At 50.8% G+C, this 71205-nt stretch overlaps 1 long non-coding RNA gene across 2 annotated transcripts; it reads right to left on the minus strand.

Annotated features, from left to right (window-relative positions):
• Positions 1-7395: 7395 nt before the first annotated feature.
• Positions 7396-39090, minus strand: LOC148056298 (uncharacterized). Of its 2 annotated transcripts, XR_015703475.1 has the most exons (5): positions 39059-39089; positions 38710-38814; positions 17791-17932; positions 16981-17112; positions 7396-7887 (listed from the first exon to the last, which is right to left on the minus strand). It is a non-coding gene; the product is annotated as an uncharacterized LOC148056298 (long non-coding RNA). The 2 variants fall into 2 exon arrangements; XR_015703476.1 differs by lacking the exons at positions 7396-7887; positions 16981-17112; positions 17791-17932 and adding an exon at positions 38134-38498 and having other exon boundaries at positions 39059-39090.
• Between the last annotated feature and the right edge of the window lie 32115 nt (positions 39091-71205).

Genomic DNA, 71205 nt, shown 5'->3' on the forward strand with positions numbered 1-71205 from the left:
AGAGACCAAGACAACCAGTCTCTGTTGACAGAAGCCATCCAACCGGAACAGGCTTTCAGCTAAGGAAAGCTTCCTAAACACGGAGCCCCGGTGTCTGCGCTGTCAGAAGTGATGTTGTAAATGGGCCTTGGATGTACAATCACCTTGTAATACTGTACAAAGAGCTTGGTGGATCAAGTGGAAAAATGATGACTTTTCAGAAGAAATAATATACTGGAGATGGGGAAAAAAAGCAGTAGGTTAGACTGATGTGAAACTACTGTTTTTTTTCTCTGAGTTGTGCAAAAAGGAGTTTTTTTCCAAGAAAAGCTGGCTCTGCAAGAGATTTGGGTAATAAAGTCACATCTCCTGCAATACCACAGCACACAGTACTTGTTGGAGAGTTTTGTGAGCAGTCAGACAAGGCAAAGTCTTGATCCATCTCCTCCCTTAGATCCTCTTTTTGCTCATATTTATTAACTTGATTCTTTCACTGCTACTTACTCATCACAGTTACAAGCTCCAGCCCTTTTTCCTCAAACAGCGAGAAACACAACAGTTCAGATGTACAGTCATGGTTTTTAATACATTTTGCCTTCTGGGGCTGCAAAGAAAGCAGAGAGAAATTGTTCTGATGGCTCAGATCTGGGGAGAGGTGAAAAGAGGAGCAGGAAACATGATGGTGATTGATGGAGAAAGAGTCACTGCAGGGTGGCAAGAGTCTTCTGGAGCACACTCTCCCAGGGCTGTGGTGGGGTTGGAGCTGGCCTAGGATGGGAGAGCAGAGAGCAGCTGAGGCCTTGGTTGGCCCACCTCAAAGGAAACTGGGAGCTGGGACACTGCAGACCCTGGGTGCAGACAGCCTGGAGTATTAGGACAAGGTACAAGGTCACCCAGAGAGTCTGGGAGCTGGATCCACTCTCCCCAAACGCTGTCACCTCAAGATTTTGGGCTCTTTGCGAAAATGAAGCTATGTCCCATGTCTATGGAGGGAGACAGACAGCCATGGCCCGAGTCTCTTTGGGTTGCACCTGGATGCACCTAATTATGCCCTTCGTTTGCACGCTCGAGAGATGGGCCTAATGATGTATCTCAGAGACTGCATCTGCTTGGAGCACCAGCTCTCAGGAAGGCAGGTCCAGCCCCACCCTGAAGCACCAGCAGGAGGACACTGCCACCCCCAAGATGGTCCAAGCTGTGGAGGAACCGAGCAGGGTTGGATGTTTGCTTAATTTAGTCTCCTCTCCATCCTCCGCACACCTCTCATTTCTTGTGAGCCTCTCTGTGCCTCGCCTGCAACATCATGCTGAGCCCAAGGAAGCCATCCCAGGGCAAAATGACAATAGCTGAATTCTCTCGTTAGCAGCAATGTGATGTCGTTAGGTAGGATGAGGTTTTCATGGAGACCAGAATTTTTTTTTTAAAGTCAGAAAAATAGGGATGGAAGTGGGAGGCAAGTAAAGGTCTCCATTCACACCTTTTCCACAGAAAGCCTCCCCAAACTCACCAATAAAAGCCAAATTTGTGGCTGTAATTAGGAGGGGGAGAAAAAGATTCCTGTTTTGCAGAAAATTTCTTTTGGAGTTTGTTTTTTCTGTGAGAAAATGGAGCTCGTGTGTCATTGAGTGGTTTGGGGCAGTTTACAATAGCCACGTCTCAGCTCCGAGCTAAGGCTCTGGGCAGGGGAAGTCTCATGCTCTCCAAGTGGTGGAGAGAGGCCATAGGAGAGGACAACAAGATGAAGGTGATGCTAAGACACCCCAATTTACATCTGATGGGCACAAAAATGCTTCCAGCTGGTCTCCTGCCATCACTGCTTTCTTATTTCTGATGGAATTCCACCAGCGGCAGCTCATGTCCAATGCTTTGTTCACTTAAACAGAGGCTGAAGACAAACAAAAGCCACGTGCCACTTCCCTCTCCTGTCAAGGAGAGAGTGAATCTAAACTCAGCCCTTGTACTTTTCCCTTGTTGGGCCATTGTGAATGAGGACTTGCAAATTGCTTTTTAATTTGCTCCAGTGCAGCCAAGGAAGGCTGAGACCAGGGGCTGTGGGATTCACTCCTGCCTTTGTGGTTTTTTTCCAAAGTGAGCTCCATTTGCCTTGCGTGAAAAGGACATGCTATAAGGGTTGGCTTTTGCCTTGGGAAGAAAGTGCTCTTTTTTAAAAAAAAAATAAAAAATTCAAAACTTTTTTAAAAAAGAGACCTGGATAGCTTCTGAATTTTGTAGGATGGCCCAGGAGCTCTCAAAAATCAATGAGATAGTGGAGTTGGTGTTAATGGACTGCAAAGTGGGTTGTGAAGGGTGAAAGAGAGTCCTTCATACCCAGCTGGAGCTTTAGCATATTTTGACTTTTCCTCTCATCCTGGCAGGTACTGAAAAGGAATCGGGAAGAAGCTGATTCCTCACCAAAGGGAAAATTCTCGTTTCAGTCAGCGCTGGGAACTGGAGTCTGCTTGAGAGTGTGGAAGATTAACACGGTGCAAAAGAGCAACCCGAAAATCCCAAATCGAAGCAACGCTTCATGGGAAATTTCCCACCAGCTCCAGGAGACACCAGAGCACACACATGTGGGAGAGATTCATGGCCCCAATCCAATGCATGAAGAAGATTTCCAAGAGCTACACAATGAAGAGGAGCAAACTGAGATCTCAGCCCTGCTCCTAGCACCATTTATCACATGGCATGAGGCAGAAGATGCCTCCCAGATCACCCCAGCTTGGCAGATGCTGACAGTCTTCTGACATCGCTCTTCCACCCATCCCTCCCGCACCATATGGCTCTCACACGCTGGGTCCCGGGAGGCCCTTTCCAACAGCTGCTCTGCTAATGACTCCTTATTAATAGCAGGACTCTGGAAGGGCACCAGTGATGCCCCACTTGAAGGTGAACCTTTCAGGGATGGATTTGGCTTCAGATCTTCACCTTCACAAACAGCCCAGATCACCTCCACAAACAGCCCAGATCACCTCCACCACCAGCAGCAATGGTTTTGGCAGCATTGTTCGATGTGTGCTGAATGGCCGGCAGTTAATGGCCATTGTCATCTGTCAGCCTTTCTGGGCCTCGTATATCCTGGGTGCCAACATCCGACAGAAATGGGAGCTAGCCTGAAGAAGGCTGACCTCCGAGAGGAGTAACATCTTGGTGTCTTCTCCTTCCACACCACCATCCTACATCACTCGCTGTAAGAGAGCATGGGATGCAATCTGCTGGGACTGTTTGCTTCCCTGGGCTCTTGGCTCATGTCCCAGCTTGTACAAAACCCTTCACTCCATGGGCAGCTCCTCCTTTGCTCACAGAGCTGTACAGACAGGGACTGGGAAGGGGAACGGTTTTCCTGTTCAGGAGTTGCATGGGTGATGGGTGTCAGCGAAAGCAGCACTGCCCATGTCCAGGACAGGGCAGAGAGAAACCATCACAGAGTGGTCAAAACGACCATTCACAAAGCTTTGGTTCTCAGCCGATCTCATAAGATCCCAACTGAAAAGCTCGACCACCAGTGCTGTGCGCACCAAGCCCCGGGCAGCCCAGGCTCATCGCAGCCCCATATTCAGGGAAGGAGGCGTGGGAAGCCACCCCATAGTGACCTGCTCCCATAGTACTGGTCCTCAAGCAGCTGGGGAGAGGGGGTTGTAAAGGCCTAAAAAAGCCCAGCCTTATTCTTGAGGAATGATGTGTACAGTATCTTCAGCGCTGGCATTCTGCAAGCACAGGATTTTGGGGATCCATGGGTGGTTTTGGAGCATGGTTAGGAAGACATTCCCAAGGCTCACAGGACTGCCTGGTGGGGCAGGGGGGAAGGAAGGGCGGCTGGACCAACACCAGGGACTCAGTCACCTCTCCTACAAGCCAGCCCTGGCACGCAGGGTGAGGTGCGAGAGCATCCCCAGAGCAGGTACCACCAGCCTGGACCACGGTAGAGTCCTGTCCCCAGGAAGCCACAGCAGTTGGAGCAGCCGGTGGGAGTCCCTTCCTCCCGGCAGCTTCCCCACGTGGTGGGGTCCCCCCTGGAACCCCTGTGCCCCTCCTCTCCTCGCTCAGCCGCGCTGGGCCCTCGCTGGCCACCCCAACCGCCTCCATGAGCAGCCTCACTGCAGACCGGCAGCGAGGAGCAGAGCCATGCGTAGGTGTGTGTGTGCGTGGAGACCATGTGTCTCGCTGAGAAGTGCTAGCATATGGTGACTCTGTTCCTGGAGGCACCAAAAGCCACAGCCATTAATCTCTATAAATAATTTTAGCCATGAAGCCTCTGACGGCTGTTTCCCCCACTCCCTGAAAAAAAAAAAAAAGCTTTGTAAAACATTAGCGTTCCTGAAACAGCAGAACAGCCTGACCGAGACCAGAAGACTGGAGAGCAATTAAGTCAGGCAACTAATTGCTAACAAGCGGTGTTTCTCTGATGGGTGATGGGGGCCCTGTCTGCAGGAGGAATGTGGCCAGCGGGCTGTTTGGCGGGCAAGCCCCTGGCTGATGAGGCTGGGTGGCTTCTCCACAGGTGCCCGATTCAGCCCCAGGGGTTTTCTGCCCTATGTGGGAGCAGGTCTGGCACAACCGCGGCTGGGAGAGCCCCTGGCTCTGCCCCAGGGATCATCCAAGGACTCAGCAGTGTGACTTGTCTGGACATGGTGGGGACAGTCACCAGGAGACCCAACCACATCAATCCTGTGCAGGCACAATGGACGTACTCCGGCTTTCCAGAGCTCAGATGCAAACTGGGCCCTTGAGTTCCCAAACCAGAGAGGGCACAAAGCACCCGTAAATACACACCAGCTGAGCCATGCATGCCCATGTGCACGGAGCTGCAAATTATCACCTGCGGCGAGGGGACAGGGAGAGAGGATGCATCACCCCATCACTTCCCAGCTGCCTTTGCCCGGCTCCATCATTCCTCTTGTCTAGGCTGTGACCAGGAGAGGCACCGCGTTTGAGTTACTCTTGTCTCCATGCACAGATCAAGACAGCAGCGTGTGCTAACAGCACTCATCCGTGCTGTGTCCCAGCCGCTGCCCGGGCAGGGAAGGAGGATGACAGGACCTGGATCTGCTCCGGGTCCCCAAGTCACCCCCCGGGATGCAGCCGGTGGGGCCACACTAGCCCTGGGCACAGGCTGGGGCTCACAGGATGGGCACAGCACCCAGCACCGCCCTGACCAAGTGGCCAATTTGCCATTATAACGAGCCACAGTGGCATTTTCCCACCGCTGGAGCAAGTCACCTGGTGATGGCAAGGTGGGACAGGGAAGACACCCACTCCGTCTTCCAAAAAGCTGCATTACTCGGCATAATAAGGGGGATCTCAGGATGGGGTGGAGCTGATTCACTGTAGCAAAACCTGGCCCAGAATATCCAGGATCCGTGGGAGGCAGCAGCTTTCGCACCGGACCTCAGTACCAGGAGGTACCTTGGCCCAGCCTGGACCCCACATGGTCCTCATCTGCCCGGGGAGCCACTCTTCCCTCCAAGGGTTAAGGCAGGAGTCGCATGGGTTGATGGAGTAAGAAATTTCACTTTGCTCCTATTTGTAGTTAAAAAAAGCACTAATTCATTCTAAATCTGCCTGAAAGAGCCTTAAGTGGTAATACGCCGATAAGACGACTTTATTTGGCTTAGCATTTAGAAAGTTTTATGTGTGTAAATGGGTGAGGATATCGCAAAGGCTCATTTCTCTCTCTCTCTTCTAAAGCGATGAGCTGTCTGGCTTCCCTTCTGCTCTCCTGCTGGCAGCGTTCATATATCCCAACCTTTTCCCCTTTTTCAGCAGGGGATTATTGCTTGATGCAGGACCGGCACCTTGTTTCGTTGATCCCCCCTTGCCCGACAGCCCCACGGTCTCCCCATGGCCCGAGGACTTCTCCACCCCACTGCTCCTGGGTGCTGCAGCCCCAGGCAGACCTGGAGCTGTCCCCAAGCCTCTATGGGTTTTTTGGCTCTCGCTGGGGTCTCAGCCCGGCTGAATCAGGGTTGGTCCCCAGGCACGCTCAGAGCGGAGGACGAGGCACAGGCTTGCAGCGATTCAGGATGAACGGGGTGTGCAAACCTTCCCCTGAGCTGTGAGGCATGCAACCATCGCTCCCCAAAATTACCCCACGCAGTTTCCCAGGTACCACCCCAATAGTCCTGGGGAAGAGACATCCCCATCCATCCACTTTGGCAGCCCCGTCCTCACCCCCACCCAAGCGAAGGAGGAATTTCATTCCCTGTGGCACCACCAGCCTTTGCTCTTCGACCGCTTGGGTTGATGGGGTTGGGACGTGATTTCATCTGGCTCGAGGTTCACCCTTTGTGTGAGTCACCAAAAAGCCACTGGCCAGCAGCGCCTTCCCCAGCCTGGCCAAGCTCCTCTGCTTCTTCCAACCCAACTTTTCACATCCAAGTCACGACCACAGCCAGCTTTTATGCAAAACGCCCTGTTTCACAAGGAGATTTCTCATCCTGGTCCCTCTGTTTACTTACAGGGCCATCGTACAACTTCCCAGCAGCTAATAAGGCTCATGAAGTGCTCTTGTCAAAGGTTGGCATGGCTGTGAAGAGACTGATCATTAGGAGCAGGGAGCCGGCTGTGGGAGAATAAACACCGCCGAGTGGTACTCGGGCCATGCGAGATTTGGCAAATTTCATAAAGGTCAGTTATCAAATAAATGAGAGATGAGAAATTTCAGCAAAATGCCCCTGCTTCTTGGAAATGTCTGATTGAGCACAAGGCTTGATGGATGCTATAATGGGCTCCCTTATCTTATGTCTCTTGGTGTCTGGAGTTAATTTTTGCTCTCTGAATATGAACACGCCGGCAGGGTTTCGAGTGTACGCCTTGGGTCTGGGGCTTTGCCAACAGCCAGGCGTTGTTGTATGGGCTTCATGTTTATTCCTGCATAGCTCATTCAGGAGGTAACAGCAGCAATGATTTGTAGTTAACCAGCGACAGTTAAATCAGTGCAAATACTTGTGTCAATGGGAGACTCACTTATTCCAGTAATAAACAGCATTAACTGGTGGATACCCAGCAAAGGGACAACCAGGGGAGTTCAGCTTGGGCAAGCAGGTCTGGCTGAAGACACCCCGAAATGCATCTGGAAGGAGCTGAAATGTTTAATTCTGGTGCTTTCAAAATAAGATATTTCACTTCAGGACACTCAGCTCCCGTTGGATCATTTTTAAGTGAAATGTTTTGACTTCTTTTTAATGGATGTTTTTTGAAAAAAATAAAAACTGTCTCATTTTAAAGAAAAAAAGGGTAGATAGGCCCTAAAATTATGTTTACCAGGGGACTGTGTGAAAAAAAAAAACCTTTCCCACTGACCTGCAGTGATGTATTTTATGTTGGATTTTTTTTTTTTTCCTTTCACGTACTCCCAGACACCCCACAACTCGGAAAAATTGCTCTTTTGGGTCGACACCAGCCGAATAACACAGATCAGCTGAGCTCGGCTTTACTCCTACAGCAACTCAAACAGAGGAGGGGAGGACGAGAGGAGAATGAAGCTGGAAGGTCTGCAGCAAGAAGTGGCCACAGGGACAAGGGACCAGAATCAGACCTTGTCCTGGCGATCCAGCCTGGGACGGGGCGGTCACCCGCTGCAGCAGCCTCTCGGGCAGTGGTTGGATGTCACCTGGACCTGCAAGATGCCACCAGGGAAGTCACGCAGGAAGAAACCGCACTTGGGTGCAACATCCCAAGGAGGAGCATCTCCAGCAGCTGGTCCTACCCTGCAAAGTCTCGGTAAAGCTCCCAGCGGACAGGAGCATGCGAAGGCTTTCCAGTGGTCTGGAAGGAGACGTCCTTCCCGGCTTCCTTCAATTGCTTTATTGGGATTGCAGTCACGATGCCATCGGTCTATTCACCATCGGGCTTTGAAGGTCTGTCTCTCTTGGGATGAGCTGACCACAGCACCAGGGAGAGAAGGGGCTTAATAAAGAAATGCAAAACAGAGAGGTGATGAGACACAGCGAGGAGAGTTTCGTGCCTGCCCTGAACAATCTCTGACAGCCCAGGAGGAATTTGGATGATTTCAGTTTGGTTTTAGCATTATTCCTATTCCATTTAGCTAAATAAATAGAGGCTGGATTTAAACTAATTTAATCGCGTGCATGCAGCCAACTTGCACAGCCTAAAGCAAATCATAATTTTTATTGAACTGGCGTGGTTTGCGTTTAGAGGAAGAGTTTGCTACAAGATGAATTTTCAGAGGGTTTCCTACCCTTCCCAAAAGGGCCAGTGACTAACTGCTTCATGTGGGGAAATGAGGGGAAGTACTGAAAAAAAGAAAAAAGGCCAGTTTTCAAGGAGATGCCTGGTTTTACAGCAAAGTTTCATTTGTCCCGGGCTGGCTTTAGAGCCATTTCACTAGGAGACGTGCTGGATCTGTCTGCATTTGGGATATAACAGGATCTTTGTAAAAAGGTTCAAAATACATGAGCAGATAGTTATTAAAATGGCAATAATGTGAAAACAGGTATTAAATAGATAATGTAGATCCTCCCATCCATCCCTCCATGCCCTCTCTCCCCCCTCCCATTATAACAGCGCAGGAGCAGAGCCCGCAGGCAGTGTACCCGTCGGGGTGGCACGAGAGGGCAGAGAACCCCTGGCAGCAGGTGACACCTTCACGGCTTTTCCCATCTGGAGGCTGCTGAGATGATCCAGTGGAAAGTTTCATCCGTTTATAACCAAGCCTAATCCAGATGGATTAGGATACCCCCCGGCACTCTGCATCGTTGCCTGCCCAGTTTCCTACCCCTGCTCCAAATGGCGGGGACGCCAGCCCTGCTTACAGCACCAGGAGGGAGCAGAACCATGTGCCTTTGCCTTCGTCCATTTGCAGGAGTGACCGAACATCTGTATTTGTGGCAATTCCCCTGCTCCCCCCTGTCACAGCCACCCTAAGGCAGCAATTTGGCAGGAAAGCTTTCAACCTCAAGGGCTGGGGCTTGGCAGGGATGCAAGCGGCTGGTCTGCAGTCCGGGGGTGCAAATCGGCCATCCCACAGAGCCGTGGTGGAGCTGCCGGCGTGGGCTGTGATAATCTGTTGGGAGCTTGATTCCTTGCCACGCTGTTACTCACGTTTGTTTACTGCAGGAAATTCATCTTTTCGGCTCATGCTGGGGATTAATTAATGGTTATGGCTTCTGTGGCCCTGTGATTAATTCATTTTCACATAATTGCTTGAAGACAAAACGATGTATTAGTAGCTTTTCTCCCTCCCCATCCCTGCTTGCCATGGCCTCCAGAGGGACCGAGCAGTCAACAAGAACTTGGATTTTCCTTCCCATTTTTTGCCTTTCCCTGCTTTTTTTGCCCACCCCTTATAGATCCAGAAAAAGAAAGTCGGTGAGAATTGGGATTGAGAGCATGTCCCAGTAGAAGACCAGCTGGCCTTTGACTGGCCACAGAGACCTTCACTGGGACCTCCACGACCAAATCTTTAAGGTTTGCTATCTGAGGGTCATGTTGCACAGAGAAAAGGGCTTGGCTTTGCCCTAAGACTGCTGCAACCTGGAGCAAGACTAGGGTGACACCTTTGCAGCCTCCTGATGAGAGGTAGCATGGTTGCCCACCACAGTTTGGTGGCCTGCAAGACAGGTCACCTGAAGAATAGCAAGGAAGAACCTTCCTCCTTCATCACCAGGCAGCACCTTGGGCACTGGGGCTCTGAAGTCTTGGTGTGCGAGAGGTGGTGAGACCGAGACATAGTGTGTGAGTGGGATCCATCTCCCCCGCATGTTGCAGGGGACCTGCTCTTGCTAAGAGGTCAGAGTTGTAGGCAAGACGAACGTGTCCAAATCCTCCCTCCGGGATCTTTTCAAGCATGTCCTGCCTAGAAACTGCTCTGCACTGAAATGGGAACAGAAAAACTGGCTGGGTGTCAGGACATGGTCCCTTGCTGTGCATGGAGGAGTGGAGTCACCCCTTCTTGTATATCCATCAAGAAAAATAACCACCTTTGAGACTACACAGGCATGCTTGTGCCATAGCCCTTAGCGAGCAGAAAAGTCTCCCCTCTGAGACACAGCTTAAACCTCCACTGCCACAGGTTTAGTGCAGGACCTACAGACCGTTGTCCCTCGTGGGCCCCAGAAGAGAGGGACTGCCATGGTCCTCATGCCTACCGGGGGGCACAAAGCCCAGCTTTGGGTACCTTCACTTCCCGGGGACCAGGGATGGCCAGGATGGAGAAGGAGGTGGGGAGCCTGGAGATCCATCACGAGGTGACCTGCTTTGCCTGTTCCTCTGCCAAACCTGGGGCTGCGGCCCTGCCCCACCTCCAGGTCAGAGATTGCTTTTCACCATTGAAAGAGAGGCTGAAACTCGCTCTTTGCCTAATCTAGACTCCCACGGGAGCAGCTGCCTCGCCTCCTGCTGCTCCCTCCCCTCCCGAAAGCCATTTCAATCTGAGATTATCGAGTTAAAATACTCAGCTGACAGAAATAATAAGCACTCAGCAGGCAGCCAGCAGCTCTGCTGGGCTTCCCTCTTCCTATGCCCTTAATCTATTTTTCAGAGAGTCTTTGAGCAATTTAAGCCGGCCTTTCGAAGCCGAGGAGCTTTAAACTTGGACATCAAGAGTTGTCCCTGCTTGTCCTCGGCTTGCAGCTCTGCTCCGTCCCTGGTTGCCAGCAGAATGGGGGACAGGGCAGAAAGGAAGAGCTGTGATTTCTTGTCCGGGGCGATGGGATGGTTGGAGAGAGAGAATTAGGGGTGAAGCCACAAGAGATGCCAGTGCTGGTGAGGTAGATGTGGAAAAATGTGTCTATGGGGATTACGGTGCTAAATCCAGGTTTCCTGCATGGAAAATTGGCAGACTGTAGAAAAGGACCCTGATGTGAAATGCTGCCTCAGTGTCTGCCTCCAAGCAGAAAAATCAAATTACATGAGATAGAGAGACTTCTCTCCTTCCTCTGGTGGAAGAGCACTGGAAAGGTGGCTTCCATCTACATACTGCCCGTCCTGTGTGGGCCCAGCAGGAATGAGAATAATGTTTAAATCAAGCAATTATTTCCCTAATTTCTCTCAAGCTTCAAATGTCTCAAATTGCCAGAGGGTTTTTTGGGCTTTGGTTTTGTTTTGCCTTTTTTTTTTTCCCTCTTCTTTTTCTTTTTCATCTTATTCTTCCTATCCCTCTTTACTGGTTCTAATTGTGTCATTAGTAATTAATGACTTTGGAGGGAGACATTTTCTTTTTAATTAAAGGAAGAAAAGAGAAAAGCTGTAGCGACACACAGGCATCATTCCACCTCTCGGCATGGACAGGATTTTCCTGAAGCAGTTTATCTCTCTTCCAGCAACTGGAGAAGGGGCTGGGACCAGCCCGGGGACATTTTCTGTGCTGGTGTACGCCAGTTTGGAGAGCTCATCCTCCCACCTCCTCATCCATGGCAAGGAGCTCTTCTGTGCCTTGGTCAAAGTGAGCCAGGGAGTAAATTTTAACTCCAGGAGAGACATGCTCTTAGTGCGAATTCACATGGGTAAGACAGGCTGGATTGTGCAAAACCTGCTCCAGATGTGGCTCTTCTCCCACAGAGAGTGTGGAGAAAACCTCAGGCTCACCTGGTCCCCTTCAAACATCTGGAGAGCTTTGTAGAAGCTCATCCCACCGCTGCTCTGGAAGCTGAAGAGAGAGCACAGACACTGTTTGGACCCCAGCAATGCTACGTTCTCCTCACTGCTGGCTGGGAAGCCTTTCCCCGGCCACACTGGAGACGTGCCAGCCTGGGGATCCCCAGAGCATCGCTGGCTGATGCATCTCCACCAGGATCTGTTCTGCGGCTGCAGTGGGGACCCTCCCTGCCTCTGCACTCATCCGCTGCGAGCTGCCCAGCTCCTGGGAAGGCAGTGCAGGAAAACCGCACGTCCTATCTCATCTGGCAAATGGGTAATTATTCCTCCTGCCGATGCTTGCTGCTCCATCCAAGTCGATGCGGTGCTCCATTTGTCATTGTTTGCGAGAACAGGAAGGGAGGCCACCGCGCTGAATGGGAATTGATTGCTTGGATGCCGGCCGGGCTGGGCAGGCAGCCTGGGCTCTGGGTAATTGCAAATTACTCCTTTAGCGGCTGTACGCGGGAGAGTCACACGCCGGGATCCCTCCAGCGACTCCCCAGCTACTGGGAGAACTGGTCTGCTCCCAGAGAGGAGAAGGAGCGTCAGTGGGATGCAATGCACGTCCTGGGAGAGGACAACGGCCACACACCTTCACTGTGGATTTGCTGATGTTCCTCAAATTACTTCCAGCAGCCGGTAAAAGTGGCGAAGGGGGTTTTGAAGGAGCCTGTGGGAAGCAAAGCAACTGGGAAGGAGAAAAAAGGAATGAAGCCCCGCGTCTGCAGATGTAGTTCTGTAAAGGATACAGCGAAACACAGTGGGAAAGGAGGGATAATTGGCCCTGGATTAGCAGCTGATGTTCAGGCAACAGCTCTTGGGGCTCCTGCAAACAGCTGGGAGCAGACACCTGCCCAACAGTCAGAGGAATTAAGGGAAAAAAAGAATAAACCCCCTCAAAACCTAGCACAAATGTCAAGGTGATACAAAGGAATGAGCACAAAATAGCACAAGACATTTTCTAAGGCCATTATCTGAGATTCACAGCCCCTTTTAGGCGATGGGCTCGGCCCCGGATGCCTCCTTGGAAAAGCTTCGCAGAAAGGAAACGAGGGTGAAGAGAAGAAAAACAGCTGTGGTTAATAGGGGAATGGAGAACGCATTTTGGCGGGGAGTGAAAGTCAGTGATGATCTTGACGCCCAGCGGGGAGCCCAGAGTCGGTGCGAGCCGCAGCCGTCGTGCCGCGCCAGCCTGGAGGTGCCAGGGATGTGGAGCTCGGAGGGGAGCAGGGCTGAGCACTCGCCTTTCCTGCTGGTTACAGACTAAAAGCAGGGATGAGAGGGAGATAATTTGCCACGGTTTGTGGGTGGAGGAGGGACAAGGAGCTTGGCTGTCCCCAGCAATGAGGGAACAGGCTCAGAGGTGCAGCAGGGAGGAGAGGAGCTTGGGGAGGTGGGAGTGCATTTTGTGGTCCTGCACCCTGGGCTGAAGAGCTGGTCCTGGCTGGGGTGGGGATGCATGCCTGCTCCTGCAGGGTGTCATTACAGCAAATGCATTCAGAGAAGTGAGGTTTTAATATTCAAATATGCTTTTCTCTGCAGTGGACTCCCCCCTTGGGAGCAGGTGAGCCTTGCACTGGGGGTCAACTTATGGTAGGGAAGAAAATCTGGGATCTTGAGGGATCCTGGGTCTTCCTGAGCTCTGGCAGTTTTGTCAACTGACCCATCCTCAACGCTGGGATGGGGTGTCCCACCGAGGTCTCCCTCCTTCCCTTCAGTCAGAGTTCAACAGAGCAACAACATGGAAAAGATAAGAAATCTGAGACACGATTTGAGGCAAGCCAGGAGCAAAAATATCATTATCCATGCAATGCTATGGGAAGAGATGATGGACAGGATTGCACAGGCCACCGAATCCAGCCCCAGCCATACCATGTACCCTCATGAAAGGCCACTGCTCCCAGGGGACGGGGGACTGACCCCTCCAGTCACATCACATAGATGACAGCCGCTGCCCCCTCTCCCACACCACGGCACCTCACACTCAAGGCAAATCGATCTTCTACCAGCTCAGGGAGGCCGCATCCTGCCCCTGCTCCTCCCTTTAACTCTCTTCTTCCCTTTTTGCCCCATTTTTATTTTTGAAACTCTCAGGGAACCTCACATTAACTGCAGCTTGGAGAAAGTAATCAAGCTATTTCTAGGCAGAGAACTAATTTAATGCATGGATGACTTTAGCTCAAAAGAAGAAATAAGGACACTCAGGCATCCTAAGGGAGCAGAATAATAGGGTAATTTGCACAAGATGAGGAGAAAGGGGAAAAAAAGGGCCACTACTTCTTTTGCATAATCTTCTTTATAAATCTTCTTTCCCCTGTTTGCTGGTCACCACTGAGCCTCCAGACCTCGAACATCCACGCATGCTGGCACTTCAAAAGAGGCAAGAGCTGGGTTCAGCTCAGCACGATTTCTGCTGCGGTGCTCACAAGGGCGGGAGGAGTGGGATAAGGGACGAGGTTCTGTGGCTCTTCGGGGTGCAAGGAAGGCTTAAAATGCTTTCAGCCTGTGTCGGAGGCAAGGAGGCAGTGAAAATTTCTAGTACTTGAGAGAAATTTCACTATTTCCAAATGCCAAAAGCGAGGAAAGGGAAGGGAAAGGAAGGTGGGAAAGGCGGGGAGATGCTGCTCAAAATGTTTCCTTCTGGCAGCGAGACTCTAATATTTAGAGCTGCCCGATTATATGGAATAAAAGAAATGTCAGCATGAAAATCATTTGGAGGTGAAAAATTGAAGCTTTCCCTTCCAAATGCGTGGAAACAAGGATGTTTTCACTTTACGAAAATGCTCCGTGACATATTTTTCCCTTCCCTTCGCCCTCCCAACCAACATTTGATTGAAAGCACCACTTTCTTGCAGGAAGTTTCCATTTTGAGAAAACCGCCTTTCCTGTCAATAAAACTGTTGCTGCTAAGGATTTCCAAGCAGCATGCGAATCCATGGGCACAGTCAAGTGCTGGGAATAACAAAGTCAGCATGGCAGAGGCACGCGTGGTCACAAACGTGTGTCCCTGGGCTGGACAGGGATGGGTCCGTCCAGCCCTACTGGCACTGGAGAGCCTGGTACTGCCACCAGCAGCACCCAGAGCAGCCTTGGGATGCACGGCTGGGCTGGTTTTGGCTGGGATAGAGTTCATTTTCTTCATAGTAGCTAGTGTGGGGCTATGGTTTGGATTTGTGCTGAAAACAGTGTTGATAACACAGGGATGTTTTTGTTCCTAGACAGCATTAAGGCCTTTTCTCCTTCTCACCCCATCCCACCAGTGAGCAGGCTGGGGGTACACAAGAAGCTCGGAGGGGACACGGCTGGGACAGCTGACCCCAACTGACCAAAGGGATATCCCACACCGTATGACGTCATGCCCAGTATATAAAGCTGGGGGAAGAAGAAGGAAAGGAGGGATGTTTGGAGTGATAGCATTTGTCTTCCCAAATAACCCTTACGCGTGATGGAGCCCTGCTGTCCTGGAGACGGCTGAACACCTGCCTGCCAACGGAAAGGGGTGAATGAATTCCTTGTTTTGTTTTGCTTTGCTTGTGTGCATGGCTTTTGCTTCACCTATTAAACTGTCTTTATCTCAACCCATGAGTTTTCTCACTTTTACCCTTCCAATTCTCTCCCCCATCCCACTGGGGGTAGTGAGCGAGCGGCTGTGTGGGGCTGAGCTGTTGGCTGGGGTTAAACCATGACAACAGCTGAAAGGGATGCCCTCCTGGCTGCAGGAAATTATTCAGCTCTAGATTGGACATGGGAAGTTCTGCCATGAAAGTTGGTGATTTTTCTTGCTTTTGTCCTGGATCAGCTCCCTTCCCAGAGCAGGTTCCCTGCAGCATTTCGGTGGGGGTGAGGGAATTGCAGAGCAGCTGCTGTAACGCTGTGCAGGCAGTGCGGATCAGCTGCAGTGAGGAGGAGCCCGGTCACCCCCTCATCTTCTGCCCCCAGCCCCAAGGAAGCAGGATCCAGGCACAGACTCGCTGTAGCCACCTCCCTGCCTCGCTCCCTGCCTGGCTCCAGCTGTGTTGCACCAACAGCAAAAAAAAAAAATATAAGTAGGTCAGAGCCCCATTTGTTGGTTATTTTGCACCGGGTGGAGTGACTGGAACCGGCAGCTTAATGGATGGATCTCACTTGTGAAATTACCCAGCACAAAAACATGTGTACCTGCAGGGCACAGAGGCTTAGTCACACCAGGAGGAGAGGAGATTTGATCCTGTCACCAGCAAAGAATGGAAGAAAAGAGCCTATTCCTCTCTTCCTCGCTCCTGTTTTCCCCCTCTCTGTGGCCAGGGCCATGTGCTGGCCCGGGGAAAGCGCACTGGCTGTATTTCTCCTCCCTGGCTGTGCTGCAAGGAAGCAGGAGACCAGCCTGGCTCACCCGGGAACAGATTGAGCCTTCTGTTACGCTGGGCTGGAGGCTGGATTTACAGCCAGCCCAGGGATGCTCTCTCTAGATCCAACCCACATCTATTCGGACAGAGAAATTGTGGGGGTGACAGCTCATTAGGTAATTTCTGACCCCTTTTAACAACTGAAAATGGATAGAGGAAAGGAATGCTTATGGGGGAGCAGCTTTACTCTCTGCATAAAGTGTTAATAAATAATCTTTCATAATGCACCAGCCTTATAAACTTCTCCCTGCTCTTGGCAAAGTCTCCTGAGGTAGCGTGCAGCGTGGGGGCTCGTTGCAATGATAAATAAAGCCAGCCCACTTATCAAGGTTTTCCCATCCTGGCAGTCCCTGGGGAGTCCCAGTCGCCGCCACGGCGACTCCCCAGGGACTGCCAGGGTGGGAAAACCTCTCCTGTGGCACCAAGAGAGATGCTGCCGTGCCTTGGCATCACCTAAGCTATTGCAACCACTGTACGCGCTGCTGCAAACACCAGCTCCCGGTACAGCAGAGCCGATGCAATGGGTGTCCCCAGGGAAACGGGGTCTCCTGCATCCCTTGCACTGAGCAATAGCCCCTGTCTCATCCCAAGCTCCAACTTGATGCTGGATGCCCATGCAGAGGAGCACATGGGTGCTGAGAAGAGGAACGATACGGAAACACGTCCTCGGGTGGGCTTGGAAAGACCCCATGGATGGAAAGTGAGAACGCCAGGAAAGAATTGTAGCATCTTATTAGTAAAGGCCATCTGAGCCTCTAATTAAAATTTGCCTAATGACCTAGCCACTTCGTCATTTTCACTATCAAAGACATTAATTTAAAGTGACAGGTACTTAGGCAAAGCCAAAATTAATTTCTCCTTTAAAAAAAAATTAAAGGGGCAGAGCGTGGATTCAGCCGTGCCCCCGCCCGCCATCCCAACCGCAGGAGGAGCTCCATGCCCGCACCGCAGTGGGGCACATCTTGGTGAAGATGGGAGGAGGAGGAACAACAAGCCCCACAGAGCAGATGTTTCTTACCCTTAATCCCTGCTGGAAAGGGCCCCAGATGATGGGCTCGTATTTCCATGGAGACAGAGGGCCCACTCTACCTTGGTGGCTCCGGTGACGTTTGGGCAGGGTTGTCCCAGCGCTGCCAGCGAGTGATATGTCCTGCAAAACGTACAAAGACACCAGCGATCAAGTCTGGGTTTTCCTCAGGGTGGGGGGAAACAAAAGATCCATGGTTCTTCCACCAAACCCTATTCCTATTCTCCACCTTTTCACTGCAAAGAGGACACGTGATCTTCTTCAGCCACAGCCCTGTGTCCTCAGCAGACACCCTGCCCCATCCCCGGAGCCACCTGCCTGTCTCTCCCCCTTGCCACACTGCTCATTTTCAACAAGTCCACTTTAAACACTCAAACCTGTCTCAGCAAATTCGCTTCCACTTCCCCAGATCACCCAAAAGTAGGAGGAAGATATCCAGAAAACAACATCTCAGTCTCCCAGCAGTCCCCATTTACCATCCATACGCAGCTCCTGGGTGCTCCCCCCCAGGAACACGGACCCGTTCCCACCTGTGTCTCCCTGCACCACCAGCCCTGCCTCTGCCCATGCTCCCACTCGAGCAGCGAAGATCTCTGGAGATCTCACGCCTTTGCTGCGTCCCAGCCCGCAGGACAGCGATGCCGAGCCGTCCCCTGGCCGCCTCCTGCCTCTCGCAGCAGCCATGCCAAGGCCGGGGTGCGCAGCCTGGGAAATCACGGCTGCAGTATTCCCCCCCATCCCTCTCTCTTTGTTAAATCAGAGGCTGTGGTGGATTTAGCGTTCAGCGTCGGTAGTCCATACCTCATCGTTCATGCCACATTGATTCTCAATTCCAGCCCTGTAGGTTATTTAATTGGGCAGATATCCCTTCAATTTTCTCCTCCAGCGATATTATTGATGGCTGAAGTCTATCCATTTCTTTGCATGGGGCTTCAAAAGGAGCCTGTTAACAATTATAACAATAGTCAAACACTTTGCTTTCGATTGTACTTCACAGCCCCAAATCTCAAACAATCCATTAAGCCCATCTTGGAGGTATTAATTGTCCCAGGTTCCGTCCAGAGATAGCTTGCGCTGCCCCTTGGGCTGAAATCATTACTCTTCCCTCTCCCTTTCCCTCCACCAAGTGCTTTTTGAGTTGTGAGCCAGACCAGAGGACCGTGCCCCCATGTAAATCTTCCAGCAGGAGCTGACAGCACGGTGCCACAGGGGTCAGCCGGTGGCCCCGGTCCCCAGCCTGCCTAAATCACACCCACACTGCTGCACCCGAGCGAGGGACCGGCCGTCAGAGCAGGCGTCAGGATGAGTCTGCGGGTAATTCAAGCCCTCGCTTTTCAAGCCCCTGTGAGCCTGCACAGACCGTGGGAACCGACAGGCCAAACACCGCCATGAAATCCCCACTGCGGCACTGGGCCATGGCTGAAGGTGGCAAAGAGAAACAGCAACATGTCCCAGTGTCGTGGTTTAACCCCAGCCAGCAACTAAGCACCACACAGCCGCTCGCTCACTCCCCCCCGGTGGGATGGGGGAGAGAATCAGAAGAGTAAAAGTGAGAAAACTCATGGGTTGAGATAAAGGCAGTTTAATGGGTATATCAAAAGCCGCGCGCGCAAGCAAAGCAAAGCAAGGAATTCATTCACTACTTCCCATGGGCAGGCAGGTGTGCAGCCATCCTCAGGGAAGCAGGGCTCCATCCCGCGTAACGGTTACTTGGGAAGACAAACGCCATCACGCCCAATGTCCCCCCCTTCCTTCTTCTTCTTCCCCCAGCTCATATACTGAGCATGACGTCATATGGTATGGAATAGCCCTTTGGCCAGTCTGGGTCAGCTGTCCTAGCTATGCTCCCTCCCAGCTTCTTATGCACCTGGCAGAGCACAAGAAGCTGAAAAGTCCTTGACTGGTGTAAACTCCGCTCAGCAAGAACCAAAACATCAGTGCGTTATCAACATTATTCTCATCCTAAATCCAAAACACAGCGCTCTACCAGCTACTAAGAAGAAAACTAACTCTATCCCAGCTGAAACCAGGACACCCAGTTAAGGCACTGGAGATCCGGGATGGTCTGTCTGCCTCCTGTCCTCCCTCCCAGCTCCCTTCCTCACCAATATCTAGCTGAAGTGGTGCATAGGAACGATTTCTCCCGGGCATCCTGTATCCCCAAAATACAGCGATTCTCTGGGATGGAAGAAACCTAGGCTGAAATCACACCAACTCCACTGCGTGGGAAGAACAAAACCCTCCTCCTTGGGCAGAGATGGAGCCAGGCTCTTGGGGAAGAGGGCCACGAGGAGAAACTTCTGCTACTGCAGCAGCTCCGCTACCCCCCCCCCCCCCCCCAGCTTCCTCCTGAAGGACCCCAAAACCCAACCAGTGGTTTTTCTAGCCTGGAGGGTACAAAAGTACCCCAGAGCTGCTGGGGTCCTCTCCTGGCACTCGGAGCACCCAAGGTGCCTCCCGAGGGGCCTCACTCTCCTGCAACGCCGCACAGGGAGCTCTGCTGTGCCGGCCCTTTGCTGTCCAGTGGAGGGGCGAAAGCTGCAAGGAGCAAACTGCGGTGAATCACTTTGACACCCTTGTTCCACCTCTCCAGCACCCAGTGTCATACAGGGGAGGAAAAGTTTCATTTCAAGCTCTATCCTTTTTTCTTAATTTTTGATGGATGCAGTCTCAACCTTTATACTATCTGAAAATGAATATTTTACTATAGTATAAAAGCTGAAATTACATGAATTAATTATATTTAAATATTGTACTGAATATTTGATTTACAGGGTGGAATAGTCAGTGCTAGAAGGGAACATTTCAGCTGTGCCTGTGCTGGGTGGATCCCAGCAAGCGTGAGCCGTAGGTGCAATTCCCCGACAGCCCCCATTTCATTCATGCTTTTCTTTTGGCATTTTCACGGGGAGGGCTGGAGAACAACAGGTCCATGGCTCCCTGGGGCTCCTGCACCGAGCTTTCATCCCAGCAGCTCTCATGCAGCCATCTCAAGTCCCACAGACCTGTTTTCTCAACAACACGGTGCCCCCACAGCCGCATCCAGCCTCAGCACCGCGAGAGGACTGCTGTCGTGGCAGAGAAACACGCACCTCTGCAAGCGGGGCTCCACGGAGAATGCTGCTATTGCTGCCGCTAATTACTCTGGGGCTGCTGGCTGTGTACTGTCTCATTAATTACCTGCAGGTCACAGCAGCGATTCTTTCCATATGAAAGCTGCACTGGTAATTTCATGTTTCAAATGAAGTCCACAAGCACCCTACAAGTCATTCTTTGCAGGAGAACAGAGTGTAATATCTACAGTTAAACACAACAGGGATGGTCTAACAAGAGCACGGCAAGGAGCTAAGCAGAGATTGCTGCTCCGTTCGGACACCCGCAGGGATTCCCTTTGCTGCTGGGGTTTTGGGGAGTGAGCGAGGAGGTTTGTTGGTGCAGCTCCAAGACAGGAGCCACCCCTGTGGTGGTGAAACAAGGTGATGCTCAGAACGATGCCAGCCTCGGTAGCGCGTCCTGGTATAAACGCATCCAAACCACACCACATGGTTATTGGGTGCAGGGAGGGGACAGGGAGCTGCAAGAGCAAGGGGACGGTGGTGGCCCAGGGCCACCACATCTCTCCTGCACATCAGCCCCATCCTTTGCTCCTCTAAATGCATCTGACACACCCGCACAAGGTTCATCAGCCACCATCAGCCTTGGACTGCCATCCAGCCGCTGCCGAGAGCTGCCCTGGGAGCCGAGGATGGGGGCAGTGAGCCAGGGAAGGTCTGGGCTGCGGAGGAGGAGGACAGGGAGCCCAGGACCGCAGTAATCTCGAGGTGACTCGAGACAGAGGTGTTTTCAGAGGGAGCACAGCATGAGAAACTTGTACGTCATCTGCTCCAGACTGCCCTGCATCCAGCGAACCAGTGTGCTGCTCTCTCTCCTACATGCTAAAAATACACCCTTAAAAAAAATAGAGCAAAAAAAGAAAAAGAAAGAAGACAGGGAAATGAGAGGAGTATAAACAAAGACTCCATGGAGACCAGAGGCTTCATTGTGCTCCTCCCGCTGCATCAGGCCCCTTCCCCCATTTGCTCCATCTCTGTCTTACATTTTAGGGCAGAAACATGCTAATCCTGGTTTTTCTATAGCTCTGGAAGCAGGCACATGCATGCACAACACATGCATGCGCACCCCAGCCCCACGTACACACCATCTGTGCTGTAAACAGAGCTGACAGAATCGAGCTACCCCTCTTGCTCCTCTCCTCAGTGGCGAAGCTGAGGAGGAGGCAGGTCGGAGGGGAGGGGACGGAGAGTCAGGGGCTATAGACAGAGTCCCCCGGGGAGGGACAGGTTCAGCTGCCTCTGGCAGCCGCTCTGCCCTGGGAGCCCCGGCAGCAGACCCAGCTCCACCACTGGAGCTAGCCCGTGGCCACCTCCATCCCTGCCAGATCCCTGCCTTCCCTGGGGTGCTCACCAATAAGCCATGATCGTCCCAGCAGGAGGTCCCCAAACCTGGATGATTTTGCCTCAAGTGCAACCAATGGCCCCTGCAAACCCTTTTGGGACCACACTGATGGCCATGGGGTTGGGCTGTAGGTTAGGACTTGGGCAGTCAGGTCCTTGCCTGCCTTTTACCATGAACCCAAGACAACCTGGGACAAGCTGCTTTTTCCCCTGAGCCTCCACTTCCCTCCCCATCCAGTACTGATTTACAGCCCGAACTCTCCAAAGCAATGCTGGCCTTTTGCAGGGCCGACGTGCAGCACAAAGCCCCAACATATGGACCCACCACAGGCTACCACCTCGCTCCCAGCAAGAGCGGGTACCCGTGGCTGGGCAGGCTGAGAAAATCCCATTTGCAAGGAGGCACAGAATAGCTCTAAGTGATGGAAATCCTCCTTCCTTAGGCAGAGAGAGGAAAGGGAAAGAAAGATGAAAAAAAGCTCTTTCTGGGGAAATTAAATTGGACTTGAAATTCACAGGGTCTTCATTTTGTTCTGGCGATAATGAATTAAGCTCTTGCTGGCAGTTATATTGCTGCAGAAATAAGTACCGGTTAAAAGCACTTTTGGAAACTATGACTTTCATTTTAAAGCTGCCACAATTTACATTTAATCCATTCATTAATTCATTTATTTATGCTGCTCAGGTACAAACCTCCCATCTCTCCTTTCCCAGGATTCACTGAAACATCGTTTTTAACCCAAAACCAGTTTCCACGTGGACCTGGGGGTTGGGGCAGGGCGCATTTCCCTGTAAGCATTTTGCTCAGCATCACGCAGGGCCCTCCAGGAGCTCTGGCTTGGAAGCACTCCACCAAACCTCCCTCCTTCCCAGGACTGAAGACACATGCAGATGTAAAAGACGTATGGTGGGCTCAGCAGTGACCGCCTCTGACAGCTGTGGGGAAGAAGCCACATCTATGGGGCCTCCTAACAGCACTCTGGATCAGATGATCCAGAAAACAGGCTTTTGCCTTTGCACAGCAGGAGGAAAACGCCGGTGACACAGTATTAATGTTTTGGCTCCCTCTCACCAAGGAGCTCCCTATGACACAGAGCAAGCCTGTGCATCCATGGCCACAGAGCACTTTGGGCTGGAGGAACCAGACAGGGAGTTTCCAGTATCTATAGAAACAGGCAACCAAAATCCTACTGCCCCTGAGGACAGCCTCACTCCTGCAGCCCCAGGGAGCACCCACAGGGAGTGCCCACGCTGCCATCCCACCAGCAAGGGGTGTTCCCCCCCGACCCTGCTCCCCGATGGCCTTGCAAGGACAGAGTGTTGAACGGGAGTGAAGACCTGGAGGTGAATGGCCCATTACCCTGATTAACCAGAGACACAGAAAGTGCTGTGGCTTGCAATAATGTTACCTCTGCCAGGTGCCCCTGGCCCCAGCTTGCACATGAATCCAGCCCCCACCTCCCTTCCCACGCGCACCCCTCGCTTTCCACAGCCCCTTGCACAGCCGCATGGCCAATGCTTCACTTCTTCCTGCATCCCAGCTCTTCAAAAGCACCTCTGATAAAGGTTTCTGCTCCAGACGGTTTAGCGGGGTCAGGCTTTTAGAAACCAAATCCAACTCTTCATCACCAGAAGATCCTACCACCTTCCCTTGGGTAGGCTTGGTAGGATGACCTGAGCTGTCGTGGTGCGTTGCAAGGATTTGCTGCCAGCCTGGGAGTGCACAGACAGGCTGCCATGTGTGACCATCACCCCCGCATCTCGCTAGACAGATGCAGAGAGCAGTGAGATCACAGCCTGGTGATGGTGCCCCACAGAGGGAACATTGCCTCCTGCCAGCACCGTGTGTCAGCTTGTTGCCTGCAGCATCTCCAGAGCTCTGCAGCACAGCCTTGGGTCAGGATTGTGAACACAGAGTTCAAATCCAGCCCATGTGCTGCAGGTTGGGAGTGGGTTCTCACATCACACCTGCCGATTCCTCCATGCGTAAAAACTCTGTAATTCCTCCTCCGTCTGAGAGCGTCACAGCCAGCATGCTCCATCACAGCGGACTACGTGCCGGGAGGGACCCAGCCAAGCCTGGGAACTGCGGGGGCTCTACCTGCCCATGGCAAAGGACGCGGGGCGCGGGGGGGGAAGACACTGCCTCAACAAAAAGGCCCACAGAGCCCCTCTGTGCCAGGGGCTGCTGATGCCACAGGGCAAGTCCTCCCACCCCTTACAGGACAGGCAAATGGCATTTCTGCAGGAGAGGCTTGCCCCACTCCACAGTGAGCATGGCTCCATCTCCCTAGGACATGGCTACTGGTTTGCTTTTGGCAGCCCTGATCCCATTTCCACCACCTCTGGCATGGCTTTGTGAGGTGTCTGCTCCTCTGTGGGTGTCTTGACAGAGATGCCGGATCCATTAGAGGCCATGGAGCCGCCGTGCTCCTGCCAGCAATAGGATCCCAAATGCTCCCGTAATTTATATGGCAGTTTTCATTACTTCCCTTCTGCAAGGACTTGTTCAATAAATTACCAGTTTATGAATTCCAAAGTGCTCTGCGCAGCCCTGAACAAAAGGGAAGGGAAAAAAATACTACCCAGACCAGCTCTAATGGCAGAGCTTTTCATCCTGGAAAGAAAGCCATTACTAAAATGATATCCCCTGTCCCCCACACAGATAACATCGCTTTCACGAGCCAGAGGATAGCAACACCCTTGCTGTTACTGTAGTGCCCAGAAGTACCAACTAAGCTCAGGGCATGGGAGCCCCTCGTTACCCAAAGTGCCACATAGACATTGCACAAAGACCTTCCTTGAAGAGCTGAGCCACCCAAGAGCATGGGAGGTGGAGTGAAGGTCTTAAGAAAAGGTTAAGCAGGGAGAAAAGTCTTATTTCCTAGCACTTTGGTCCAGCCACAAACACATGGCTTTGCCCACTCCCATGGGCTGGATTTCTTTTAGCAGCATTGTTCTTGTCGATGGGACACCCCATCCTTCTGCTAGCACTGCTGGTAACTGTGAGGGTGGAGGGCATCCCTTGGATCAGCCCCCAGGTAGTGCAAGGTTTGTGCCTCTTCCCATAGCTGTCCCTCTAAGAGCAGCAGAGACACCACAGAGAGAACCTGGCAGGTTCCTTAAGTCACATCTGAGAACTGCAAGTGGTAGAGAGAGAGATGAGAAGAAGAAACAGGGACTGATGCATTCACCAGAAGAACACGATGAGTCAGAGATGAACAGCAGGGAACTGGGGAAGCTCCTGGCTGGGTAAGATGAACAGTGGCAAGGTGGAGGTGGCTTGCTGGAGATGCTGAGATGGGACTTTGGCCAGAGCTGTGGTCCTCCCCTTTTTTAGCCCCATGCCTACCTCTGCCTCCAGCCTCAATTCCCCCCCAGGCTCAAAGGCAGCTCTGGGGATGCCGAGCCAGGCTCAGGCACAGCAACGCAGGCAGGTGGCTCCATGGATGGATGCTATTGATGCTGGCCACCCATGAGTGCTGCCCTCCTGCACAGCGACCAGGAGCAGGGAGGGAAGATGGGCAAGCTGCCAAGCAGATAGAAAGCCCCTGCAGTGCTACCTCTGGAGCCTTTCCACTCTGCTGGGCAGCAAACAGGGGGAACAAAAAGGAAAAAAAAAGAAATCAATAACCACCACCCATTGTGTCTCCATCTGCCATTGATTAATGGCCCTGCTGAAAAGCCTTGTTGTCCACAATTATTGGGCAGTCAACTCCTATTTGCCATGATTTCCTCACCCCTCCTTTCCACCCGCCTCCCCAGCAGACCCCATCCTGCCACGTGCTGGCACACAGGGCTCCGGCAGCTCCCACAGCAGTCAGTCGCTGGGTCCCAGCTGTGTCCAGTCCTTGGTGGGACGGTGATTGCTTGTCAGGCTCTGGTCTGATCCTCCAAGGGCATGGGATGGCAGCTGGAGTGCAGAAGTGGGAGCAGGGATGCAGGCATCTCAGATGCAGAGCAGCAAGGGGGAAAAGAGCAGTCAGGTGGACTGCAAGGAAAGCCAACCAGAAAATTACATTTTGCCCTGAGCTGCTGAAAATTCAGCTTTATCTCACAAGAAACGAAAAGCTGAGCACAAGAAGATTTCCTTTCTAGCCGTCTTGACAACCTTCCCAGCTCAATTTTGCTCTTTTGGCCATTTCTGTCATATGTCACACTGACCCAGGAGGTCAGATTGATCCAGTCAACCAAGCCTTGCGAGAGCAAGAGCCTGCTGGATGAGTTCCCCGAGATATGCATTTCATTACACCAGTGCTTCCTCAGGGGGGAAAGAAAAAGCTGTGTCAGAAAATAATCAAGTGTCCTAAGAGTCAGCAGTCTGGTGCCTCCATCTGCAGAGTCCAGCCCAGCCACCTCCATCACCCCACACTGAACCAGGGGCACCTCCGTTGGATTAGAGAGCACTGCCTGATTCCAGTTCCCTGCCCGGGCTGTGCCCGCTGGCCTCGTGCCCACCTCTGGCTCCCTCATGCACCAGCTGAGATAAACAGCCCTGAAAATTGAGGAATTAACATTGCCTCTCCAAGGCCAGGCTCAGCTTTGGCAAGGGGACCCTGCACAAGCAGACAGGGCTTGGATGGGGAGATGTGGGGTAGCTCAGCTCAGGCAACTCCTAAGGACCAACCCCTGTAGCTGTTGGTTGCTCACATGCAATGACCCTGGGTTGGAGTGCAATGCAAGCAGTGACAGTCTTCTCCAAAGACCTGCTGGAGACCAATGCTGTGGAAGAGACACACATAGGGGATAGGTGAATAACCCAAAGGGGTGAGAGGAAGGAAAAAGTGGTTTGAACAAGCAGGTTGGGGTAATCCTCCTTATAGGAACTGCTGGGAATAGGGGAACCAAGCTGTGACTTCTGCATGCAGCAAACCTCCCCTTTGGGAGAGGAAGCAGCAGTTCTTGCTGGGGCACTTCAATCATTTACCCTCTGCAAACCACTTCAATAGCTCTGGTCTATAGGGGAGTCTGGAAAGCAAACGCTGCTTGCAGCCATAGAGCAGACAAAGCTGGATGTGAGAGCTAGTGGGTTTATGTTCACCTGAACCTGTGAGGCAATGATTATGTAGACTTAGTTTTGGTGAGAAATGGCAATATTATGGAAGGGCTGATTGCAGAAATGAGCCCTGAATTGAATACTTTGACCTAAATCAACCTATCAAGTGAATGAACAAATGAAAATAAGCCTGCAACTGAGGATCTTGATTTCAAGCAGAGTGGACATCAAGAAACAAAAGGAACTGGTTAGTGAAGTCAGCTGGAGAGAGGTCATGGACACAAGTACACAGGGTGCCTGGAATTGCATCAAGTCAGACAGTGTTAGAACTGCAAGAAATCCCGAGCAGGAGGAAGAGAAACTAAAAATAAAGGCTTGTGAGGTAATGGGCTGAGCAGTCACTTGAAAAAAGGTGTTAGGAAGAAGCAGGGACCCTGCACAGATTGGAAGAGAGGAGTCCTGGAATGAAGGTCATGGAGGCCACCAAGTTTTCAACAAAGTGGAAATTGCATCAAGTCAGACAGAGTTACACCTTGCAAAAAAGGTATTGAAACAAAATAGCTAGTTATAGAGCCTCAGAACCTTTCTGGCTTAAAGAGAGAAAGAACAAGGGTTGCTGTGTGAGGAAAATAGGGAAAAAGATTAAAGGATAACTCAGGGCACAGCCCAGCACTACTTGACCTCCGTTTTCAACCAGGGTGAGGTTGCCCATGGAGGTAAGAGACATATGAGGAAGTGGAACGGGGAAGCAGGAGACAGGAGTGAGCAATTCCCTGGAGTGGTGAAGAATAGGCACAAGGGAAAGCGTTTCTGACAATTATTTTTATTACATCAAGATAAAGTATTATTGGTTTGGCATACAGCACATGTGGGGGCTGTATTTAAATACGAGACACAAGCCCATTAATCTGATCTCGTAGAGGATGAGGCTTCACAGCAGATTCAGACAACAAGGCTAATTGAAAGTAAGTAAACACCATTACAAGGGTTTAGCAAGGGGAGATCACACCAGACTAAGTGGATTACCACATCCCTTTGTCTGCAGGATCAGCTGTTCTCAACCACCTGGACAAAACTAAAGCACCCAAAGATGAAGACTACAGGAATACACAGAAGAAACACTGCATGGACTGGGACAGAGAAAAGACAGAGAGGTAGTAACAGCAAGGCAGAAAAGATGAGAAACTTCACCAACCTGAGATCAGATACGACTTCTCAAAGGTGGCTTCAGAACATCTGCAGAGGGGAACCACCCCATGATCATGGCAGCACCAAAGGACCATTGCCTCCATGTAGAAATCCTTTTATTTGATCCTTAAAATAAAATTCTCTTAATCTGCCTAAGGTATACAGTGAGACCAAGCCTGCTTAGCACTTTGAACAGAGCCCTTGCTCCCCAGGGGAAAATTCAGATGAGATTGGTTGCAAAATAGGAAGACAAGATATTGTACTGCAAGATTTGAGTACCCTAGAAGTGGAATGAAATTGTAGCATAACAGCAAGAGGTGTAAGGCCAGGTACTTGGATTAAAGTTATTCTTCTCTGCGTTTTTGCCAGTCCCTCAGAAAGAGGGCCGGGTTGATCCAAGGAGGATTACAAGACAACTCTACCACGTGGCTGTGAATGAGACTAACATAGTCTGGATACAAAGGGGAGAAGCACATCCCACTTGTAGGGTAAGGAGTAATGCTGCTGTAGGGAAGAGACACAACCTGGGATCTGGCCACCAATGTTCAGGAAAGAGGGAGACCATGAGGAGGGAGCCTGTGTTAGCAAAACAAAAGCCAAGAGGGAATGTCACTGTCAGCTATAAATACATCAGGGTCTAAATACACAGAAGGGAGAAAAGCTGTTGAAGCCAGAAGACAATGTTGGCATGAGGACAAATGGGCAGAAACTAGCTGTGAATAACTGTAGAAGGAAATGTCCAACTGTTCCTCTGATCCAGTTTTGGCATTGCAGTCACAGAGGCTTTGCCTGAGGAGCCAGCCCATGAAGGGGGCTGCAAGATATCATGCCCATGACAGCAGAGGACCAAAATAGACGTCTCGGGCTCCTCTCTAGTCTCATTGCTCAGGAGCTCTTACCTACAGGAGGTGCCAGCTTTCTGGGGTTTCTTCTATAACACACCCTGGTCTCCTCTGGGTGGAGAAAGACCTGTTATCATTTAATACTGAAAGTCTTGTCCACAGATGTTCTGCATGCAAAACCTAACCAGCTCATCTGCTTTCCAGGGAGATTTTTTCTGCACTTTTGTCTAGGGAAAGAAGAGTGAGAAGATGGGACAGGCAGGGTAGGGGTCAGCAGCCACTGACGGTTAGGGCAGCAGATGCTCTCCCCAAAGCAAAGGAGCAGTATGGCAGCAAGAACAGTTAGCTGTCATGGAAAACCCCCCAGTCCCCCTCTGGTACAGGGGCCCTAAGCTCCCAGCCCTGATCCAGCAGACAAGCTGCCATGCACACTTGTCCCTCCAGTCCCTGACATTCCTAATGGGATTAGAAGGGCAAACCCAGCATTTCCTGGACCAGAAAGAGCAGGCTCTTTCTGGCTGAACACTCCTGGCATGGGGCATGAACACAAGTTCCTCCTTTCTCTCTTGTTCCAATCCACATCACCCATCTGGGACCCCATCTTTCCTTGTGCCTGCTCCAATTTGACCCCCACGGAGCTACATTGTCAACAGCCCTGCACCAAAATGGATTTCATGGTCTGAGAAAAGCTGTCTTCAGAGCAGCCAAAAAGTGGCCAAAGCACCCAGAAATGCTGAGCAATTTTGGATGGTGCCCTATGCCCAGGGTTACCCAGTGGTGGAGGCTGCCAAGGAGTACATCCACAGCTGACGCAGCACTCCAGAAAGGGTGCTGCCACTGAGATTTCAGCCAACTGGAAGGAGAACAAGTCAGGGGGTGTTTCTCCCCCATGCTGACCAGCACTTACTGTGCATCCACTGCCCAGGGCAGGGGGACACTGTGTGCCAAGCAGGCCAGTAATTATGAATGAGACACAGACTGGCATCAGGGGACAGGGAAGCCTGAGCAGTCTGTGCTCAGCAAAGAGGGCAGCAATCAAACACAGTCTGCCTCGCAGGCTCAAACAGTCCTTTCCCTGCCTGACTTCTGCTGGCTTAGCCTTCAGTGACTCCCCACTACATGTTCAAAGGCACCCAATAAGGTGCCAATAAGGCACTGAGCCTTCAAGCTGGCTTTCTTGAGCCCCCTTTGCACAGGTCTGATGGCCCATGGAGGTCACCTGCTTCTCGCTTCCCTGTGTGCGCCCACCTGCACCTCTGCCCCCTCCCCATGCCCACAGAGGAGTGAGCTCCTGCACCCTTTGCATCTCCACACCCACGGGCCCGTGTGAAGCTTTCGGGCAGTGGTGCAGCTCGGTGAAAAGCAGCATCTGCTCAGCTTCTACCCCCTCTCCACACTCCTGCTCCATCACCATGGAAACCCAGCAGTGGGAGACAGGTTGCTCGGCAACATGAACACCCAGCTGGACCACACTGCTGACCCCAGGTACAGGGACCCTGGAGGGGGTTTGGTGCTCACAGCTATGCTCCCCCCTGTGAAGGGGCTGGAGCAAGGAAGGGGATGGTGGGAGAGTGGTCCCAGCCTCTGGGAGGCGATGGAGTAAGCAGCCTCCACTGGTGCTGCGGTGGCACCCCTCCAGGGATGCCCCATCCATCCGGGAGCAGCGCTGATCGCTCCCCAGGCCTGGGAGCTGCTCCTCCCATGGGCAGTGAGGAGGGGGTTGCATGAAGGCACAGTCAGGTAATGACTTCAACAGCCCCCCAGCGCAACCCTGCTGATGCTTCAGGTTGTTTGCTTCCCAGGCAGCCAGAGACAGGGCGTACTACAGCATTCCCTCTGCCTCCTCCTTCCCTGGTCTCAGAAGTACAGCCCTCCTCCCCCAGTCCTCATGTCCACTAGGCACAGAGAAGTTTTCCATAAGAAAATGCAGAGCCCTGGAAAAAACAAGCAGGAGCAACCCCATTAAAGCTGATAATGAAGGCAATTGCAAGATGCATATCCTTCAGCACACAGTCTAATCTCGACCAGATGAAATACAAGAAGGAAGATCACTGAGGTAAGAGAAGTTAGAATTTGCAAAAGCTGTCTGAAGAACCAGACTATCTGAGATTGCCAAGAGAACAGATAAAAGCAGTCATTACAACCTGCCAATGTGTGTTTGATAAAAAACAAAGATAGAGCCAGCAGATCAAGACACACATACACACACAGAAAGCCACCTGCAGCCTCTAGCGAAGACTTTGCTATAGGTGTGGGTTGCATCATACGAAGTTAGATGACAGCCAGGGATATTGCCCAAAGTAGGACAGAGAAAGTAATTTTGCATGAACACGCACAAAGGTACAGGGTGTACAGAGAATGCAGATACAGAACTTAGCCACATTGACTCTGAGGCCCTTTTGGCTCTGGTACAAGGCAAAAGAATACAAATAAATAAAAAAAGGAGTGTGATAAAGCATGCATAACTCTTACTAGGGTCAGCAGAAACACAGGGAAATGTGGAGCTGACAAAGCGGGCTCAAGCAAAACTGCATCTCAAACAGAATATGGAGAGAAAAAGAGGAGCTGCCATCACCGGCAGCGGGAGATGAAAGCAGGGTTAAATGCTCGTGACCAGGGGGTGGGAGGTTTGATATGGCAATAAGCACGCCAGCACAACCAAAACACTGTGTCAGCAAGTTTCAGGATCACTTGAGTGGACTGAAACCCCGATGGCAGCAGGGAAACCATAAAGACACATCTTGCAGTGGAAGAAAATAAGAGACTGATTGGAGGCATAGGGTATCTAAAATAATTCAAACAAGAAGTCAGCTGAAGCCACCTCATTTCTGACCCAGCAACAGGAGTGCCGAGGAGCAGGCATGGCCAGCACATGGGGGAACTGCAGCACACAGGGACCCAGCGGGTGCATGGGAGCTGGTCGGGACCCCGGCACTGCCCTATGGCCAAGGGCATCCTGCACTGCAAAGGCTCAGCCTGCACTGCCAAGGCTGAGCTGCAGCAGCTCACTATGGCCACAGAGTCCACAAGTCACTGAAACTGGGGTGTTTCTTCCAGCTACCAAAAGGCTGGCTCTGCTGGGCTAGCCCGGGGGTTGCCAGAGAGAAGAAGCTACTATTCCAAGCCACGGACTGCCGAGCATTTCCAAATTTGCTGGGATGAGGAGGAATAGTTGGCCAGACAACTGGCCAGCTTGTCCCTTCCCCAAGTTCCTCCCATGGGAGGAAAAGGCACATCCAGCACATCCTCACCCGAAACCTCTGCGCAGCCTGGAGCTGCTCTTGGCCGACCTCACCCTGGATGCACACACAGATGTGAAATCAGAGATCACCGCCCCTGGGGAAGCGTCCCTGATATCTCCAGCTTCTTCCTTGCCAAGTCTGCTGCAGCTGATCTTAAAAGCTGCAAGCGGATCACAGGCCTGGTGCGGAAACTCTTGGAGCAGAGGCAATTGGAGGAGGGGAGAAGGCAGATGCATGCTCCAACTCTGCAGCGAGTTATACAGAGACTTCTTCAGGGAAAGCGATCAGGGTGAATTGTACAACCCAAGCAACAGCCTCCTCCAGTTGTGAGAGCCTGTGGAACAAATGGGAAAGGATTGACCCCAGAGCCTGGATTGATATTGCATGGAGGAGGAAAGAAAGAGCGAGGCCAAGGCCAACACAGCTGAGAGTGTTGGGAGTTAAAAAACACCAGCAGAGACTTTCAGCATGGTGTGGTATGGCAGAGAGGTTATCACCCCTTAAAATGAAAGCATAAATAGATAGGATTGAGATGGCCGCATAAGCATGAAGCGCCAGAGAAAAGAGCTGAGACCCTCTGCTCATCTGTAACCCATCCAGGAGGGCCAGCCCACAGCAGATAGATGAGCTGCTCCGACACAGAGGAAACCATGACCTGTACACAGCTGATTATTACCATCATTTTTTCCCCAAATGACTTCAACTGGAGCTCATGCTAGCCAGCACCGCTATGAGTCACACTGTGACATTGCTCTCCAGGCTCAACATTACCGAGGAACTAATTCCAGCAAGCAGACACCAATGCAGAAGACACAGAGCAGCTGTAGTATAGGCCACTGGATGAGCTCAAACACACCAGCTAACGGCCGGGCAGTGACGAACCAGGCAGGTAAACACACCAGTTCTGCAAATCCATTCAGTGAAAGCCCTGGCCAGGGTGTTACTGCTGCTGGCTACAAGCCACCATCAAAACCAAGTGGCCGCATGGAAAACCAGAAAGCTCCCATGAGGAATTTTTCCCAGGAGACTCCCCTTCCGCACTAGCTGGGCAGCTACAGGCACATGAAGTGAACCAGCAGAACGGGCTACATCAGGCAAGGAAAGGAAAGCAGCAACAGTTGCCAATTCATAGCATTTTTTCCCACCAAGAGCCACCCTATTAAGCCCTGGCAGGATGAGAAATGCTAGCTAAGGGAAGGGGGCAGCTTTCCTGGTGCCAGCAGAGATGCCCCTCTCGCCCAGCTCTGCCAATGCAGCCATGAAGGCAGGATCAGGTAGGCGGATCCCCAGCAGAGTTCACATCCACAGCAGCAAGTCTCACCCCAAAGAATCAATTTTACAAGGCACAAGGATATACAACCACAATATTACAATATTTTAAAGACATGAGAAGGCAGCATCCCCCCATGTGAGAGTACAGCAGTTTAAATAAAGCAGGTCTGGATGCCAGGGTGGGAGAGGTTAACCAGATTCCCCAGTGATCTGTCAACCCCATCCCAGTTGGCTTAGATCAGGAACTGTCTCCAGGGAACATTTAGGAACTATCTCCAGGGGAGCATGGAAAGACCTTGATCCAATTCAGCCACCGTGGGTGAGTGGCAGCATGGGAATACGGCACTCAGAAAGGTCTTCAGGGAACCTGGTATAAAAGGCCACCAGCAGGTGGGGGTTTTTTTGGTGAAGAGCTGCTCATATTTTATTTATTTGCTTCAGAAAAAGTTTTTTTTTTGTGGAGGTAAGCAGCTAATTGAGTTCAGGTTCTTCAGCTAATGAAGAAATGATCTGAATAATTAATTGTTTGAAGATAAATTATTCATGGCCAGTTGTGATTCCAGTGTGGGAGTAGGGGGCTTGGAGTGTTATTTAGTTATTTTCATCTTAAGAAATAATACATATAAGCACCCCACCCAGCCCCTCCGAATCACAGCTGTGATGAGAGATGGGTGACTCAGGGGGACCAGCCCCTTCACTCCCCTGGGGAACAGGAACAGCTTGTTTCAATGATTAGTCGCCTTCCAGTATAAAGTGTTATCCAAAGTGAGCTGGCGCTAGACCCATGTATCGCCTTGGGCCCGTACAGGGATGCTGAGGGAGTGACGTTTCTGCAGCCACATCAGGGCTGTCCTCTGGGCCAGTCTTCCTCCAGAAGCCACCCTAAAAATCCCCTAAATCCCCCATTTACACATCACACAACAGAACCAGCCAATCCGTCCCCCTTGTTCTCACCTCTTGCTTTTCACACCTTGTTCCAGGCCTGACCTCACAGCTTGTTGGAACAACTCACTTGACCTGCTTCCATGCTGGATAATGAACCATTAGCCAGGATAATAATGATGGTTATTACAGATAGTGTGATTGCAGCTAACAGACAGGCTCATCACGGAACCTCCCCCCCAGCTTGGACCCAGGGCACTGACCATTTGGAAAGGCGTCACCTGGGACGCCAGTGGTCCTTTGGTTGCTCGGTGTTGAGAGGAGCCCCTGGGGCAGTTATCTGTGCTGACGGCAGAGCCTGTTGATTACTCACCATTTTAAGGGATGATCTTTTGCCCTGTGCATGTAGATATAAACTGGCTTTCCTTGGCTCCCAGCAGCTTGTAACAGCAGCTTTGTGTGGTTCTGTCTGATCAAACAGTGGAATCGTTTCATCCCATTGCTGCCACTGGGGCCTCGTCTGCTCAATATTTGCTCCCCCTCACCATGCCTCCTTCACAGCACACCAGCAGTTTTACCTTTCCTCATCAAGTTATTAAATGACATTGAGCCAAGAACAGAATCCATGGGAGATCCCAATGGAAACAAACATTCATTGATCCCTCCATTAATACCTGCATTTTGAAAGCCATCAATGACCTACCCAGCAAATAAGGACCCTTTTAATTCTCCACAATACACCCAATGGAAACAAGAGGCCATATGTTACTTAGCCACAGGTCCTGAAGAAATCTTAATACACCCAAATCTTAATGCCCCATAGCCACGTGGATGCCTCCAGACCAGAGACCTGCCACGAAGATTCCAGTTCAGTTTGACCTACCCTTCACCAAGCCACAACGACTTGAAAAGGTATTCCCAGTGCCTGCTCCTTCACTAATAACATTTCTAATGGATTTTCCCATGACTTTACCTCAGGGTGACCTGATTTCTTCTCAAAGAGTTGCAGTAACACTGGGATCCCTCCAGCCCCTGGGAGTCTCCCAGCTTTTGAAGATCTGGGTGGAGGAAGCAGCAGTTTGGTGAACTGCCCGGCTGCCTCCTTTAGGGCCCCATGCTCAGGTTGACAAACATTAGATGCTCTCCAGGCTGCCACACAGCCTCCCGCATTATGAACGGTGGGTTTTATATGCCAGCCACAGCACTGTGTGGCAAACACATCCTCCTGCCTCCTTTCTTGGAATATCTATGGAGCATTCCTACCTTTTCCACTCTGCTATTTACAATTTTACCATCTGTCTCTAACAGAGCCATTTTGATGCAGAAATAAATTCCCTGCTTTATTTAAGTGCTTTCTCACTGTCTTTGACCCTTCTGGTCATTCATAGTCCATTAATTTCTTTGATTTTTTTCCAACTGCTACCTGTATTTTTAGGTAACACATTCCTTTTTTAGCATTCACCAATACATTTGTTTGTGTTTTCTCCCTCCTCCCTACACCTGTGCACTATTGAGGATGCAACAAAAAAAGCCCAGTTTCACAGCCTTTGGAGTATACCACATTGCTTACTGCCTTGTCCTGCCATCCTGGCAGACCCACACAGTAGGCAGGGGCTGTAATCAAATCACATTCACTCCTACTTCAGGCAACCATGGGTTTTCTTTTTATTCCTCCCCCCACCACCAGCAATTAATGTTCCTCTGTCAGTGGGGATGAGGTTCGCTAGCAGGCTGGGCTGCGGCGGGCACAGGCGCTGCACTATGAAGTCATCCATTATTTCAGTTCGGTTGGGGGCTGTTTTGTTCTTCAAGACACAAAGTGTTCCTGAAGTCGCCCCTCTTTCTACCCCCGACTCTTGAATCATCTCCCTAAAGCTCACAAACAGATGGTTCAGCAACTTATCCTGTTTGCCAGTAAAACCTCATAGTGTTTAAGCAGGCTCTCACCCATTCCCCAACTTTTTAGATCCTTGGGCTCCTGCAGGTCAGGATCATCTGTGCCTCTGTGCACCTACCAAGGTCTTGCCCCCGCCACCTCTCCCTCCAGCTTTGCTGCCACAGGAGGGGTTTTAGCCCTTCCTTTTAACACACTGGTAACCACAGGAGACATTCAGCCAATTCTAACCCATCAGCACCTGTCCTCACAGCCAGACATGAAGGGCTACAGACCTATTACCTTGGTCCTCATATTTAAGCAACCTGAAGTTCTCCATAGGTGCCTCCTTTCTGTTTGAGTCCAGACCCTGAGAAGGGCTCACATATCTGCATATTGATACCCCTGCTTAGTATTAACTCCTCCTTTAGTTAACTCAGAGGTTAATACTTCTGCAAGACAGAGGCCAAGAGACCAGTGTGTCTGCACAGTCAGAGAAGCAGCAGGCTGGAGCTAGGACCTACAGCAGGGAAGAGTTACAAGATGCAAGACCCACGAAGAGGACTGTTACACTATTTACTCTCCAACACTGCCCTGCAGAAGTGTGCACCCACAGCACTTGTTCAAGCCCCACTTACATCCCCCATCCTGAGGGCCACAGGTCAATTCCTCCACCATTATGGCTCCAACCCCGCTCCTGGGGGACCCCACAGCCCTCTTGGCCCCCATTTCCCTGCCATGGGGCCAGAGAGTTTGCAGGTGGGTGCAGGAAACCTGTGTAACTGTCAGCCAGGTTGGGAGATGCAAACACATCCAGGGTGGGTCAGGCAGGTTTGCACCAAGCCCTGGGTAGCTGTCACTAATGAGGTCTATGCATGACATCTTCATGTCCCCCATAACATATTGACGCCTCTCCATTTGATAAAAGTCTGTCTGGGTCACACTATGCTCTTCCTAATCTATTTTCTCTGGGGACATTCAGTGATATCCCTTAACCATGCAGCAGATAAGAGCAGTTGCTCAGTTAGAAACCGTCCAAAGACTCCCAGGGTCTGGAGAGGGAGAAGAGCTGAGGTCTTGCATGGCTGCATCATACAGGCATCTGCGGATCACCAAGAAGCCACCCACGCTCCTGACCCAGCCTGGCACAAACCCAACACAGTTGGGGCACACAAGAGCTGGTCTATAAGGACCATGACAGAGTTTCCTTGCAGACAGCAAAATGAGAAGCATCTAACAGTTAACGCGCCTGTCTCTCATTACAGAGGCTGCGAGAGCTGGAAAGCAGCCACACATCCAGAAGACATCCTAGGCAGGGATCTGAGACAGGCAAGGAGGAAAAGGAAAGCCAGGGCTGGCAGGAGGCAGAACCAGAGAGAAAGAAGACAGCAGTGAGCGACAAAGGGCGGCCGCAGCGGTGCAGGGCTGGTGGGGAAGGCAAGCGTGAGCAGCAGTGTCCCGTAACAGATGCGGGCTCACACTGTAGCGGCACTCCAGCAGCAAGGGCCAGCGATGAATTAACATCACCCAGCTCCCCAGGAAGGGGCTGTCAGCACCAGCCACTGAACCGTTACTGCGCTGAAAGCACTTCACAGAAGGAGGAGAAAGAAAAGGGTACTGCTGGAGATGGAAGAGTGCAACGCTTGTGCTTGCCCCTGCCAGCCCTCCTGGAGGGGACAAACACACCCCAGTCCAGCTCCCTCACTCCCTACAGCACAAGGGATGGGATGCTCTGGGACTGGTCCCTCCATACCAGGAAGGGAGGGACGGCATGAGCAAGATACCTATTTCACTTTCCTCCATGCAGTTATATTTATTTAATGCTTAGATACCTTAAATACCTTTTCTAGCAGGAGACAGTTAAACTTCCTAACCCCTCAGATGCAACAGGAGCAGCTTAGCTACCAATAAAGTACCTGAATACCCTATTGTTTCCTATGCAGCTTCCTCATAATCCCACGAAGTATTTCCAGATGAAGAAGGCTCAGAGACTTTCCAAAGGTCTCAAGAAAGCTGGGATGCAGCAGAGCATGCATTGGGCTCCTCCAGTTTCAAGCCCAGGGCTTTCAGCTCTGGACAGCCCTTCTGGGGCTTCTGGATGTGAATGCCACCAGTGACCCCACCAGGCCACTTGGGTACTGCAGTGTCTGCACATGCCACCTCTGCTCCCTCCCTGCCCCAGTGCAGTGCTTACCAAGAGAAGCAAGTTAGCAGTTTTGGTGGTTTTCGGGTTTTTTTTTTTGTCTTTTAAGTGATTGAAGTTCCAGCTGAGAAAGAAGCACTTGAAAGCAACTTGAGTCTGGTTAAAGCTGGTTATCCATCTCGATTTGCATAATGGTTATGCAAATGGAGGTTTGCATAATGTTGCTATGATCTACAATCACTTTAGGGTTTTATTGCGTGAAAAGACCACAGAGAAGATATTGAACAGCTGTCCAACCCCCTGACTGCGGCTCGGACACCACCGAGCGCATGTGCCAGAGATGCTGATATTTTCCCTTCTCGCCCGCAGCTTTCAGTCCCCCGCGGGGGCTGAGCCTGACTTTGCAACTGCCCTTGGGTGATTTCAGACTTCACGCTTCAGAAGGGGACGCAGGGCTGCAACTTGCTTCTTGGCATTAATTCCTCAACCGAAACCAGAGGCGATTTTGTGGCTGCCTTGTTGCGCATAGACTGCGCTAAAGCTGCGAGCTCTTCCACTCTCCCTTTTACAAGCCCTCCAGTGAGCGTGATGCCTTGTGAGGTGGAGCGAGCCAAACCCTGGAAGAGGAGACCTCAGACTCAAGAACAGGTCTCCCCCCCCACCCATCCATCATCCAGCTGTAGCAGATTTGAATCAGACATTTGGGGCAGTTTAACTGATCCCCACAAAGCTGCAAGGAATGTCCTCCAGAACCCTTCACACCTGCTACCCTTCACACCTGCCCCACAGCAGCACCCAAATTTAGGCAGGTCCAGACGCACCCCTTACCTGGTAGGACAGAGCTGGCTCCTGGGGCACCTCCTAAATCCTCCATATGCCATCCACATGCCAACCACCATGGGCTCCAGCACATCACACCCAGCACTGGGCTCTCTGCAAGGAACAACATCACACAGCTTCTTCAGTGGTGTGGCTCTGGCAGGGGCAAGCACTGAAGCCACCCGTGGGGTAAAGGTTCCCCTATGGCACGAGATGCAGCTCTCTCCACAGGCAGGAGCATTGCAGCAGGAGATACCCCACAACAGCCACCCCAGAGAAACCCAATTAAACAAAATTGCCCCCAAGACACCCTAAATCAGTGAAGAAAAGGTTAAAAAACAAAAAAACCTTTGCAAACCTTTCCTATCCAGAAAACCAGCAGCAGTCACAGCACCCAGGACCTCCCTTGGTCACTGTCCAGGCTTTTATACATGCCTACCCACCCAGCAGCCATTGCAAGGAAGGTAGCTCATCTGGCTGATTGACAGCTGGTAGAGCCAATGGGCTCCCTTCCCTGGCACTGGGCTGTCATCTCTGTAGCCCTTGTGCCACCCTTGTAGTGGTGCTGGTGGCTGAGGGTGCCTTGGAGTATGTCACCAAGAGTTATTCTCCATCCATTAGTGTCCCAGTCTAATGCAAAACGATTCGAAGGACGAGGTGAGGCCTAGATTTATCCAGACCTTTGTCCTGCCCCATTTTTCAAGAGGTCCCAGCGCTAAGTTTACTGTTGGGTCAATCTGTGGTGGCTCCATGGGACATGGTGACCTTCATGGTCATCATCATGGTGGTGATGGTCACCTTTGTAGCTGATTGATGGCAGCGGCTTTGCAGCGGTGTCACTGGTCTCACTGCCCTATCATTGGCTGGGCTGAGGTGAAGGCTTGCTTCTGCGAGCCGTGGGGTGCAAAACATGGCCAGGGTGGAAGGGTGGCTTCCTTCTCCTCCCTCTGTGACTGGCAGCAGACAGCACTCACAAAGCCCAGAAGAAGAAGGGATAGATCACCAAGCGCTGCCATTTGCATCAAGCAAAAGGCTGGATTTGACACTGAAGCCCTGCTTGTGTCACAGTTGCACCCGTGCAAACACTTCTCACCTGTCCCCATTTTTTGGACAGCAGCATCCGGCCGCGGTGCCATGGCAGCAGGCACAAGCGGCACCTTCCCTGCCATGTCCTCGCTCCAGCACCAGAGCTAGGAGTGGTTTTATCTCCTCATATCTCAAGGTTACGAAAGCTATAGCAAACGCCAGGGAATGTAGGCAGCATCCTGGAAAGAAACCAAAAAAATGGTAAAAAAAAAAAGCTCTTTAGTGATCAATCTGAAACAACTGGGATACAAACAAAAGCGCAATGTGAATTGGCTCTGCTCTGCCTCAGCCTGAGCGGGACCTTCCCAGAAAGGCTGAGCTCCAAGTACAGCTAGCAACGGCGGCTTCTAGAGAGAAGTTGTGCAATGGAGGAAGAAGGGAGGCTGATGGGCTCTCGGGGTCCCTCCCTGCCTCAGGCTTTCCTGCAGGAGATATATGTAAACAACATGGATCAAAACGAGGAGCAGTGCGGAAAAGCTCCCCAGCTCTGGATTATATTTGGGTTCAAATCCCAACTCTAGTGAAAACTTAGTTGTTCAAACTAAATGGAGCAGCTTCAAAGGAGACCATGGGGACCCACCTGTGGCCGCCAGCTGTGAGACCTTCCCCAGATGCCCTCGAGGCGGGTGCCTATGCAGGTCTCCCCTCCGGAGGTTTCCCCGGTAGCCAGATCTGCGCCTACATCTCCCCTTTCCTGGCAGGAATCTGAGCAGACAGCGTGATGGATAGAGCTGTGGAGCGAATACCGCTGCCGCCATGAGGATTAATACCCAGCAGAAAGCCATCACTCCCTTCAACCCACACTTAGGAGGCAGCTGAAGCTTTGCTTTTTGTCAAGGACGTGATTCAGAACCCAAAACGACTAAAACCAGCTCAGTTTTGGGCTGCAGCTCCCTCCCTGGGCCAGCTCCTAGTCAGTAGTTTATGTGCCAGAGCAATACATAGGGGTGTCAAACGCTGAGTGACACACTCGGGAGCTGGAAAACATGATAAAGAGGTGCTGCCACATTTGATGGGAAGCTGAGCCAAATGGCAGCTGCTGTGGCGTGCACCTCCTCTGCTCTGTTCCTTTCCGCATTGTGGCTGCTTACCTGTGTATAAATGGCTTTTTTTAGTCTTTCCTAATATATTTTGGCTTTCCCAGGGACGACAGGATCAGCTGACAGTGCATTCCTGTACAGCCTTACCTCCGCAGTGGCTCATAGCATTTTGGGGGGCAGTGATGGTTTAGGATGTGTGCAGATCCCCTAACCTCTCCTTGCAAGCAGTCCCCATAACCGCAGTCACAGACCTGTTACTCCCCGTTGATCAGTGTGCGGTGGGACCTGACGGGAGGTCCTACATGTCAGCCAGCCCCAAGCCGGCCTGGAGAGAGGCGGCATTCTCAGCAGAACGGAAACTCGATGGTGATTTCTCTCCATGGCGTGAGAGAGGGGACCCAAAGCCAAGTGGGAGACTTCAAGCCAGGCTGGGACCTGGGAGTGCACTTGCCTTTCCCTTCTGTCTTTTCTTTCTCTCTCATCTTTTGCGATGGGGTCTCTAGCTGTGTCCCTAATGTGAGCCACACTCCAGCAAGGCCACCCTTCTGCATCCCCCTGCTCCATGTGTGCATGAACCTCAGGAATGACACCAGGAGGGTCTGGCAAGCAGCTCAAGCGACCACGACTGTTCTGGGGATGGAGGATACAGGCAGAGGCACCTTCCCATGCCCAGGACAATCCCCGGCTCCCTGCCAAGTCCTTGCCACCCTCCCAGCCTCTTCTCCCTGCTCCCCCGAGCTTTGGGTGTCATGGGGGACAAGACGCAACACTGAGACCCCTTTCCACCCCAATCGCTCCCAACCCATCAGGCTCCTGTTTGCGCACCGAGCTCGGCTCCTCTCTCCTCCTACCAGCAGTGTCTTCTGCTCACCCACCTCGGCAAAAGCCTCGTCTCACTTCAAAGCTGTGCAAACAGGGCTACTGAGCTCCCGAACTTTCCCTGACATCAAAAGCTTTACTTATTTATGTTTTGCACAGCACCAAGAAGCCACTGGGATATGGTAGGTTTGTTTTTCCTAAGAAGAAGCCAGACCATGGGAGCCTGAGTATAAATTCCTCAGCAGGAACTGAAACCCAAGTAAAAGGAGGAGGAGAAAGCTGGGGCTGGAGACATGAGCTTTCTTTCTCTCTCCTTGCTTTGTTTCCTTTCCTCAGTGGTGTCTTCAGCCTTGATCTAGGTTAGGCTCAGCCAGTGGAAAACTGAGGTTCTCGGGAAGATGTTTTATCCATATGCCTGAGCCTGACACATGTGAGGCTGCTGCAGGGCGGACTGACCCTGCCGGGGGCTCTCGCTGGGAACACGCCGGGAGGACGTGTTTTCTTCTACATCACTGGAAGGTGCATCTTGCTTGGCTGATCGTAGGAAGGCGCCCCATGGCGAGAGGTCATGCTGGAGAGCAGGACAAGTGGCCGGAGAGCTGTCGGTGGAGGACGGATGCAACAAAACTGAATTGCAAACTAGCTTGATCCCCCGTGAGACTGCCCCAGGGAGGCACAGGGACCATAAAGGGGACCAGTTACATCCATCTCTTGGAAAGGATGTCCTGGATCAATCCAGTTGCCTGCTGTTGAAGGCAACCAGGTCATACGATCATCTCTTACATTAACGTATCAGCCTCTGTCTTAAAACTGTGTAGGCTGCTTTCCTCCTTAATTCCTAAACCTTCTGTACATCTCCTAATTTTGAGCTTAGACATATTACTGCCTAGCTTCTACTGAGTTTTCCTCTGCAAAGATAGTCCTTTAACCGAAAGAGCTCTTCTCCTTCCCTGATGTATTCTTAACCTCCTTTTTAACAGGCCAAGGAAGCCATTCTCTGTGTCTCCTCTCAACAGATGGGTGCTCCACTCCCTCCAGCAGCAGCAGAGTCCTCTCCTGCCCTTTCCCTGCTTGAATTTACCTTCAGGAGAAGACCAGACGCGTAAAGAGTATTGCAGATAAATCCCACCAGTGTTTCAATCAGAGGCACTCGTCCTCCCTTCTCTACACTGATGGCGTTTCCCTGCGCTGTCACTCATGCATTCCTAATATTTGTGCTGAGGTCAGGAACCAAATTACTCAGTTGTCCTCAGGGTTGATCTCCTGTAAGCCAGACACCACCGCGTGCAGCACACCAAGCTGTCAGCTCCTCTTTAGCAAGTTCCTCGTGCACTTTCCACTCTCCCATTAATCCCTGTCCTCATTAATAATTTCCCACAAGGCACTGTATCAGACACCTTACTGGAGCATGGAGAGAAGAGATCTACAACATTTCCTCTGTCCGGCACCTAACATGAGATGAGCCTGACATCTCCTGTACTGCATTTCATGTCATTTTCTATTTAGCTCTGTGTTTTTAATGACTCTTTCCCTCCAAATTTGTACTAAAGCCTTGTATACTCTGGGGGCTGGACTAATGTGCCTGAAGTTGCTCAGATCATTTATGTTTCCATTTCTCAAACAGGGAGTGAAATCTGGGGAAGAGCTTGGGTCAGTAAGTGTAAAATCTAGAACCATGTGCTCTCCGCTGTGCCCGTGACGTGGTTTGCGGGAAAGGTGGGGAGTCCCCAGAAGGCAGCTGCGCAGGCAGGGAAGGGTAAGGGAAGGGCTGTATTTGGGTCACACCAATCCATCGTCCTTGGCACCCCGGCTGTGACAGTGGCCAAGAGCAGACGCCTGGAGACTGATCACAAGGAGAGGGAGGCATCCAGTCCTACTTCTCTTGTTTTCAGGGGGAAGAAAATCCCGATTCAGAAGTCGTCTCATCATTCTGGGGCTTACCCACCCATGATAACCCTGTCCTCAGTTAATTTGCTTAATCACCTCTTGAACCCACTTACATTACACAGTGCACGGATGACATCTGTGCTGGGAGGTGAATCTGGTGGAAGACACAACGTGCTCGGGTGCGGGAAGCGGCGTAGCTAGGAAAGGGGTGGTTTTGCCCAGACACAGAGTCTAGTCCGTAGTGTGATTTGAACTGGCAGGATCCCTCTGAGCTAATCTTTAGTCAAGGAGAACAAACTCGCTGACAACAAGGCTGGGCTGGGATACAGAAATGCTCCAGGCAGATTTCCTGGAAAACAGAGGAGGGCTGTGGTGCGAACACTGAAAAGGAGCTTTTGCACAGTGCTGGTGATGCTTATGAGGAGGACCTGCTTTCTGATACTACCTACAGAGCTCAGCACGGCTGCTGGTGCAGCAAGGGTAGGTACCGTACTGAATTTGCAGTAAGAAACTATTGTTGATTGAGGACGCTGCGCTACAAACACCTTTAGAAATGCTGCAGTCCCACAAACCCAAGTTATTAAACATTTTCTAGCAGAGTCCTCCTGTCCTTCAGAGAAATGGCTACAAACGACAGGGGTTGTTTAGGGTCAGAGAAATTCTCACAGTCCTTTCATGCCCTTCATCTTTGCTTCCTCTCTCCTTCTTAATGCTGGTGAAAATATCCTCCCTTGATACTCCTTGCTTGCAGCACTGTGAGATGAGCTGCTCAGTGCTTTATGAAACTCTGATGGGCAGTATTGATGGGTCTTGGAAAAGATAAGGGAAAAAGAGGTTGGGTGCATTGGGGGCAGTCAGGTCTCGACACTGGGCACTGTCTCTCAGCTGTCTCATCCCCACCGGGGCACCTGCAGGGGAGCGGAGGGGGGACGTGGGACGTTGTGGCACACCTCCACCCCAATGGGATGCTCTCCCGTCCCCCCAACGCTTCCCCAGCCCCTCCTGGGCTCTCAGCCCCGCCTCGTGCTTCCACCCCAGAGAGGCAAAGGGCCATGGTTCACGCTCAAGTGATGTATCCCAGATTGAGGGTGGCAGCGCTGTCACCCCCATGGCATCACCCTCCTGACCTGGCAGCCACCCAGCCATGATGGTGAGCCCAAGTACCACTGCACTGGGTGCGAGGAGAGCACAGAGGACCTGGCAGCCTTGAATGGATGGAGATGGTGTTTGACACCCTTTGAGGAGGCCAGAGGGAAGGGGACCAGGGATGGGATGGAACTGGCACGTGAGGGGGCTCCCGGGGACTCTCTGGGACAGGAGACCCATGACCCCGCAGTGTGAGCCCCCAGCGGGCTGCTGGCACCCGAAGGGGAGGGACCGTGACATGAGCTAATGGGCGACCTTTCCAAGAGGAGATGGGTTGTCAACTGCTGGATGTGCTCTGAGTCTTGTTGGAGGAGATTCCTGCTTGTGGCTCACTCCTGCATGGACGGCAGAGCCCAAGCCAGGCCCTGTCCTGCTTTGGAGCATTTCCACTCTGGAAATGACAGCGATGGCATTAAAGTGTCCACCCCTGGCTTGTGCCCCACTGCTGGCAGGGTCAGCACAGCCTGTGCGTGGTGGGATTTGTCTGGGTAAAAGAGCCATGGCCAAACCCCTTGGCATCCCCTACAGCCCCTTCGGCCAGCACCCTGCCCAGCCAGTTCCTGGCAAGAGGCTGTGGGGCTTTTAGGAGAAGACAGCAGCATCCTCCCTGCCCACAGGCCCCTGTCCTGCTCTCCTCGGACCCTCAGCCACCCCAGAAAACACCCTGGGGCATTTGTTTCTCCTCTCTACTTTTCCCTCTGTCTGCTAAGTCTGGCTGGAAAACAAGAAAAATACCATTTTCTTTGTCAAAATGTTCCCCCAAATGAACATTTTCTATCTGGTTCCAGTTTTTGTAATATATTCCTTTATTTTTTCTTGCTCTCCATAGGAGACTTTCCTCTGGCTTCCCTGTGTGGTATTATTTTATTTTAAATGGGAATCCCTTTTAATTAAAGGAAGAGGGAAAAGCCCTTCAGTCCCATTCAGATCAAAGCAAATTGGTCCTTCTCTCTTTCGAGGAGACTCAAGATACAGTTTAGGGTTGGATACATTTCACGAAGCAATCAGAAAATTCGAAGCAGCAGGATCAGCTCCATACCACATTTTCTCATTTCCCCTTGACTCCTATTCCCCAAACTTTCAAATCTCCAATTCATTAAAAAAAAGTTCTCATCACTTGCAAGAGACAGCTTTTGCCCAAAACTGAACAAAAGCAAAAAATATTGTTGAAAACCTTCCAGCCCGGCACACAAAGCATCTCTTCCTCTCCCCGAATCTGCGTTGCTCACACCGGGTTTCTAGAAACAATACAAACTGATTGTGGAGTGGGCAATAATAATAATGTGCAACTGGAACCGCGGAGAAACAGCACTGCACTCTCCGCTCAGAAGAGCCCATTTCCTTTCCCTGTAGCTGATTCCCGCTGCCTGGCGTGGGAGTGCGGCGCTGGGGTGGGACGCGGTGCTCCACGGCATGGTGGAGCAATGGTTTGTGGTGTCAGGGCTTTGCTGCGATGCCTGGATGCCGGGCTGGTGCGGTCACGGTGCGGGTGGCAATGTGCCCGTACCCCGGCAGCGCCGTGCAAAGACGCCCCAAACCCAGCAGCCCCCGATGCGGGGAGCAGGGGGTGTTGGGGACAAGCGGGGCACCCAGCATTTGCCTTGCCACAGAAGCCAGACTAATGTGTGGTGGTTGCTAAGTGCTCTCTGAGGAGATTAAGTGCCAGGAATTAATCTTCAGTGCTTGGATAACCAATTATTCAAGTGAGAGAAGCGGGCGATGCACTGGATTCGGGGAAGAGGCACCAGCAAGTGGCTGTCAGGGAAGCTCGTGTGCCGGCGCTGGCGGAGGTCGGGCTCCCAACACTGAGCCAGGATGGTGCTGGTCCCGCTGCGCCCCCCGGTCCTACCCAGGGTTGCATCCCCCAAAAGCATTGCAAGCACATGGGGGCAGGTGGACAAGGAAAAGGCAATTTTGACCTGGGAGGTAAACTGAGGCAGAGCTCAGGTTAAAATAACCTGAGGCAGAGCCGGGAGCCAAACCGCGATGTTCCCCCCGCAGCCGGGTGCTTTGCCAGACGGATCTGCTCCCCATGCCGGGCGCTGCCAGGGGCTCCATCAGGGATGCAGGCGCCAGCCCTTATTAAAAGGCCTTTTCCATTTCTGATTTCTCTAATACAACTGAGTAAGAGTATTGACATGTCAGAATGGTCTTTTATTATGATCCATTTATGCCATTAATATAATATCCTCCTCTTGGATTGCTTAGTTATGTATTAATATTGTAAGAAACTCGGCATTTCTTTTAGCTCTTCATTGTCTAAAATGAGTCCCAAACTCTCTGTGTGACAGGATTTTGATGGATGGTCATATTTTTAGCTGTGATCATGCCTTGATGCTCTGAAATTAGGGACATGTTTTTAAAATATTTTACCACATGCATTTATCTTCCTTTTCTTAATCTCTGTCTTACCAGTTATCATTCTGCTTTTATTGTAGAATCATTAGTGCTCATTATAAGTCTGATGTATGTATATGGCATCATTTATTTGCTGTTCTTAGCATAACGAGGAATGGAAAAATAAAACATGAATAGGGGAAAATGATCAGTGGGTGTTTTACTTTTTAAATAAAAAACATTTCTAATGAATTGCCTTGCAGAGGCTGCTGGGGCATCGTTACGTCCAGCCTGTCTTAGAGGTCGGAAGAAAGATACTGAGGATTCAGGAACAAGTTACGGGAATGAACCTGGAGAAAATTCTGTGAAGTGACAGACCAAAGGGATTTGACCTGTTTGATTTATCAAAGACATCAAGAGCTGTAAAGTTAAAGTGCCAAATACCCTCACCAGGAGGAAATATTAAAGGGTTTATTAAATCTCACAGAAATGGGACTAAACAAAGCCACCACCTGGAAATTTAGTCTGGATGCTGCAGGTCAGAAGCTGCCAGCACAGGGTTTTAATAGAGATCAGACTAAGGACTGATCTGGCGCGTGTGACGCCGGGAGAGCTGGGAGTCCTGCAGCCCTTGGCAGGATTTTCTCTGCAAGCCCCGGAGCGCGGGGCCAAGGGGGGTGGCTGGGGCCGCCTGCAGGTAAAGAGAATTTCCTCATTGCCAGCCCAGCAGCACCAAGTTCATCCCCATTGCTGTGCTCAGCTGGGAGCGCACGGATGAGTTATTTGCCGCTTTATATAATATGATACTAGTGAAGAGATGCATTAGCCCAACACAAATTACTGGGCTTGGGAAAAATCTCCGGTTCATGTTGTGTGAGTCAACTCCTTCATTTAATGGCTTCAGCTGCCCTGAAAAGTGGATGAAATTACGACTGTTCTGCTCCCTATTGCAAGGGAGTTTATTGGTGTGAATCTGAGGGGTGTTTCCCTCTGGCTTCGTCAGCAGAAGCGATGTAGAAGCCTTTGTCCCTGCGAGGAGGAGCTGGCCACGGACCGAGACTGCCCTCAAACCCAAATCCCAAATCCCAAATTCCAGCAGCCTCTGGTCCAGCCACGGGGTCCCCAGCTGATGCCTCCTTCTGCCCCCAGCTCCTGTCTTTGCCTGTAGAAAAGAAAGGCAGAAAATGGACAAAGATGGTGCTGACTATGGGGAGAGGATCGGTCCAAAACACGGGGATGCGAGGCCACCCCTTCTCCACACTCGCCGCTCGGCTGAAGAACAGGAGCCCTTCTCCTCTAGAAATTTGATGGATGATCCCAATTATATTCTTCCAGCACTGATTTAATGTAATGTTTTATTAATAGCAACAATCAGAGGAAAGCAAACAGCTTATTCTGCACATGCCATTCCCTTTCTGGTTTTACTTTCCCACGTTCATATACTCTCTGAGTCCTTAATGCCATGGCATCAGGGGGGTCAGGAGGAGGAGGGGGGGGGAGAAACGAGCAGACAACTCACTGAGCAGGGCAATAGCTCATTAGTACATTCTTGACAGAATTAACACGATTGTGACAATATTTTCTTCACTCATTCTTTACGGACTATTTGGAGGAAACTGCAAATTGCTGGTTTGTTTCTTTGGATGTTAAAAGACCGTGTGAAAAGATGGGGAAAAATAAGCTACAGTTTTTTATTGTTGGTTTTAATACTCTTTTGCTACAGAAGGAGTGATGGGATGAACACAACATCCATTAGAGTTGTCCCTGGCCGGTCGGGCACGGCACCGGCAGGGCTCGGTCCTGTGCAGGGGTGTCAGTGGGACCGGCAGCTCCAAGGTGTGCGGGATGCACCCTGCAGCGCTGCGGGGAAGGGTGATTCGGGAGCAAGCCTGAGCCCGCAGCACGCTTCAAAGCAGCACAATGCAACAGAGACCAAGACATCCTCGTGTCAAACCTCGCCATGTGCCAATACTAAATCCAACCTCCAGCTTCTTTCACTCCTTGAAACCTCCCTTCATTAGCGGCTTTTCATCATCTCCCTGTTTGCTTTTGTATTTGGAAGCCTGTTTGCATATTTACTCGTTCGATTGCTTGTTTTAATAGTAATACAAAGCCCCCTGGGCCAGTGGTGATAAACTCGGCGGACACGAGCTTTCCTTACTTCGTTATTCCAGTTTTTGCTCCTGGCTCAAACATGGAATTTAAAGTTCTTTTCAATCAAAAGTGCTCTATATCGTGGTTAAATGATTTCTTTTCCCCCCAGAGAATCATTAATCAGGCACATGATCTAACATCTCTTGCTCCTTCTCAATCTCTTTTGGTGAATTCTTAAAAGGGAGGGGAGGAGAAAGGGAGAGAAAGATTAAATGGAGCAGGTGTCACATTTATCTTATTTCCAGTGCAAATACAATCAACAAGTGCCAGGCTAAAACCAGACCCTAAACAAAACCTGCAAAATGTTCTCTAAATAAATGATTCTTGGCTCTCTTCTGTTTGTTTTTAATTTGCAGTCATCCTCCGAATACTTCTGCCAAGCAAAAACTGCTTCAGGAATGAGCTCATTGGAGCTGAATTCATGGGGGAAGGTTTCTGCTGCCAGGGTGCCCCGCAATGCCTCGTCTCCATCCCCTTCCCAAGTCACTGCCCTGCACAGCCCCCATCCCAAAACAGCCGAGCATCCCTTCCTAAAACACAACTCTCAGGATGCACAAAGCTGAACTTTGCCGTTAAAACCTCTACTCAGCGCTGGCCTTCTACCAGCAGAGAGGAAGGTATCTCCAGATGCAATTCCTAAAATAAATCCTATTTTAGCATTATTTTTCTTTTTTAAATAGGATTTATTTTAGGATTTGGAGCCTCCTTGTTCTCCATGCCCACTTTATAATGTGGCTGTGGCTGGACTCTGCCCTTTTTAGTGGCTGCTGCTGGATGCTCTCCCCTACACCGTGACACTGGCCCACGAACCCCCCTCCGCTGAGCCCACTGACTTTTTCAGCCAGCAAAGAGCAGCTGAAAAACCTCCGGGTCGCACCCTGCCGAAGGGGAGATATTTAGGCTGGGAGATTAAGAGCAGGCTTAAACACATGGAGGCTGTGCTGGGGTGCTGGCACCCATGGGGGTTTGGTAGTGCAGGCCATTTCCACGGCTCCCGGGGGATGCGGGGAATCCTCTGTACGTGGAAGTGAGCGCGGTGTCTCCCTGTAAATCCCCTTTAACCTGCTGCTGTAGGAAAATGTGGCCCATCCAGCACATGGGACCCGAGCTGTGCACCCATGGCTGGGAGCAGAACGACAGCCCAGGGAATTCTTCTGAGCACAAGCATCAGTGAGGTTTCTTTAGTGTCCACTAGAAACTCCAGGTGTACCCCAGGAAAAAGAAAAAAAACCCTTGTTTTTCAGTTGAAAATTGGAGATTTTAACAAAGAAAGCCTTTTAAAAAGATTTTCCACTTTCTGTGGAAGGGATAAAGAAAGAAAATAATTCAAAACACATTAACAGGAAAAGAAAACCATAAAAACTCTTCCCTGAGTCAAAATATTTGACTCAGTGCTATAAATTGAAACAGAAATGGCTTGTGTAGCTTTTTCTCCATCTTGGGCTGCTGCAGTGCCCCACGGGTGTTGCTGTTTGCACCTGATAACCACATTTTCTTCTGTGTGTCCAGTTCCCAGGCCAGGCTTCCTCTGTTGCAACCCACTGGTCTTTGATCTCTCTCTCTAATCCATCATAATGCATCATTTGGTCTGATAAAAGCCTCGCCTCTCTCTACAAAGCTTGCCATGCCGCTGCCTCGACCCTTTGCAGCTCCAGCGCTGTTTAAAGGGCTCTATGGTCCCCTTGTAGCTTCGGTGCAGGGCGTCCCAGGGACAGCCGGGTCCTGCTGGAGACTCTGCTATGGCAGCTGCCATGCCCCAGGCCTCCAGCCAGCACAGAGCTGCCTTGTAACCCCAAGCCTGGTCTATCAGCTAAGCAGCTGGATGCCTGAGCGTATTTTAAGGAGGCAGTGAGTGGCCCCTGGTAAGCCAAAGCTACAAAACTGGTGTAAGAGTCATGGGGAAATGTGTTCATTTTGCTTCCATTTTCTTTAAGGAATTGCTAGGGCAGTGTGTGATCCCATACAGCAAAGTGTCATCCCCTATAGCATGACACCTTGCCCCCTTAGCTGCATTTATTTTAAATAAGTCAACCACTCGTGGTGCAGAGGAGCAGAAAAGATCTCCTGCACTACGCAGTCCTGTCCCCTCTTGCTGCAGGCAAAGACATTCACAAAGATGAGCTGCTGGGAAACCTGGCGGGGAGATTTCTGCTCAGACCAGCTGGGGACACCTCCACCCACTGCAGCGACCGAGGAACGAGACCTCTCCAGTTCCCCTTGCGGCAGCCAGGTCTGCTGCAGGACAGAGAGGGAGGCTGAGCCCAAGGGTAGGCATCGCCCCCAGCCCTGGCTCTTTGTGTCCTTAGCAGTGCCCACAGGATGGGCACCGGGCCCTGGAGTGGCTGTCCGGGAGCAAGAGGATTGCATTTCCCATCCCGAGGATTTCATTTCCCATCCCCAGGCCTGCATTTCCCATCCTCACGGCACAGCCCAGCCATAACAGCCCAGCGCAGCCAGGGCTGGCCTCTCGAACTAAGGCAGAGCACGGTAAGCTACAGCGGCATTAAAATGATTTCATTCTAGCTGCAGGATATGAAGTGAATTTCCAGAAAACTTCTCAGAGGAGAAAAACAATGCCCCTAGACAATACATAACTTAAAACCAACATGCTCCTTGACGTGGGCCCAAGAAGCAAGCGTGGCAGCTGGGGCGGCACGTCACTGCTGAGCCACATGAGTTACCTACAGCCAGCGGCAGGACGGAGGGTGCCGGAGGCAGCCGGGCACGGGGCAGCCCCGCTCCCCCCAGCCAGGTTTGGATGCCTGGGCTGGGGCAGCGCTCGTGGCACATGCTGGGGGACAGCTCACCTCAGCCATGCCAGTGCCACTGCATTACCAGGCAGACGACAGCTGTGCCAAGCAGCACACATCTTGGACATGAGGCTCCAGCTCTGGATGAGATTGCTAAGGGACCAGATTCATTACTGGCCCCTGGCTGCTCTGATGGTACAAAATAGCCATAAATCCACCCAAAAGGATTGCTCTCAGCTGGGTCGCTTTGCATCAGGTGGAGCAGAGCAGGAGACTGGTCCTGGACTTCCCTTCCTTCCTCATGACACACCCTGTCCCGAGAAATTTGGCCGCAAAGGAAGCAAAGGCAGGGGAGCGTGGCAGTGCTGATGTGAAGGAAAGGCTGGCTATAGTGACACAGGATGAATTTCAGGCTTTAGAAAAAAAAACCTTCCCCCAGCCAAAGCTGAAACACTGGGTTTGCATTTATAATTGCAACGTACTCTGAGAATCAGTGCAAATAGCCGGTCTGTCTGCAGTCGCAAGGGGAGGCTTTTGTTCTGCCCCAAGACTGGAAATTTCTGTTAAGCTTATTTTAACATTGGAAACAACCAGGTGTTGCAGAAGATGGAAAACTCAGCTTGTGTGCAAGCCCCGGTGCCATATACATCCATCGCAGCCACCCCACGGCATCTCCGGGTCTCCGGGCTCACCGGTAACAGCTTGTTCTGTTCAGCGCCAGAGGTCCCGGGGTCAGTCCTGTCCTGTTTCCCAGATGGTGGCTGTTGCGTGTCACCGAATTACAAGGGCAGGAGCACGGGGACCAGCCAGGGCTCTGCAAGGCTGAGCCAGGGCTCAGAAAGGTTTTTGTGCACTCTGTGTCACTAAACTCAAGTAGAATTCAACCTGGTCATCTCCCCTTCCTTGCACTCACCGCCCCAGTACCTTGGCACGTAGGACTGCAATGATTTGTGACAGGGACAATATAACCAGGCTGCCGCGGATGCTGTCGCTGGTGCTGGCCCCACAGGTGTTGCTTTTAAGGTTCAATGGCAGCCGAAGCACCTGCTGCTGTGTTTTATTCATGTACCTTGTCTGGGGATGTAGGTTTTGGCCAAGAGCAAGGGAAAATCAAAAGGAAAAAAGTGCCAAAGCCCAGGCACAGCACATTTGGCTGTGGCTTTACAGGCTCCTGGGCCGTGGCCAGGGGATTTCTGGGCTGCCCTTCCCTGAGCTATAGGGTGGCAACAGTGTGGTTTCCATGCCTCTCCCCGTACGCTCCACGCCGTACCTATACCACATTCACCAACTTTAAAGTTGCTGCTCCTCCTGCTGAGCCACAGCTTGTAAATCACGGCTCCTTCTGCGTGGCACTGCTCACCCGCGGGAACCTGAGCACATCCACAGCATGTGGCCCCAGGCCTCTTGGGGCCCCGTGATGCCTTGGGCTGCAAACACGAAATTACTATTTGGGGGTATTGTTTTCAGTTGAAAGTAGCTGATACAGGGCCAGCGCTGGGCTGCAGCTGGGCACGGTGGGTTATCAAGCACAGGCATGTGCTTCATGCCTCAGGGCACGGCGTGAGGACACGCAGGAGGGTGCAAAGCCTGCCCTGGGGGCTGCGGAAGGTGCTCAGCTTGGGTTGGTCTGGACCACTGTGCCTCCCAGGAGGACGTTTTGATGTGGGTTGCCCCCAGGCTAAGCCAGGGCTGAGTTCAGCAGGGCTGGGGAGTCTCAAGTCTGCTCCCCATGTTTTTGGGCTGTCACCTTCCTCTGAGGCACCTGCAAGGTGTGGGGACCTGAATTTGGTAGCAGAGAGGACTGAGCTGATGGCAGCTGAGAACACGCAACTCATTCCACTGATGCATGACACAAGGGGAACAGGAGAGGGAAAAGGGCCATTGATGCCCGAAAAGTGCCTTATTGATTCAGCTGATGCAGCAGATCTACACAGCCCATAAAGTGTATGATTGCATTTATAGTTACGTTCTTTCTAAGCGAGAGGCAAAGCAGAGATTAATCATGTGAAGGAGGAGAAAGAGGAGGGGGGGAGCACGGGGACCCTAAATCCTGGGGAGGTAATGAAGGCAAGCAGGGAAGAAACCCTGCTCCATCGCCACCGCCAGCTCCAGCCCATCAGCTCCTGCAGGTCCAGAGGTGCCCGCAGGACCCCCTCCTGAATCCACATCCCATTTAAATGCTCCCTTCCCTTTTTCTTCCCTTCTCCCTTCTTTTCCATCCTTCTGTCCTTCCATTTATTGACGTAAGTAAGCATGGGCCATCCCATCCTGCTTGAGGAGGGAGTTGGGACCTGGTCCCTGCTCTCTTTACCTTTCCAGGGCTGGGGGGAGCTCTTTAGGCGCAGTGGAAAAGTCCCTCATTTATTCTGCAAAGGCTGACAGCCGTCTCCTGCCCAGCCCTGCCTTTCCTCACACACCCTCTGCACGGGCTCAGAGACCAGCACAAATATTAAATGCAATTCCTGGTGGGTGATTTGGGGGTATATTTACTGGATATGGTCAAGGTACAACTCCCCCAAGAGCAGGACGTTCTGGCTTTGCATCCAGCTAGCTGGACAGGCGGTCAGGAAGGGCTCAGCTCAGCCGCAGCCTCCAGCTCTCATTAAAGCTCTCCCGTGTTTCCAAAGTCAAAATGTTCCTTGCAGGGGGAGGGAAGGACTTAATAGGAGAGGCGGCAGGAGGAAGTAAAGTGCTTTTATTGCAAAGGATGTTAATTGCTTGATGAACTCATGTCGTACAGCGTGGCTGGGAAGCAGCCGCGTCCTGGAGGAGATGTGTTTGTCCCCATGCACAGTCAGTGTTGCGGAGGAGACGTTGTGGGGGCTTCTTGCCTGCACACTGAAATACTGCAGTTACCCATGTCAGCCCTTCATGCAAGAGCCGAGCACTTCAGGTTTGCTCGTGGTTTACCCTCACACTGCGAGGACTCAGATGGGAGTTACAGTGTGTTGGCTGAGCAGTGGCAACCAGGCCTGAGCTCCCTTTTTCTGTGCCGCAGCCCCACAGGGGCTATGGGAGCACAAACCAGCCCTCATTAGAATAACACAAGCAATTCTATTAAGTTCTGGGTGAGGTTACGCCCTGTTGGATGCAGGGGAGAAAAGAAGCTTAACACACACAGGGTAACAGGAGGGGGAGCCTGGGATGGAGCACACACCCTGTAAAGCTAAATTTGGCAGGCCGTGCCCAGGCAGCAGGATGCGGGATGGAGAACAACGCCGCGGCGACTGGGGATGTGGTCAGCCCTCCCCAAAGCTGCCATCACCTTCGCAGCCCTCACCGGCTTCACCTCAGCCCCGCAAACAGAGGCAGGGACCCCTCAACCCCAGCCAGCTGGAAGGTCGATGGATGGGGAGCGCCCCAGATCGCTTCCCCATGTGGCAAAACCCCCGAGAGCTCCTCCCAGATGTTTCTCAAAGATCTCCTGCAGCCATTAACAGGCCGGGAGGATTGAAGGAGAGCATGGTGCAGCAGTTCCCTGCACGTGCAAAAAAACCACTCCTCCGACCACTGATAGCTGAACAGCAGTTATAGACAGCCGCGTGCGGAAACTGTGAAGGGTGTGAATGCAACAGAACGAAAGAATTATGTAGAAAATAAAGGTAGCTACAGTTGCTTCAAAACATTTTCGCAGCTAGGCCTCAGGGCTTTTAATCAACTTTTTTTTTTTTATTGCAGGTTCTCCTTTCTGCCAAACATTTGCAGAGGGAAAAAGAAACTAAAGAAAAGAGAGAAAAACAGTTTTAGCTGCCAATCTGTTGCTTGCAAACCCATGAAAAGCACCCTGAGACGAGCATGTATTATAAAAAAGGAAAAGGATTTCATGCATCCTCTGTGCTGAAAAGTCTTTTTAGGCCCCTTCCCTCCTGAGACCTCCCATGTCCCTAACATGCTCTGAGCCATTAAAGAAGGTGGTTTGAGCCCACACCAGACTCATCCCAGACTCCCTGCATGCTCCTGAAAACCTGGCTCAGCCCTCCTCTCTCCTGGAAGTTCATTCTGGTTTATTGAGGCCACAGTCCCTTGCTCCCCTCGGGCTCGGGTAGGGACTGCTCTCCCAAGGAGCTCTGCTACAATGCCACACCGTTCCCCATCCAGCATTGCTCCCAGGGCTACTAAAAACAGAGGGGCTGCTTTGCAAAAACTTGTTTTTGACTTAAACACTGCCTGTTTGCTCGGTGCTGGGAGCCTGGGAGCGATGCAGCTGCCTCGAACATCACCGCTGCAAAAGGACCTACATCCTCCCCATTAGTAACACCTGCATCCTCCCCATTTACTTCTTTTCTTTCTCGTGAAGGTTGGTCATTTCTACCTTTCGCCCTGCACCACAGGGCTAGAAATCCAGCTTTCTCATCCCACCCAAAGCAGGGATGCCCACAGAGCCCTGTGACACCTGGAGAAGTGCACTTGGGACAACCAAGCTACAAAAAGGCTTGTGGTAAAGCTCCAGAGGAGACAACGTTGGGTTGTCTTCAGTGGAGGAGGACTGAGAAGCTAAACACACGCTTTACCCAGTTTCACTAAGCCAGAAAGCCAGGCATGAGCCTAAATATGTGGGAGTCCCCTCCCTAAGGCCACATGAGCAGAAAATAAAGATAAAGCTATATATATGCGCTTGTCAAGGTAATCGAGGCTGGGAGAAAGGAGCACTGTGCCAGCCTTCCACTGCTCTGCCATGCAGGGAAGGAGAATTAGAGGGGCAATGAGGAGAGAAACAGAGAGAAACATCCTCTAAAGCTTGTTTTTAAGACATCCCTTCCACCCTAGGGCTTGTTTTAACGGCCCATGCTGCACACTAGATACGTCCCCTTTTATTTACGATGATTATTACGGGCTGCTGCAGGGTCCCCTGGGTCCCAGAGAGGCAGCGCCGGCTGCTATTAAGGCATTTTGTCTTTCTCTACAATCACATAAAGACCTTCCCTGTGCTCCTCCCGCTGGGCAATAAAAAGCGAAAGACAATCCACGGCTGAGCTGGCTGCTCTCTAGCTGGATGGGCAAAGCGCCTCGTTAGGCACAATAAAGTGCTCTCCTCAACCCCGGGCCATCCGCGGAGGCCGGGGCAATCAGGCCAAGGCGAAAGGAGGAGGCTGCAGGGAAGCACTCGGAGCAGCGGCCACTGGCACGCACGAGCGGAGCAAGCGGGAGCTGAGCACGCACGGGGCAGAGCCGGCCACAGCAGTGTTAATGCATCTCGGGATGCATCCCCGAGCTGGAGCACGATGCAGAAACTGGGGGTTGCAATGGGGGAAGCAAAGGCGTGGGAGTCAGCGCAGGCAGGCAGCCTGGCCCCCCGCACAAGCACCCCACCGCCAGTCCCGGGCTTGGCTGTGCTCTGCGGGGACAGGAGTGGAGCGCATGGCCAAGCCAGCCAAAGAAGTATTTTGGAAAATTAATCAGTCCAATTGAAACGTGATTGATTGAGGATTGAAAGCCACAATCCAGCAAGTCCCAGAAAATGTAATAGTCTAAAACCCTATTAATTTTTCATGTTCTTTCTGTTTTGATTTTTTTTTTCCCCTTTCCCTTGCGGAGGTGGCTTCATGCCAGGATATTTATGTGTAAACAATTCAGCTCTCGGCCGGCTGACTCAGTGCACTGGGTGCAGGAGGCTTTGGAGAGGGTGAGACCCTGCTGCCCCAGCGCTCTCGGCGGAGCGGGGATTTCCATCCTTCGCCTGCTCCCCCCAGAAACCCATTTGCCAAACTGTGCTGACAAGGAGAAAACGGAGGAGAAGAGCCTCATGGCACTGAGCTTGCCAGCTCGGGCTGACCCCAAACCTGGAAGCAGGAGTCCTGCTCCTTCTAAACCAGTATGTATCACGACAGATACAGTAACACACATAAGCACGTGCATCGCCTCCGGTCACCGAGCAGCCGTGGGGCCATCGTGACTTTCAGAGCTGGACAATGGAGAGAAGCAACATGAACATCAGGCTCAGCACTGGCACCTCCTGGACTCTGAAGATCATCCTCTAGCGCAGTCAATAAATCACTGCTCTGAAATGAAGGGTAAATTTGGTGTCCAGAAAGCCAGCCATATTCCTGAATGCAGCGCAGCAACCATTTTCTGCAGCAATGAAACAAACCTAGATGCCACACATGGAGGGAACCCAAAGCCAGTGATGTGGTTTAGCTGCTTGTTTGAGGTTGGTCCAAAGCTACCTGTCAAGCATTTTGCCAGTGGATTGGCCGTGTAATTAGCAATCGATGTGAGTGTAAGTTGCAAGTGGTGCTGTTAGTAGGAAAATATTTCTGTTTTCAACAGATCTATTTTGATTTTTGGTTCCAAAGTGAAAATGTCTCTATTTGTTCAACATTTGTTGTTGGCCTGTATTTTTGGTTGGTTTTTTTTTTTTGACACAGTGTCAACATTTCTTAAGTGGGAAAAACCAACATAGTTTAGTTAAGAAAAAAGACTAATTTTCTGCCAGTAGCATCCATGGAAATGTTTCAAACAGGCCTCTGATGAAGTAATGTAAACATATGCCATCAGACCCAAGATCTGACCTCTTCCAGTAGCCCTTGTTGGACTGCTTCCCTGGGGAAATGAGGCTGTAAAATCACACCTTCTCTGTGTCTATTTGTCACCTTTCCACCATCAAACTTTGGCGTACCTGGGCAGATTTCAAGCACAGATGGGATGAGATCTTGGAGATAATTGAGTTGTGAGAAACGTCTCAGAAACCACAGTCCAGATTAAATTATCTTTGGTTTTCTAACTGAAGAAAAGGTGGTAGGTAGCAGGGGTTTGGCTCTTATTAGACACAAAAGAATCTCAGGTGGACGAAAGCCCTTAAAATTTCCCAGGTGGCAGGCAACCATCAGTTGGACTTTGCACCTTTGTGGCCTGCAAGTCAACCAATGGAGCTCAGATGTACTTTGAGCAGGAGCAACACTTTTCTCCTGCCTCATCTGAATTGGTCCGCTTGCCGTGTCTGTGGAGTTGCCCTTGGGACAGCACTTCCCATGGTAGCTTGCCACATGTGTCCTCTGCCAGACCAGCCTTGAAAACTCAATGAAATGAGGATAAAGCAAGTGATCGATCTTCATCCCAGGGCCAGAACGCAGCTCTCTGCCAGCTTTTCAGTTGGATTATTTCCTGTGGGACCATGGGGCCACTTTTCACGGTGGTGCTACATCGCACTGTGTTTTCCCCAGGAACTCTTGTTGTTCCCAGCATTTTGGGCACAAGATGGATCAAACCTGGCTGTGGCCTTAGGGCCCCTGTGCGTTCATCACTGTGCTGGGTCGCTCCAGCCTTTATTAGGGCCGTTTATTTATGTCCTGCTCGGCCCCAAGAGCCTTTCTGAAGACAAAGCGTTAGTCCTCTCCATGAGGGTTTTTTATTTTTAATAAAACTTGCTTGTGCTCTTCCCCGAGGGACTTGTTGAAGTTGCCAAAGTCAAAGATAAAACGTTCGAGCTCCTGTTTCCTGGAGAGCGATGCTGTGTTTTCTCGTGAAACTCTTTTAATGAACATCTGTAAAGGGCAGAGACAGGACTGAGGCACAATCTGTGGTCCAAGTACCTCTGAACCCCGGAGATGCTGGCGGCCAGATCCAAGTCCATTCTTTCCAGCTCTTCATCCGAAATGGTTCCTAATGGGCTGAAAGAAAACTTGAAAGGGAACAACTTCAATGTGGGAGAAAAACCAAAGCCTGTTTTCCTTCCCAGTCTATGCTTTGTGGCTGTCTTCCAGTTCTCTACAGATCTCAGGACCTTCACGGGGCCACATAAAGAGGTTCAGCCTTGTTGGAGGGACAAGCTGATGGTGCAGAGGATGTAAAGGTAATTTTTACACCAGGCAAGAGGCAGGTTCCCTGGATCAGGACCTATCATGCCATGAAACAATACTGTCTGCAGGAGAAGCCCAGGGGAAGCTTAGCTCTTGGTTACTCATCAAGGCTAATGAGCTAATACACATGCTGGGCTAACGAGGCTGCACCCTTGCTGGTCCTGGAGTGAGCAGTTGCTCAGGGAGCTCTACTCTGTGCTGCATGGTACAGGAGGGAGGGAGATGCTTACAGACTGGGGCTCCCTCACAGGCCATTTTGACAGGGAGAAAATGTATTTCATCCTCATCAAATCCTTGGCAGGAAATGTCGACTTGATGCCAACAGGAAAAAAACCCTAACAAGTAAAAGGAAGCACCGTTTTCTTTCCGATGGTTTGAACTGTCAATGTTTTCTGGGCTGAGAGTTGACTTTTTATTATTTTTTTAACTCTCTTCTGCTACTGGGACTAAGCAACACCGCAGTTAAACACCTTTCTACCAGTGCCCATGAGTGCACCCCATGGATAGCAGGGCTGATATTGTTTGGGAATGAGAATCACATCCCCCAGTGCCCAGGGCAGTATGTGATGGGGTGAGCCGTGGTGTCACCGGGATGCCGTGGCAAGGGGCAGAGAAGCCACCAGCAATGCTAATCTCTGCAACAGAGCAGGATGTTGTGCACCCAGATCCTCCCCAGGGGTACCCGCCATCTCATCGGTCAGTCCTTGGAGAGCCGGCCATGTGCAGTGCCGCCAGCAGGAATACGGAGCCCTCAGCCAGGCTGGGCCTCCACAACAGTCTCCTAAACCTTCCCAAGCTCTTGGGTTTGCCTGCAAACCAGGGCTGGAGAATGGAATAAGGGAAATATCGGTGTTCTGAAGTGCCACAGAATGTCACTACATCACTATGGTCTCCCCTTGTCATGCCCTGGGCACTGGCACTTGTCGAAGGAGCCTGGTCCAGAGGAGGGGTGGATGTGCACAGCGTCACTGCCCGGGGACATGACGCTGCCCACTGAGGGTACACCAGCAACTGGCTGACCCCAAAGCACTCATTCTTGGGGAGGAGGACTTATAATGAAAAAAACACCATTTTCTGTGAAAAACAGTACTTTACACACAGACATAAGCTTAAACCCAGCTCCAGTTTTCTACTGAAGAAGTTTTGATAGGAGGTTTCATCTGCCCCACTCCAAATGTTATACAGGCTCCAGCCCTAAACTCTGACCCTGCTGGGACTGCCCATTCAGCTTTGAACAAGTTCCTCCTCATCCTAGGAGCCAGCATAAAGGCTGGGCGGAGAAATGGCTTTCTTGGCACCCAGATCTCTTTTCTGATTATTATTCTGGTCATTCACCCTCTTTCTCTCTCAATCTTGAGGAAGGAGCAGTGATTTTGTGAGTTGGAATTTGGATGTATTCCCAGCTCCTTTTTTTCCCCCTCCTGTTAATTAAAACTAATAAATCTGCTCAACAGAGTTTGCAGAGCAGGGGGACAAGGTACAGTTATCTTGACACGGCCAGGCCATCTCCCTCGTTCCCCCACACCTTTTAGTTGTTTAATTTATTCACGTATTTATTCAGTTCTTGAGCCTGTTCCAGAAATATGCTGCTGATCTGAATTTCTCGTCTATGCTACGTGCAGGCTCTTTGCCTTTCTTTCACAAGGAAGCAGTCCCACAGGAGCTGCAAATAATCAACAATTATCATGGCATGCATCCCTAGACATAATTACAGACAATCTGGAGTAACCTGGAAACAAAGGGAGTCCGTGTTATACAAGACCTACTCCGTCTATTCCTCCTTGCATGCACCGTACCCTCCATACTGTAAAGGGAGATGAAACCCCAGATTTTGGGGTGCAGGGGGGTTAGTGCAGTGCTCAGTACAAAGGACTGATTTGGGGATGCAGCAGGAAAAGCCAAAAAAAGGGATCAGCCCCCCACACTTGGGTGTTCAATGCCATCTGAGATGTTGCACAACTCCCCTGGCATTCCTGGCTGCCCCAGAGAGCTGGGTCGTACCTGCCAGCCCTGGGAAAGTGACTGCGATACCCTGCGGGGTCCTGAAAGGCTCTAGGTACCTATGAACTATCCCTCGTGTCCCTCTCCAGCATGGTACATATGTCCTCCAGGAGGACATAAGTGGCCTCTGAATTAGGTGCCCAGTCCAAGATGGGACAGGCAGGATTTTTTCGGAGATGCTGCCCATCCCCAGCTTTGCAGCCAACTCCTCCTTGCCCACGGGGAGCGGGCGGTGGTTCCTCCTCCCCGGCATCACACTGCCACCTGGGGGAGGGCCGAGGAGAAGGGTGACCCACGGGTGCCATGGGGCCGCTGGCTGACTTTCAAAGGCAGAAGTTTGTGCAAAATGGCTTTGCTCTGAAGTCCTGTGGTCTCCTCCTCCTCGCTGGGAGGAAGGCAGTGCAGTAGCTATAGCAACCAGATCTCCTTCGCTCCAGCCGCCAAACTTTGCCCAGACGGGCTTGGGCGAAGAAATGAAGAGGGACAGGAGAATGCAAATGACTTGCAATCCCTCCAAACTCTTCCAATCAATATTATATTAATTTTAAACCATGGGAGTTAGGCAAGACGTGTGTAAGGATAAAGGAGTGAATTCCAGGCAGCATGGACGATGGAAAAAAAGCAAAGGGAAAGGTGCGAGACAGAAAAACAAAATTATGATCCATCTCTTCCGCCCCCCTAGCTTCCAAGCAGGCTCAGAAGAGGCCATACTAGTGTCATCCAGAGGGTAACAGCTTTAATTAGTGATTTAAGTACCCTCCACAACAGACTTTGCTCTGTCGATGCTCTTGGGAAATGGCTACACCACAGTTGTTGAAGCGAAGCACGTCCTTCCCCTGCTCTTCCCCCTCTCTGGCACATCAGCATGATGCAGCAGCGGGGTATCGGTCACCTCTGAAACGGTGCTGTGCCCTTTCTGTGCGTAAAACAGAGCTGTGGGGGGAACAGTGGAGGCCAAAGAGTCGTGAACATCAGCCCCTGCGGCTGTGTTGGCCAGTGCAATGCTCCACGTTCACCTGCCCCAACGACAACCATTGCAGTGAAATTTGAGTCTAGCAAAATGGCGGGACAGGACAGCCAGGTTCCCCGTTCAATGGTCCCTGCAACTTCCCATCCCCTGCCCTGAACAGCGCTGGGGCTTTTCTACCCCATCTTTGTCCCTCTCCTCTGCACAGGATTTCTTGTGGCTGTTGTTCCTACCTCTTTGGCTTTCTGATGGCTGTTCAAACAACCCCGCAGTCTCTTTTAGCCCCTTTTTCCTGAACTGGGTGAATTCCCTTTTCCTGCTTTACAGATGGGGAAACGTAGGCAGGGGGCAAAGGACTTGCTCAAAGTCATCCATCGAGAAACAGTGGTAGATGCAGGAATTGACCCCGAGACCCTGAGTCAGGGTTTTATATCCCAGCTAGGCTGCAAAGCCTGGAGATTCCTCCTAGGGACAAATCTTTTTTTTTCTATTTCAGATGGCTTTTTAGCCAAAACTCAAGGGAAAAAAAAATGGAAACTGACTTCTGGAAGAAAAGTTATAATTTTCTTTGCCCTGAACCCCCTGACTCAGTTCTCCAATGAAAATCTCCAATCCACTAAAAGTGCTTAAGCATTGATTTTAGAAAGTTGATCGTTGCTTTTTGGAAACAATCACTTTTTAGAGAAAGCTGTTTATATAGATAACCGCCATCCTTCTCTTACTTGAAGCAGCAGCTGTTGTGGGAGACAGCTGAAATGGCAAACATGCTCCTGCTCAATCCATCACCCAGACACAAGGAAAGAAGAACTACTTAAGTTAAAGGACAATGTTTGCATAAGAGGAGCTAGGCCACAAATCAATTCACACTGAAAGTCAGGAGAAGGTTTTAACCAGAGCGGCGGGCTCCTGGAGTGATATTCTGATGGGATCAGGGGATAAGAAATATCACCCTTTTCTAAGATGGAGCTGAAATAGGTGAGTAAGTTCACACAGCATCGCACGTGATGGCGCTGACTTCGACTGGAGCGAAGCAGAAAGATCTGATTTCATATTTCTGTTTCGTGCCAGAGGTCTCTGGGCAGCTAGAGCTCTACCTAATGATCCATGCTGTATGGAAAGAAACTTAAAGAACATTCGCTATTGAATTTCCATAGTCTTCCCCATCCTATTTGCATTTACAACTAGCTTTCAGATGCTGTGCGTGGGACAAGACACATTTCTGCTCAATACCCGTCCAATTTTCCCTGTTGCGGATTCAGGCTGGCGGCACCGATTGCTATCGATACAGATGGAGTTGCGTGAGAATCCAGAGTTTTCTGGCCCAGAGAAATCTTACAGGGAAATAGCTGCAGCGGTACTGAATGCTCTGGTTGAGCCAACGCGTGGCAGGGCGAGTATGGTGTTTCCGATTACTGAGAAACAACATTAAGAGAAACTGGGGGTTTGAATCTTTTCCCTTTCTTAAATGGGGACAAAAAAACCCAATTTCTGGCCCAGCCATTAATAGTTATTCCAAAGAGAATTGATCTCAAGTAGCAAGAAACATTTTGCCTCAGCTATTTCAAAGCATTATTTTTCAACCTTTGCAGCTTTGTTATTAAAATGCTTCTATTTTTTAGAAGAAATTGATTTACATTTTAAAACAGCAGCAAAAGTCACTTTGAATTTAAAAAAAAAAAATTCCATTTGAAAATGTCAGAGTGGCTGAAGAGGGAAAGCTATCGACAGATAATGCTGAGAAAGCTAAAGCCTCTGTCGGTTTAGTCTTTGCTAAACAGACCAACTGTGAGTAGGTGTCTGACACAATTAACACTGAGGAGTAAGATATCAGGCTAGGAAGGGACAGAAGAGTTTCGAGCGTACTTAGCCAAGGCAGGCATTTTTGAATCGGCTGCACCGTGCCAGCTCCATCCCTGGGCGCATTGAGAATCACCAAACGCGTTTTTGGAGCCAACACGGTGATATTTGAGAAGATGATGATGCAAAAATGTAGAAAAGGGCAGATGCAACACCTGCGTTTTCGAAAGGGGAGGGAGGCGAATGAGTTTACCTCTAATTTTCAGAAGCATACTGGCAGCAAACAAAGCCTACGCGAGCACCTGGAAGAACACAGGAAAATGAATAACAGCCAACATGAATTTGTAAAGACCAAATTGGGTCAAACCAATCTAATTTCCTCCCATGACAGGGTGGCAGGGCTGGTGCTGGGGGAAGATGCGGGAGATGTCATCTATCTTTACTTCAGGAAGGCTTTTCAAGCTGTCTCCCATGACATTCTCATCAGCACGCTAGGAAACAGCTCTATATTGCAATTTGGCTGTACCTAGAGAGGGATTATCAATGGTTCCCTGTCAGAAAGGAGGGATGCATCTAACAGGGGTCTCTCTTGATCTGGTACGATTCGATATTTCAATTAACCTCCCAGATGATGGAAGAGGGGAGATGTTTATTAGATCTGCAGAGGGCATTACCCCAGGAAAGGCTCCCGGCACTTTGGAGGACACGAAACCAAATTCAGACCAGACTTGAGACCCAGTGACGGGAAACTGGAGAAAGGGCCTGAGATATCCTATAAAGCTGATGAAATTCCGGGCGGACCAGCGTGCGGCTCAACAGCGAGTCGCTCACATAAACACCAGATGGGCTACAACGGGCTGGGCAGCAGCTTGGCAGAAAAAGATCCAGGGCTGTATTTGATGAGAAGTGGAACAGACTGTGGCAATAAAAGGCAAAGGGTTGACTGCAGTGTTGTCTTAAAAATGGCTCAGAAAGAGCCTTCTCCGGACAGGGGAGTGAAATACAGAAGCCCTCTGGGGCTTTCTGTCCTCGTTTCTGTTCAGTGGTTTGGGTCCAGCAAAGGCAACTTTGACTGCCACTGGGTTTGGTTTAAATACATGCATTTCCTCCAGGAAGCTTCCAATTTTCTCTCTTCTTACTGCAGAGCATGATTTCCATTCCGTGCCCGACACTGCCTCTCTGGCTCTTTTGATCTTTCATGTGGAGCCAGGGATTAATATCTTTTCAACACCATTTTCAGAAAAATCAGCAAATTGCATTTGCGTCTCACTGGAGGATACAGGCTCCAGCGCAGCCTTCTCCTTCGGGGAGACGTGGAGTGATGGGGTACTCCAGCGGGCTGCGACCAGAAACCTGCCAGGAGAAGGAAGATTCACAGGCTCTCAGATCTCAGTGACGGCTCTATCCTTTAGCAACTCTGCTGTAAACATACGCTGAGCAATAACTGTGCATGCACAAAAAAGGCTGTTGTTAATAGATTGTACTGCTCGTGGCTACTCTGCTAAGAATGTCCTGCTAATTTTTTGTTTTCACCAAATTTTCCACTTGAAATATGAGAGCGGAAATGAAGCCGTGAGCTGCATCAATAAAGAGAGGCAGAGCTGCTGCTCTGCCTTCGGCTCAGCAGCACCGGCGGGGACAGGAGCTCGGAGCCCGCCAGGATCACCTGGGTGGGTCCTGCAGGACCCCGCACCATAGCTCGGACCTAAAACGATCTTACCCCTGGCAAACTCCACCTAGAGCCTCGTCCTGGAGTGCAACAACTATGAAAAAGGAAAGACGGGGCTGAAAATTGTCAGAGCAACCTACTCAGCCTTGTGGAAAGTAGGGCTTGTTCCTGGTGGCTTTGCAAATATTAAAAAGCCAACAAACAACAAAATAAGACCAACCGAACCCAACATACAGCCTAAGCCTTAGAAATAAGGAATGATGCTGCCAGTCCTGGGAGACAAGGGCTTCTTTGGAGAGAGAAAGAAAGACGATAACCGAGCAAGCATTGCCATTTCTAGTGGTGTCATGGCTGAGCTTCAAGGTCAAACTGACAAAGGCTATTTGTTTCACTGAAAATCCAAACTTTTTGTTTCCCGAATGCACCTTCCTCCAGCCTTATTTCACACAAAGCCGCTGTCCTCGTGCGGTCAGCCGCAAAGCAACGCGGGGAGGACCCAGACAGCAGAGCCGCATCAAACTGTGCCGCCATTCAGCAGCACCTGGCAAGGAGATTTAAAGGCTATTGTGGAGAAATCCTTTAAATCCATCCATGTAGTGTAGGAACAAGAAAGGCAAATGGGTAACTGGGAAGCGTTTTGATGCTGGGAAGGAATACAAATCAGAAGGGCTGCTGGAGCTTTACTGTACAACTCTTCGCATGTTGTTGCCAAAATCCCTGAATCCTGCCATTTTCAATTGACTAAATTATCTAGGAAATAGCAGCAGGGGCAGCTCCCAGCTCCCGTGTTTAGGGGATGCTCGTGCCTACCTCCTCGCCAGGCCTCTGCACCTGAAGCACCTTCACCTGGCAGGGCAGAGGACCCAGCCGGCCCCGCAGCCCTCTTCTGCTGCAGACACCCCAACCGGCCCACAAGCTCAGCGGGGCTGGAGTTTGGGGTGCGCTGGACGCCCCAGGGTCGGCTGGTACCTCCAAAAGAAACCCAGCAAGGTTGTGTACAGCAAAACACACTGATCATGGGGGAAAGGAGACAGGGGGCCCAAAATCCAGAGCTGTCAGAGCTAGATCTGGAGGGTGGGAGAATGCTAATACTCCCCTTTTGGGGAATCGCCCCAAAAACTACCCAAGCCCCAAACCTGGGAAGGCACGAGGGGCTGGATGAGTGTGCACGGGGCACGGGTGAGTGTGCATGGGCATCCCAGTGAGTCTGCACGAGTGGCTGCTGATGGAGAAGGAGTAAGCAAGAGGCAGAGCCTGGAAGTGTTTAAACATGCAAACACACAAACCCTCTTAACAATCAGCGCGGATGGAAATATTGATGGTTGCATTAAAAGTAAATATATTTTTAATTAAATCATTTTTCCCTTCTCCATTCAAGGGGCGTGAAAGCACTCATAAAATTAAACCGCTGCTTTAATTTCTCTCTCTCTCTCCTCTGACACACGCCAAGACTACGATTTCCCCATCGCCACCACCCCACAGCACCACCGGCTTTTGGCTCTTTAACCCCTTCTTGGCATCCCAGAAAACATCAAGGTTAGAGCAGAGCAGCTGATTTTCTCCCCCCTTCTCTCTCTTCTTTTCCCTCAGTCCCAGTTCAGGCACAGCTCTGAAGGGCTCATTAATCAAAAGGCAATTAATTCCCCATCATGGGGGCAAACAACAGATACAGACATTCAATAGCCGCCTTTTGCCATGCTCGAGTGTTTCTCTGATTCCTGCAAACTAAAATAAAAAGAAGCCAAAGCAAAAGAAACACCAAATGATTAAACGCTTCATTAACATCCTGCAAAGGGGAGGGAAGCCACGGCTTATTTATCTCTGTCGCCAAAGAGACAAATAGTTCAGAGGTGTCAAAATGGTTGCCAAAAGCGGGGTGCAATTTGGGGTGTGGGTCCCTTGTCCTGAAAGGTCTCATGAGCATGAAGCATCTGCAAAACAGGACTGTTTCCCCACAAAAAGGGGGGGAAAATTCCCTTTTTCCTTCTTTACTTCCTTGGCCCTGAGGCTTTGAGATGGGATGCTGCTCAGTCTTTCTCCAGCTCACCCTAATATCAGATCCCTGCTCTGCTCCCAGCACGTGGCCCTGCTCTTTGTGAGGGCCATTACACATCACACCAACAAACCACTACCCTTAAAATATAACTAATGAACAAGTTCATGATGTGGAAAAGAAGCTATTGCTCCTTTTAATTTTGTTGCTGATGAGTCAAGAAGTGACTAAGAGTTTTCATACATAAAACCATAGGTTTGCTTAACCCTTGCGTCCAAATCAATTAGCCGATGATCGCTGCCTATAGAAAAATTAAGAGTAAACTATTATATTAGTTATTTAATCACTGAACTTAGAAAAAACAAGGCACATGATTCAAATGCTCAGTTGGTATCATTAATCATAGTTTGTAACAGAAAATAATTTTATATTATTAAAGCAATTACCATGTAATCATTTACATTAGCAAAAATTCATTAATCTTTATTCATTATTCAATCAGATCGCATTATTTTAGCCTATTCCATCTAACTTGCCATTTCACAGTGGTGCAAAAAAAAAGAGAAAAAAGTGACAAAATGAACTTTTTATAATAGTAAACTGTAAGGTTTGGCAGATATTTCTTCTAAATATAATTAATGTAAAGGTATTATGTCTGCAGGAGGGACAGCACAAACATCGTCCTCTCCACAGCATTTATTTGCTATTTCTCTATACCTTGGGCTGCGATTCCCAAGGGCTCAGCGCTCACAACTTCGAGCAGGGTATTTCTTTTTTCCCTCCCTTTTATTTAGTCACCTGAATAAATTGCCAGATTGTGTGTTCAGAAACCAGCAGCTCTCATTGTGAGCCTGACGGGCAGATTAGCAGAAAAAATCAGCTGCATCGAAAGCAGGAGAGCAAAGCGTGGTGCTCCCCGTTGAAAACCCGACCGAAAGCCCTGCACCCCTTCCACCCCACCAGCCCACTGGGACGTGCAAGTGACTGGTAGCTCTGCTTGTGGTTTGCAGCCACGAAACCCCGTGGTCTGACAGCCAGAACTAAGACTTCCCCAAGAAAATCAAAGCTGTAGAGGAAGCTGAGCTCTGACAATCTGGGTCAGGCTCTTATCTGCTAGCAAGCAAAAAGAAATTGGCCTGACTTTTCTTTTTTTTTATCTTCTGAGATGAGTGAAACTGCAGTGCTCATTATTATCGTTATTTTACTTTAATAGTCGAAGAGGTTACCGAAGATCTTTTGATTTTACATCCATGAATTTATCTTGATAGTTTTTCCTCCATGGGAAAAAAAGGAGAAAAAAAAAGTAAGCTTCTCCCAGGAGACAGGCTCTTTAACATGCCATTTACAAACCAGGTGGCTAAAACCCTGTTTTGGTTGGTGAACAGGTTTTCCTCTAGTCCCTCTCCCCAGGGAAACACAAATTTGTCTTCAAAACGTCACTGCAAAGTAGGACAGTAATGTTAATGCTATTTTGCTGCTAAGAGAGCATGAGCAGTTTGCCCAAGGTAGTTGAGGGGGCATGTGATGTATTCAGGAATAAGACCTGGGTCTCCAGTTTACCCCCTTCCTTGGCATGCTCTGCAGTCAGGTTTCCCCTAAGATCAGGGGCAATTAAATGTCCCCTCGGCCCCAGGGGCCACGTTCAGTGCCCTGGGGGTTTGGGCACAGGCCGTCCCACGCAGCAGCACCAGGTGGGTGCTCGAGCTCCTGTCCTCTGCCTCGGAGCTGCTTTTCACGCCAGGTGAATGCAGATGAAGACAGAGTGACATCTCTATCAAACTCCCCTTCAAAGTCTTTGTGCCATAATTCTGGCTCAGATCCTGCCTTTTTGTGGTCATCGTGAGTTACCCTGAATTTCCTGGGAGTTGCAACTCTCCCCCTGCCTGTCCGTGCTGCATTCCGGGGACTTGCACAGCACTTGGCACAGCGCTGCTGAGCGCCTGGTGTGCTCAGCCCCAGCGGGTGATTCACACATTTCTGGACGTGGGGCTGGCATGCAGCCCTGCTAGGACCTTGCCGGGCAGCGATATCTCAGCCACCTTGGAGGAAGGATGGGGGCAGAGCTGTTTAACAGGTGAACAGAGTGCTTAGCAAGACCAACCTGGGGACATTTACTTTTTATTTGAGTGCCTTTCAGAGCAGAGCAGGGCAAAGGAGCCAGGTCCTAAGGAGTGCAGGAGGAAAGAGATGGATGAAGGAAAGCATAGCCATGGGAAAACACGGTCACTTCCAGGGCTCCCTGGAAGATCTCTGAGTGCTATCCCTTTCCAGAGATGGGATCTCCACCTTCTTTTACTTTTTTTCCCCACGGACATAGAATTGCAGCTCCTGCTTCCTTGCCATGTTACTCTGGGTTTGCACCACTGTGATATGAAACTGGAGCAAGAGGAGGGTTATCTGGTCCCAGTGTTTCAGTTTTCCCTATTGCTGGTCATTCCCAGCCATGCCAAGGAAACTCAGCCAGCTCTCCCCAGCGTATGTTGGCAGAGCACCACAGGGTCAATAAAAATGACCCCATGGAGCCCATGGAAGGATTGACTCACATCACCTCAAGAAGTCATGATTTGGATTTATGAGGTAGAAGTAGCAGCTTTGCTGGATGCGAGAGGCAAATCAGTCTCAAAGTAAATAATAAAAAAAGAGCAATGTTGTTTTCCTTCGGAGCATGTAACAGGTTGTCATGGGGAAGGCATGTGGGCTTTTTTGCAAAGGGAGCATCGCTGATGACCTTTGGATAGCGTTTGCTCAGAGCCAGCTGCTGCATTCACCACATCCCCGGGCTTTGTGAATCCACAGCCTCGCGGCTGCGGCTGCTTGGAGTGAAATGCTGCTCAGCCCTGTCATCCCTCTTGCTTCAAAACCTGACTGTCAGATCTGCATCTCCACGCTTCTGCCAGAGCCAGAAGAAACCTCTACTTTGCCGTCCTCAAGAGCTGGGGCTAGCACTTGGTACTGCACAAAAGTCACGGAGTCCCTGGAAAAATGTCCCATTTGGACAACAAGTCTAATAAGCAGCTGGAATTTGCCCTGAATCAAGTCAGTAACAGTCTATAACATGGCTCC

The sequence above is a fragment of the Nipponia nippon genome, unplaced genomic scaffold (genome assembly GCF_047370975.1).
Source record: "Nipponia nippon isolate SJK-2023a ecotype South Korea unplaced genomic scaffold, ASM4737097v1 scaffold_15, whole genome shotgun sequence".
Classification (NCBI taxonomy): domain Eukaryota; kingdom Metazoa; phylum Chordata; class Aves; order Pelecaniformes; family Threskiornithidae; genus Nipponia; species Nipponia nippon.